The 72,089-nt window shown below is 31.4% G+C and overlaps 1 protein-coding gene across 2 annotated transcripts; it reads right to left on the reverse strand.

Annotated features, from left to right (window-relative positions):
* Positions 1-22,824: 22,824 nt before the first annotated feature.
* Positions 22,825-37,412, reverse strand: LOC132720446 (heterogeneous nuclear ribonucleoprotein M-like). Of its 2 annotated transcripts, none has more exons than XM_060704591.1 (12): positions 37,323-37,412; positions 35,237-35,394; positions 32,217-32,277; positions 31,382-31,475; positions 30,670-30,802; positions 29,941-30,011; positions 29,409-29,562; positions 28,593-28,730; positions 25,392-25,930; positions 24,812-24,863; positions 24,352-24,453; positions 22,825-23,652 (listed from the first exon to the last, which is right to left on the reverse strand). In XM_060704591.1, exons 1-12 carry the CDS (start codon positions 37,337-37,339, stop codon positions 23,594-23,596), a joined length of 1,578 nt encoding a protein of 525 aa, XP_060560574.1. In that variant the 5' UTR covers positions 37,340-37,412; the 3' UTR covers positions 22,825-23,593. The 2 variants fall into 2 exon arrangements, with proteins under 2 accessions (XP_060560574.1, XP_060560573.1); XM_060704590.1 differs by having other exon boundaries at positions 30,637-30,802.
* Between the last annotated feature and the right edge of the window lie 34,677 nt (positions 37,413-72,089).

Raw genomic sequence — 72,089 nt, forward strand, 5'->3', positions numbered from 1 at the left:
GCACGGAAATACAGGCTGGCCTGAATCTATTCTAGTGGCAAAGGCTGGTCTTTGGCGGTTTATGCAGTTTAAGGGTTAACAAAATAAGTTGAAATTAATGTTTAAAAGGTAAAAAGGACTTTCCATCACATTCATTTTATTCTTTTCTTAAAATCATTCACCTAACAAAAGCATCACCTAACAAAATGTACAATAATACTTTGTTAAGCGAAAAATATTATAATTTGACCGTTGAAAGATTAAAGCTGATCTGTATTGTATCATTTCATTTCTAGAACTTTGCACCATATAACAATGGCTTAAAATTCATTTTCTGTGTTGAATATAATTCAAAATGATTATGACAGAATATTCAGAATTTTAAAACAAAATTATAAGTAAGCTATACTGGTGAGCAGAAAGGCAATTGATAAATTTAAATTGAAATAAAGGAATATCAACGCTTTGAAAAATAAATTTAATGTTCTTAAGGTATCAAAGTATCATTTTGTGTATCAAAAATATATACTGTTTAATGATATTTTATCAGTTATTTAGCTGACCTCTTTTACCCAATCTAATATTATTTAATTACTTATTATTCAAAAAAAAATCAAACATTAAAATGTATCAAATTAATATGATTATAGCTCTGGCAAAGGAAATATTTAAACATTGTTTACGCTTTGTTAAAATAGTAAATGGAAATGAAATATATATTATATTAAATTATATATCAAATGAAGAGAAAAAAAAATTAATTGGTTAACATTCAAATAACCTGTATCAAAAATGTATATTGTGTTTATTGGTTGTTTCCCCCCCCCCCCCCCCACTTAGTTGGCTATCATTATGAAAAATTAACATATAAACGTATTTTTAAATTAAAAACAAAAACAAAACTCATTATGTGCTTGCTTATAAACAACCCCAAGGATAAAATTAAACCAGTTGAATAAAAGATGAAAAGCATACATGGAATAATGATATAATAATAAGTACAAATATGCAAACTATGTCCCGTCACAGTGTTTTAGATACCCGTATTTAATTATATACAATTATGATTCTGGAAATGGGAGACCCCTCGAAATCAACAAAAAAACTACTCGGTTTTATTGATAGATAGAACAGCAGCTCTCATCCCAAGCGGTGCTAAAACCCTAACACTGAAAAATATTCTAAAGTACCTAAATGCATGGCATTTGGCACTTTGGTAATGAAAACGATAAAGACCGATCTTCGTTTAAATATTATATATATAAAACTTTATAGCACCAAATACTCCTTACTTTTACTTGAACTTGCACAAAAGCGGTATCCTTGTCATTTATCCCTAATATTCACTGGTATATTTCATAGCACAGTGTAGGAGTATATACACCACCTTTACAAACATTTCAAGAAATCTATGTTATTTTGCCAATCTGACTTCCTGCCGCATTGACAGTGTAAACAATAGATTAAATAGGTCTCCAATAAACATTGGTTAATTTTTAGGTACGTGTTTACATTCCTCCCAGTTCATCTGAGATATATCGTATTTTGAAAGACATTAAATCCCAAGTTCTTTCAGTTTAACACAATCAATTAAGTCTGTCGATATGAAATAACACACTGTGACATTACAAAAGCTTTCCATAGATTCAACAACCCTGAAGCAGGGATTTGCTTACGTTTTGTCTGAAACGATCGAACTACTCCCGAGGAGCGTCACCTGAAAGTACTGAATAGTCAGACGGCGTTTTGATTTTTTCCTTTTATAAAAAACATACAAAAGAAATGCACTGTAACGAAAACAAGTACTTTCTGTATTTATTTACGATGGCTTTTTATTTTTTTCAGAGAAGGTGTGTTCTTTATTGGAATATATCCAATAAAGAAAAGTACATATCGTGCGATCAGTAAAACACAACACTTGTCCAGTACCAATAGTGTACCAATGCATACACTTAATTTAACCGACAGCCCGTTTAATGATTCAATGAAGACCAAGTCCACCATGTTAATACTTCATTTAACCATGTGATTATTGAAGATAATGATAGTACATGTATAGACATTATTACATTTGTTTAAATAGTAAAACAACTACGATGAACAAACTTTAAAAAAATCACATGAAAACTAATAATAATATTTAAATATACAGAGGGATTGAGTGCATGATATTGGTGTAAAAATGTGCATTTGTAAGTTACCAGTAATATCCATAGCATACAAATGTATATTTGATTTTGGTATTTGCGAATTCCAGTTTTCTGTTTACTTGTGAGACAGTAACGAAAAGGTGGCCAGACAATATAATTTTGTATTCAACTGAAATAAGTTCGGATATATGACATTTCATACATTAAGATAAGAGATAAAACTTTGATAAAATTTTGTTTTTATACAAACAATAGTTTTTTGTTCAGAATGATTTGTGATTGTAAACACATACACTATTACATAAATAATTTAAACACAAATTAACAGCTTCCCAGTACAGTTATTTGATGCCACATTGTGACTAAACTTCCCTAAAAAGTGAAATTTAGTTTTGGTAATTCATATATTTAAAATCGAGTAACATATATCGTTGGATCCTTTCTGCGATTAGTACAAGTCATCGAAAATGTCTTCATACGAAATAGTTTTTACTGGAAAAGGCGGTGCTTAATACAAAAGGCGAGGCGTTTTGATGGTGCGCGAGGCGTTTTTACAGTGCGGGAGGCGTTTTTACGGTGCGCGAGGCGATTTTACTGTGCGCGAGGCATTCTGACGATGCGCGAAGCGTTTTGACGGTGTTCAAAGCCTCTGTATTCTTGACTATGAAAGAAACAAATACATCAGGCGTACACGAACATTTACTCAAGGATAACTTATACGAGCAGTATGCCGATGTTGAGGAATTGATTCTAAAAGTTAGCAATAGTCTAAAACTCTGTAAATAATCCTTTGTGGTGTTAAATGAGATTTAATCACCTTGGGCTTAATAGAATTAGTTACAAATTAATACACAATAAAATTTATGATTTGAATAATTAAATATCGTTCATGGACTACATGCGTGTAGGTCTTGAAACAGTCCGTTTCGGGACGCTTGTTTCTTTGTTATTTTGCGTGCGTTTCGGGACGCTTGTTTCTTTGTTATTTTGCGTGCGTTTCGGGACGCTTGTTTCTTTGTTATTTGGCGTGCGTTTCGGGACGCTTGTATCTTTGTTATTTGGCGTGCGTTTCGGGACGCTTGTTCCTTTGTTATTTGGCGCGCGTTTCGGGACGCTTGTTTCTTTGTTATTTGGCGTGCTTACTTACTGTATAGCCAAATAGCGTTATGTGCCATTGTGCATTGGCAATATCGCATGAACCCTGAAGTCGCTCTCGCCTCTTTAGATTGTTTTCGTACACCTATTTTAAGTACAATTTTATAACTAAAGGGTTTTTTCTCTGTGACGTCGTTATTTGAAAAAACCCTATTATGGCGGCTCGCATACCTTAAAACCTTAAAAGAGAAAAATAACATTTTTTAATGCCCTTTCGTGCATTATTTCAAACAACTTGCACGGAATGGCCGATACTCCAAAAATAGCCCATAGAGCTTCTCTGACGTATAGGTATTTCAAGTCCATGGTGGGATTCAAACCTACAACGATAAATGAAGTTAATATTGTATTTAAAGCATACCCGCCAAAATCTCGTTAATCACTGTAAAGTGTGTACGGATGTATATTGTATGTTTTATGGAATATCGGTTTATTATCAGTGACTGACGGGTTGTCTTTAAGGGTAGAGGCATCAGAATTGCAGCCACCCTTTAACCCTACGTGATCGTGAGTCTATGCATCTCTTAGCTCTAGCAGGTGACTGGCGGTTTTGATCCTTGATGTTGCTTTAAATTTGTACCTACCGAGGTTAGCCAAAATCATCTTTCCTGCTTCGGCGCCATATAAACTAAATTGTGTTAGTGTGACGTAAATCCAAACAAAACCAAAAACGGTTTATTATGTAATGCACATTACATACATGTATATTTAATAACACTTAACAGGGAATTGTACGGGGACCTATTTTATCAAACGGGAAGTAATTGATCTTAGTAGCAACTATATCTTGTAGATATACCTGCAGTTATCAATTCAAGCGGTCATGAATATTAATGAAAAGCGTAATATATCAGTGAACATGCCAGAATCCATTAGAATTAAAAGTCATTTCTAAATGGCATCATCAGCTGCACTTTTAAATACGGATCAGTAAGCACGACACGTGCCAAGGTGAAATCGAAGAAAGAAACGTATTCATATTTGAATTGATATATGGCGTAGCCGTCAATAGTATCACTTTGAAAATGAAATAACTATTTACGACTGTCTGTGCAAGAAATGCCGGGAGGATGCTGTGGGGTTATTTTAGCGCCAAAAAAGCTGGGAATATTTCTAACTAGTATGCAGAGCGAGGTTATTAGGGGATGTAGGTGGATTTGTCATCTGACTGACGTCCCAGTTAAGAACCTTGGCTTTGATCATCTAAAAAGACTGCTGTATTATTTCCAAGGTAGACAAGGCCATAAGAGACTTATGAATTCTAGATGAAACGGTATAAAGAAAGCAGATTGTCTGATACCATAACGATAACAGAGAATGTGTATATATACCATCTCATCGAAATAAACTGTTGGCTTATTGATAATGGAGAGTTTGAAATTCCTTCGATTCTTTCCCTTTAATCTTTGTGAATTTCATGTATTTTCGTTTGTTGCCTTTTAGATAAGAAAAACATATGACTAGTGATACATTCCTATCGAAAATCTATTACTAATCATGATTTTTCCAATTACTAAATAGATATATGTTTAGTTCATCTATTAAAAAACTAGATCTTTCATATTCTTGGTCAATTTAAATGATAGAAGTAATTTTATTTGATCTTGTTTTTAATAATAAGCCTTTATTTTGCAATCTGAATAGTTTTTATGATACGAACAATTAACCATTTCTACCTATACGTACGCAGAATAGAAAAATGACCGACCTCGACCTTTTACTTTATTTTGGATCAAATTACATTTGAAAACACCTGTGCGAATATGATACAGTTTGTTCGATTGATATTGCTGTATTAAATAATAAACTGAGGGCGATGATTAAAATCAATGATGTACTAAATTAAGAATTCCACGTACATCATAACGCTAACTGGTGTACCGATCCAATAATGTCAATATTGAAACTTGTCTACAGTTCTTAACAATTAGACGCTTTCATAGATCAAAATCGATAGGCGCTCATGGGCTTTTACTTTAGGTCGATGGTAACATAAAATTTTGTTGTCGCACTTGGCAAAAATATTTTCTTTTCATGAAACAAGAGTGGAAACAATGTCAACTTGTATAGAAACAACCAAATAAAAAATGATGAATTACTTTCATTACTTCCATTACAGTCTCGGATAGTGTTTCAAGATATACAAATGTATATAAACGAGGTTATGCAGCTACCAGGAAAGGTGAGTGCTGCGCCGCACCCTCCGCCAACAATGTAAAGGACAAAACTGCCGTATATGGCAGGGTGACGATCAAAAACATGACAATACCAGTTTATACCACCTTTTTCAGCTTTCATTTTCCCTATTGCTTATTGTGACGATTAAATGAAAATAATATTTTTGTGGTATTCTTAGTCCGATTCAAGTTTTTCGCGTTGCAACAGTTTTTTTCTTTTCCCTTCATTTCTAGGTCATTTTTCGCAATTGAAATAATGATTTTGGGGAAAATGGAGAGAGCAAATGATCTGAAATTTTGTAATAAATGGAAAATTTATCTTGGAAAAAATTATTTCTAGTCAAGTAAAATTACCTTAGTTGTGTCCCTTTAACGTTTCACTACTTACGGACAAGATTTTTCGGTTGTTTTCAGATAAAATATTTGTCTTATTTAATTTATTGTATTTATCTAGACAATACAATGACAGGAACCCAACCTAGAATGTTTTTAAGCTTGACGCAATCTCACCGCGTGCTGCTGCCAATATCCGTTTTCGTGTGAACAGCAAGAACCGTGGTCTATGTCATTATACAGGGTATTCATAACTTGAAACGGTATTAATGCATGGTTAGAAAAAGTAAAATGCTTCATAAATCATGTACCATACATATCGATATAATGACTTACTGTCACACACATGCATGTTTGTTTTTTGCCCATAGAAACCACAGATTATGACAAGTGTGTACAAATACTGGGACAGATGTTTTGCGTTCCGTCGTAACTATGGCGATAAGAACTTCCGATATAAACCGGAATTACCGGCGCAGATATTGTTCCGTTGCATTGACACAATCATGACTTTCCGATTTGTTAAACCGTTGGTAATCAAATTGTAATGTTTTCCTTGTCGATGTTATCATATTTAGTTCTGGGGTTTTATTGACAATGTAATACCTTACTGTTATAACTGCCATGGACTATTGATGCGATGATAAAATAGAGGAAAAACTGAAGAAGAAAAAATCCCTAAAGAACGCCCAAAACGACATAATTATAAATGTTGCAGGCTTGGTTTGATTGAGCATGTTCATGGACGGTACTGGTAAGTGCAAGTTACCGTCCACACCCCCTAGCACCAGCTTAAGCAGAATTCAACATTTAAACACGAAAATGGTGAAATTTTGAATTTCGAAACATCCGCAGATGTGTTCATACAGCGGTAATAACATGTCTGATTTTTTTTTATAAATACTATATATTTGAAAATGTCCTTTACTAGTTTTAATGCCTCTGTTGGGTTACTTTTAAGTTTCTCTTTAATATAAGTGTAAAAAGGTGTTATATTTAGGCGATGTAGCTTTTCGCTTGTTTTCTGTTTGTCTTCTGTTTAAAGGCTCACTTTGCCCCGAAATGTTTTAGTTGTTATCTTCCTAAAGCCTTATATTTTTGGTGTCCTATTATAGTTTCCAAAAAGTTATTTATTTAACAATTACCTGAATCAATTTTGTTTCTATTGTCTTTTGGCATATAAGTACTTTTATAGTGATATACAAATGTAGTATTTTGTATGGAAGTCAAAATCAGGTGATAAGCATCTAAGATGCTCTGAAACCATAATTCAAACGTAACATAACTCATGTTTTCCCTTTGCCTTTAAGGTGATTAATTGAAAGCTTGTATTAGAATCTAGTCCTTTATGGACACCAAAGAGAAGCTAAACTGTAGAAATAGCCCATACATGTAACTACATGTTTCAGACTGGTTCTTGTCATTTATCAAAGCACAGAAAACTGCTTACTTATCTGATAAGTATGCTACCGTTTTTGCAACTTTATGTTACATAATGTTGAACAACCATGATTTGAAAAAATGAGGTGCAACAAATTTTCTAAATGATAGCAGATTTTAACAAGCAATGATTTAGCAGGAACCCAATGTTGCCAATTTAGAATGATACTTTTATCATAAAATGATAATCAAAAACTTTGGAGAGAGAAAAATAACCCTCATTACGCATTTTATCTAACATTATAAAGAAAAAATTGTTTCATTGATCGACGTATAAGACGTAATGTCGCTACTTATTTTTAAGCCGACTCGAGACAGATCTTCATACTCGTGTATAAACACGGGGACTGTGATGTCTGAATATTATTAAGAAGGTCATAATAACACAATTTATGAATATAATATAAAAGTTATTAGATCTAACTGGAACAAGACCAGTGTTACAATTATAGGCAGTGGTTCATATAAAGTTTGTGGATGTCGATGAGGCAATGCAATAATTAAAATATGTTACTGTAGCTATTTTAGTTTTGAAAAAAGATTTACATGTGTTTTTCCTAAGGGGATCTGGAATTCTTTTGGTGGTTGTTTACCTTATAATTTAATCCAGATTTATAACAGATTTTGAATTTATTTAAAAATGTCTCGGTAGTGTTAAAATTCCAAGTATATTCATAAAAAGAAGTTTGTTCTTTGACAATTGGCGGACACAATGTACTTATATAATTCGGAAGTTGATCATGTTTTTACTTCTTAACTAGATTCTTCAGCTTTTGGATAATTTTATTTGCTAAAGACACTCATCCGATTTCGCGTAAACATTTTTTCTCTCTACACCAACCAAGGTCGAAACTGTTATCCTACCTGTATCACATTACAGTTTTTTTTTAAATCTCAGAATGCACAGTAATCCCATAGATACATATCCTGTGTAAGGTCTTGAGTACGAAATATAAATTCACTTTCAAGGCTGTCTTTTTTAAAAAGATATTTAAGCATTCTAATAGATCAAAGAAGTTTAGAAGCTGTAGTTACGGGGTTAGAAATATGACAATGAAATTAGCCATCTTGGCTAAATGTCAAACCTAGGTGTAATTATATTAACAAAATTCGTTTATCCTTCATTCTATTATGCTTGTCTCCTTTAACACAATTTATCATGTTGTTATATATTTCTGCTGCTTTTAAAGATATACATGTATTTATTACATCCCAAACAATGATTTTGGGTTCGTAAGGGACGTTTTCTCAGTCGGGTATCAAAGGAGCGGTTGATTCATAGTTAGGGGCTCTAGAACCCTCCCTTAACATAGACTTCGTAAAGATATTCACCATATGGGTGCTCTGTTGCATTCACTACATTTCATACACTTAAATATTTTAACTGTGCGTGTAAACATATTTGTATCAATATTGGACCGGTCATGCTGAAGTTTTCAATAATTTAACTGCGAGCATAACATGTATATCCTATTTATTTATTTTCGTAACAAACACAAATTTTAAACAAATGCGCAATAAATGTAATAGTGCATGAAAAGTTTATGTTGCAATCCACAAAGTTAGTACAACGTTATGTCTCATCTGTACGGCTATGCTACCACCGTGTTGGCATACACGGTGTTAGACGTCTTTTTGTAACCTTTGAGTTTTCACGCATTATCACAGTTTTGTTGGGATGCATGTGTAGAATGTGTGTTTCTAATGAAATTAAGTAAATGGAATATCTTATCATGTCTCTAAATTGTATCTACTGAAAATTCTAGAATGATTGAGCGACATAAGAGAACATTTATACATGCGCATTTACAAGATGTGTAAAGTGAACATTTATACATGCGCATTTACAAGATGTGTAAAGTGTGTTATATGCAACATATTAATTATACTCAGGATTTGGCTTACGCAGGCTTTATCTCCTCCATTCTGCACATTCCAGGAGTTTCACCAATATAATTATGACCAACGACCATTTAACTTTTTGTATTATAGCTCAAAAGTAGCCATATTGTGTCAAATATTGTAACGAGATCAGCACTATTTGTGTAAAGGACAATTCAAAGAAAACTTTATTGAATTTGCCCTGCACTTGCAGAGGAAAAATTGTTTGAAGATTAACTTTTTGGTGGCCATCCTGTTCAACGGAACAATTTTAGCAATCTCGGTAGACGGTGATCCAAGGGTAATTCCTGTTCAGTTTAATCAAAATATGCAAGTGTTCAAATAGTTCATTTGTATCATTGTTCATTGTAACAGAACTATTTTGACAATAGGTACTTCGGAACATGGCAAATGCGGGGTTTTCCAATTTAATCCCTGGATACAAACTTTCAGAACGCAGTTACGTAGACACAGGGCAAGTAGGATAGTCCCAATACTCTCTTATGTCGAACAAAATTACTAAGAGAAATGTATGTATTGTATGAACACCTATTAATTAACGAGAACCCTATATAAAGCTTTATTCAAAATCTGCAAATCTGAGTTTTAGTTTAATAATGGAAATTTTACACCCATTTTATTCTTTTGATATCTGCTAAAAATCTTACCAACAATTCATTAGGGTATCATATCATTCTTATATAGAATATGATTTGTAAAGTATTTCACCTACAGGGAGATAATTCTAAAATCAAACTAGAAATGTGTCATCATGCCACGATGCCCCCGCATGCAGCCAAAATTTCAGATGTTATAATATTTAGTTCCAAATTTGTTTGCACAAATTATTTTTTCATTTTAAGTTCAAAGCCCTTAAAACTTTTCAGTGTTAACACAAACCATTTCCATACAATGTTCAAGGCACTGAAATTATTCAGTCTTAACCTTTTGAAAATAGCATATTTCATATTTGTAGCCAAAATAATGGCTACATACATTTCCACAAAAGTACGAGTGCTGAAACTGAAAGTTCAAAATTTTTCCAACATTCAAGAAAGATAAGTTTGTCCAAAATCATTGAACCACGACCAAATTGGAACTTGACCTGCTTATTCCTAAGATGTATATATATTATTTTCAAAGTGAAAGGGACATAACTCTGCCAAAAAAATCATCGAACCATGACCAAATTCCAACTTGACCTGCCCATTCCTTTGACATATCCATATGTCAAATTTGAGTTGAATATGTAACACTGTTGGGTAGATAATGAACAGAAACTGTAAATTTCATATTATTTTCAAAGTGAAAGGGGCTTTACTCTGCCAAAAATCATTGAACCATGACCAAATTAGAACTTGACCTGCGCATTCCTTTGACATATTCATATGTGAAGTTTGAGTTGAATATGTTGTATCGTTGGGGAGATAATGAACGGAAACTGAAAATTTCATATTATTTTCAAAGTGAAAGGGGCATAACTCTGCCAAAAATCATCGAACCATGACCAAATTGGAACTTGACCTGTATTTTATCATGACATATCCATATGTCAAATTTGAATTGAATGTGTTGTACCGTTGTGGAGATAATGAACGGAAACTGAAAATTTCATATTATTTTCAAAGTGAAAGGGGCATAACTCTGCCAAAAATCATCGAACCATGACCAAATTGGAACTTGACCTGTATTTTATCATGACATATCCATATGTCAAGTTTGAGTTGAATGTGTTGTACCGTTGGGGAGATAATGAACGGAAACTGAAAATTTCATATTATTTTCAAAGTGAAAGGGGCATAACTCTGCCAAAAATCATCGAACCATGACCAAATTGAAACTTGACCTGTATTTTATCATGACATATCCATATGTCAAGTTTGAGTTGAATGTGTTGTACCGTTGGGGAGATAATGAACGGAAACTGAAAATTTCATATTATTTTCAAAGTAAAAGGGGCATAACTCTGCCAAAAATCATCGAACCATGACCAAATTCGAACTTGACCTGTATTTTCTCATGACATATCCATATGTCAAATTTGAGTTGAATGTGTGCAACCGTTACTAAGATAATGAACGGAAACTGATGATGACGGAATGACAGAACAGGGTAACACTATATGCCCCGGCCATTACATGGCGGGGGCATAAAAACTATTTCATGTAATTCTCATTTATTGTTTTTCTAAATTTAACATGCACATAATTATTGTGTAACAAAACTGTAATATTTCATCTTTTAATATTAAATACATTCACATTTATCAATTATAGAACAAATCCTAAAACTGTGCTTATAAACTTTCAAATATAAAAAGGTGGTTCATATATATTGAAAATTAAAGTTTGTTTTTGCTTTAGGCGTATGTTACTTAATATTTACATAGCACAAATTAATGAAATCACATCCACTATTTGAAGATTTTGTCATTTAATACAACATGAAATGTTATGTTGTTATGCTAAGAAAGCTGGACCAGCATTTCCCTTTGATAATTCATTCAATAATTCTGTTCTTAACTACACATTTTGGGTCTACATTTTTCCATTGCATTCCAGCGTTCCGACCATCTTTCACCTCTACACCAGTGTTTCATGACCTGAAAAAATATAAAAGGTTTGTATAGTTGCAATTGAGATAGCTTTTTCATGTCAACAAGTTTAACTACTCATTATCGTTTTTTTTTGCAGTGCCACTGTTCTTTGTTTTCTTCTTATTTCGCAAACATTGCATAATTTCAGGCGGAAATAATTTTACAGGTAGGTTTATGCTCGATTTCTATAGTCATTATTGCCTGTGAAATGACAAACATTCATACAATCATCAGATTAACAAGAGGGTCATGATGGCCCTGAGGTCGCTCACCTGTATATAGGCCCCCCACCCCCGGGCCAATTTTTACCCAAAGGCTTTTATTTGTTTATTTGAACAGACTTGGTAGACACCCATAAGAAGATGTTTCATGCTAAACATCTAAGTTCTAGCTCATTGGCTTTTTTAAAAGTTTTTACTATACACATATAGTTAAAAACAATGTCACCCCTGGGGAAGGGCCAGTTTTAACCCCCGGGCGTTTATTTTAACAAACTTTGTAGATATTTACTTAAAGATGTTTCATGCTTAATATCTAAACTCTAGCTATTTGGGTTTTTCCAAAGAAGATTTTTAAGTTTTTGCTATACACATATAAGGAAAATCAATGACCCCCCCCCCCGGGCGGGGCCAGTTTTGACCCCAGGGCTTTTATTTGAACATACTTGGTAGACACCCATTAGAACATGTTTCATGCTAAATATCTTAGCTCTAGCTCTTTGAGTTCTTTAAAAGAAGATCTTTTAAGTTTCTACTATATGCATATAGGGAAAATCAATGACCCCCTGGGGCGGGGCCAATTTTCACCCCAGAGCTTTTATTTGAACAAACTTGGTAGACACTCATTAGAACATGTTTCATGCTAAATATCTTAGCTCTAGCTCTTTGAGTTCTTTAAAAGAAGATTTTTTAAGTTTTTACTATATGCATATAGGGAAAATCTATGACCCACTGGGGCAGGGTCAATTTTGACCCCAGGGCTTTTATTTGAACAAACTTGGTAGACATTCACTAGAAGATGTTTCATGCCAAATATCTAAGCTCTAGCTCTTACGGTTCTTTAAAAGAAGATTTTTTAAGTTTTTACTATATGCATATAGGGAAAATCAATGACCCCCAGGGGCGGGGCCAATTTTGACCCCAGGGCTTTTATTTGAACAAACTTGGTAGACACTCATTAGAAGATGTTTCATGCTAAATATCTTAGCTCTAGCTCTTTGGGTTCTTTAAAAGAAGATTTTTTAAGTTTTTACTATATGCATATAGAGAAAATCAATGACCCCCTGGGTCGGGGCCAATTTTAACCCCAGGGCTTTTATTTGAACAAACTTGGTAGACATTCACTAGAAGATGTTTCATGCCAAATATCTAAGCTCTAGCTCTTACGGTTCTTTAAAAGAAGATTTTTTAAGTTTTTACTACATGTTATATGCATATAGGGAAAATCAATGACCCCCAGGGGCGGGGCCAATTTTGACCCCAGGGCTTTTATTTGAACAAACTTGGTAGACACTCACTAGAAGATGTTTCATGCCAAATATCTAAGCTCTAGCTCTTATGGTTTTTTAAAAGAAGATATTTAAAGTTTTTTCTTTTGGTTGCCATGGCAATTAAATTCTTTGAACAATTTTAAAAGGTGACCACCAAAGGAACATTCCTGTGAAGTTTGGATGAAATTGGCTCAGTGGTTTATGAGGAGATGTCATTTAAAGCAAAAGTTTACGGACGGACGCCGGACGAAAAGCGATCACAAAAGCTCACCCTGTCACTTTGTGACAGGTGAGCTGAAAAAAAAAACAAGAGGGCCCTGATGGCCCTGAGTCGCTCACCAGAAACAACTGCTTTTCAGAGTTGGAATGTAAATATATTCTAATATTAAATTTGAGCATAGAACATGTTTAAACAATAATTTGAAGAAATGCCATGACCTTGGGTATTTAAGCTTTAGCTTAAACGGGGCTAATCAAATTAATATGAACAAACTTGATAAAAGACTACCTAAAAATGCTACAAAGTTTGGTGATCATCTATTAATTATTTCAGTAGGAAATGATGTTCGAAGGTTTTTTCTATTTTTAGCTTTAGTGGCCCCTAAAACATCTAATCAAATTATAATATAAGCAAACTTGATAACAGAGTACCCAAGAATGCTACAGACAAAGTTTGGTGATCATCCATCAATTAGTTCTGAAGTAGAAGATGATAAAAAGGTTTTTTCTATTTTTTAATTTTAGCGGCCCCTAAAAGGGGCCAATCAAATTAATATGAGCAAACTTGATAAAAAATTACCCAAAAATGCTACAGACAAAGTTTGGTGATCATCCAATAATTAGTTCTGTAGGAGAAGATGTTTAAACGTATTTCTATTTTTAATTTTAGCGGCCCCTAAAATCAAATTAATATGAGCAAACTTAATAAAAGACTACCCAATTATGCTACAGACAAAGTTTGGTGATCATCCATCAATTAGTTCTGTAACAATAGACGTTTAAATATATATCAATTTTTAATTTTAGCGGCCCCTTTAAGGAGCCAATCAAAATAATATGAGCAAACTTGATAAAAGACAACATAAAAATGCTACAGACAAAGTTTGGTGATCTTCCATCAATTAGTTCTGTAGAAATAGACATTTAAAGGTATTTCTATTTTTAGCTTTTGCGGCCCCAAAAAGGGGCCAATCAAAATAATATTAGCAAACTTGATAAAAGACTACCAATGAATGCTACAGATAAAGTTTGGTGATCATCCATCGATTAGTTCTTAAGGGGAAGATGTTTCAGTTTAAAGGTTTTTCTGTTTCTAGCCCTAGAGACCCCTAAAAGGGGCCAATCAAAACAGTATTAACAAACTTGATAAAAGACTACCCAAGAATGCTACAGACAAAGTTTGGTGATCATCCATCAATTAGTTCTGTAGGAGAAGATGTTTAAAGGTTTTTTCTATTTTTAGTCCTAGAGACCCCTAATAGGGGCTAATCAAAATAATATTTGCAAACTTGATAAAAGACTACCTAAGAATGCTACAGACAAAGTTTGGTGATCATCCATCAATTAGTTATGTAGAAAAAGACATTTCAAGGTTTTTCTATTTTTAGCTTTAGCGGCCCCTAAAAGGGGCCAATCAAATTCATATGAGCAAACTTGATAAAAGGCTACCTAAGAATGCTACAGACAAAGTTTGGTGATCATCCATCAATTAGTTCTGTAGAAGAAGATGTTTAAAGGTTTTTCTATTTTTAGCCCTAGAGACCCCTAAAAGGGGCCAATCAAATTAATATGAGCAAACTTGATAAAAGACTACCCAAGAATGTTACAGACAAAGTTTGGTGATCATCCATCCATTAGTTCTGTAGAAGAAAATGTTTAAAGGTTTTTCTATTTTTAGCTCTGCTGACCCCTAAAAGGGGCCAATTGGAATGACATGAGCAAATTCAAGTGTGACTGTCACAAGGATGCTACAGACCAAATTTGAAGAAAATCTGCTTAGTAATTTGAGAGAAGAAGACGATTGTTGATGCATGACGACGTAGCATCCCCCTTTGATACTAATAGCTCACCCTGAGCCTTCGGCTCTGGTGAGCTAAAAAACTTTTGAAAAAAAAAGTAACAACATTCTTTATGTTTAATGGGTCTTTAAAACCCTAATACACAAAATTTACAGTTTTTTATGAATACAAATGGTGTACAATTTTTTCCAATATGCCTTATTAAGTTTATAAAGCAATAATAAATATACACATACAAACCAACCTTACAATTTTTATTAACCTCATTTGAAAGATGTCTTAAGTTGAGTTTCATATACCATGTTGGAAGATAAAATGAATTCTAAAACTGTTCCACTCTTCCCAGTACTCTCCAATTACAGCCACACCAGCATTGTCCCTGGATACCATATGTAGATCAGGCAGATGTACCTGTTAATGAAAATATCCATAAAATCTTATAAATTATACAAATCTGTGTATTTTTCAACATTGCAACTGCTGGCTGACAAATAAATGGGAAAACAAATTACCTGAAATTTTTTTGCAATATTCAAACAACATTAAAGGGAGTCCAGGACTAATAGTTAAGATCTATGTCTCTCAATTGAGCGGTCATTGGATTCCAGTCACAACCAAGTTTCCTCATATGTCACTATAAATGGTTAGTTTCAAGAATCAGACTCAATCATGATTGATCAAGTTTTAAGCACATGAATCATTTAACTAATACACATAGAAACTAACAAGAACGTGTTTGTTAAACACAAATGCACCCGGCTCAGATTCTTGTCAGTAACAATATTTAAAATAAACAGGGTTCCCGCTGTCGCTCGCCAATGGCGCCAAATGCGACAAAATATTAATTCTGGCGCATAAAATCTTTAATTGGCGAATTTAACTGGCGCCAACGTAAGATAAAAGCATCCGACAACTAGTACACTTAAATGTCATAAGCGGCCGCGTCAATTACATAAGCGGCCCAAATGTGAAAGGTCACGCGCTATTAGTTTGTTAATCGGTACCGTATAATCAATTATGTCATCAATTGTGTGACACTTTGGGAACATGTTAAGATGAAAGTGGCAATTTGTTAATTGGAACAATTTACGACTTGGAGCACATATGTGGTCAACAGGTGTTAGTAGCGAACAGAGAAGTGAAAGATCGTCCGTGATGTTGACAAACCTTGAACTTTAGGTAAGTTGACTCAAATAATTAAAGTTTGAATATTAAATCAGATGACAATTAAAAGAATAATTTCACTAATGATTGATCTAAAGCCACTGTTACTGCAATGTTAATATTTTCATATTGATTGTAAAGGGCTGAGGTGTCTATTCATATGCAAACCCTATTAAAATAAACAATATTTTTCATTGTTAAAAATACTTAGTATCTATTTCATATTTTGTTCTCATTGATTTTTAGATGAAGTCAATTTATAGTAATGTTTTTTTTATTTTTTTTTATTTTGTATCTGTAGATCACCAGATTGTCGGGTAGAAGCTGGGAAAGATCTTGGCTCAGTCCAACCTGTGAGAAGAACTGCTATACTGGCAAAACGGTGGAAAACAGGATGACTAACTTAACATGATGTTCTTGATAACATTTGATTTATGCTGTCATGTGTATTTATTTAAATAGAATTTGAAAACCACATAATAGTATGTCTATGTTTTAGATAATAAACATGTGCAGCTGTAATAAAATGAAATATTATAAATATGTGTTTGTAATCATAATGATATATAACTGCTAGCATATCTTAGCAAATATAGGCATGTCTCCCTTGCAGAATTATTGGCTCCAACTTTGGAGCCATTGGCTCCAACTTTTTCTGATTGGCGAATTTGGTGGCGCAAACTAATTTTGACCCAGAGGGAACCCTGAATAAAGGCTGTATGGGCAAAAGTGTAAAAAATCTATTTTTAGCACTGGTGACCTTGACCCAACTGACCCCTAACTCCATCCAAAGGAAGAATATCATGCAACTTATTTTCCTACCAAATATGAAATAAATCTGTCAATATATAAAGGCTGTATGGGCAAAAGTGTAAAAATCTATTTTAGCACTGTTGACCTTGACCCAACTGACCCCTAACTCCATCCAAAGAAAGAATACCATGCAAGTTATCTTCCTACCAATTATAATACAAATATGTCAATAAATAAAGGCTGTATGAGCAAGTGTAAAAATCTATTTTTAGCACTGGTGACCTTGACCCAACTGACCCCTACCTCCATCCAAATGAGAATACCTCAATTTCATGTTCCTACAAAATATACAAGACATCTATCGATAGAATAAGGTTAATACACCTGTAAAAGTGTAAAAAATATATTTTTTACACAAGTGACCTTGACCTAGAGATGCCGAACACCATAAAAAATTAGAGGACCGTTAAATGTATCCACCTATCAAATATGAAAGATATCATTAAATAAATTAAGTAATTAGGTGAAATTTTTTGATAAATCCAACTTTATTCCAAGCGGAATAGGTGAACCATACAAGGCCCTATTTTCAAAGTGATAAAAAGGGAAATTACTGGGAAAATGGATGGCACATTTATATAACTTGGCAATATCATGTACATTGTATTGATAAGTAAGTGTGAAAATTATTAAGCCATTAGTTCAGATAGAACATACGATATTTCCAACTTGCCGGATTAGGTTAACCATTATTCATTTTCTAAGTGCTGAAAAGGGCCATAACTTGGTGCAAATGGAAGCCATAGTTATGTAACTTGCCCAGATCATATACTTTGTATGGATTAGTAAGTGTGTAAATTATGAAGCCATTGGTACAGGTAGAACTTAAGAAAAATCCAACTTGCCGTTCTAGGTTAACCTTGTACGGACAGACGGACGGACGGTTCAATTACTATATGCCCGGGGGCATAAAAATGTGTCCTTTGGACACAGATGCCCCCACATTTCACGCCTTGTCAGTCTATGGACAGAGAACAATACAAACAGATAAATCTATTCCCCTCCCACTACTATGTGAGAGCATAAAAATTGTGAATTTATCATATACACATAAAACTGTTGTTGATTTTTTGTTGTTGAAAAAGCAAGCAAACAACTTTAACTTTTCAAGTAATCTTCATTGCATATTACTTACCTGTATTATCAAGTGACCAGTCAAACCATATGCTTTGTCTTTACGATTTTATCACCACACATTTCCTTCCCATAAAACCATCTCACCCAATACCTATAAAATAAGTATACAATATTCATTTTCAATACAATTTTATACAAGGAAAGAGCTTGGGTTGGCAGATTCACTTAGACAAATATTTTTCAAAAAATGAACAGAAATACAAAAATATAGTACATATCTTTATCTAAAAATATATGTGCAATCTGCATAATTATATATAATATCTCTATTTTACAATTGTCCTTTGCAGTGATGAATTTTGAAGAAGAAAAAAATTGTTTTAAATTTATGAACTTTAATTATAAATTATCAAATGTTGATTATAAAGCCAATAAATTTTGATTGATGTTTTTTAATAATCAACAATAAAATATGAATTGTAAAGCCAATACAATATTTTGACCCTCAGAGAACAACATTATGACAAAAGCTATACTTGACCCTGTTCGTTAGTCATCTCAAACTAAGACAACAAGATTTTCCACTTTTCACACAAGCCAGTGCTTATTTTGCTGGATTTTAATTCAGACAGAACAGAAAAATGATGTATAAAAGTGAAACAAAGCAATTAAGAGAAAAAGCAGCATTATCGAAAATAATTTTAGTTGTAGAGGATGATTTGTATAAATCTTGGAAGAGCATCACACTCCTAATCCAATGTTGGTTTCTTCAATAAAAATTGGTCCAATTATTGGTCAAGACATTAAAAAAAAAAAAAATCCAGAAAATGTCCAAACATTAAAATTTGAAATCAATAATTTTTAAAAGAAAAAAAAATAGTATTCTTTTGAAGAAAATGAAAAACTGAATAAAGGAAGCAATTATAACCTAAAATTCACTACCAAACTATATACCCCAGTATACTTCCAATTTCTTACAATAATCACAAACAAGTCATGAATCCTATTTCATTACACTGTTTCCTTGCTCTTTCGATATGAAGTCTAAACAGCCAAAACAAACTATATGAATCAATATATGCACAATTTGTTTGTCCCCCATACACCCAATTCAATTCCATTTGGTTAATTTCAAAGAAATCCAAATACATGAATTTCCAGAATTCTGTACAAAGGAAACATAAGTTTGGTTCACCCAACAGTGCATAATAAAGCAGGAAGCAAATTTTACCAACTAAGATCCCACATTAACAAAGAAGAAGTATACTTACAAACCGGATGACCCACCTAACAACACACCTTTCCTCAGTAGAGTGGACAATATTCTCATCTGCAAAGTTTTCTCTTTTCGAAAAAAACCCACAAAATTGTCATACATTTAGGCAAAATAGAAGAAAAGTTGACAAGTCCCATCTTGATGTACAATTCTCATGTCATATATTCAACAATATTCCTCTGACTTTTAGCAGATAACAGTACTTCATAAAACACAAATTTACATTATTTTGAAAAAAAAATCATTTTCTCCTGCTTACACATAGTACCCTTACACAAAATATCCATGCAAAATACCAAAATGATCATAACTGAGCTTTTTTTTACTCTGGAAAATACAAGACAATTAATAATTTGCCTGCTGGCAGCAAGAAATTCTACCCATTCACGTTGCCTGACCATTGTCTACACTATTCGCTTTTCAGTCAATACAAATTTTGAATGTTTTGTCCTGATTAAAAACTAAGATTTTTAGTGCGGTACAGAATAAACAGGCCACTGGTTGGTCAATAAAATGTCTCACAGAAATGAACGTAACATGACAAATCTAAACATATTTCTCTTGAAGTTTACATCCAGCCTGCATAACCCTACAGTCCAACATAACTCAGTACTGTTACACACATTATTTCAATATTTTAATATAAAAAATTCCTTCAGAACAATGGACAAATCACTTTTCAAAACAGTTAGTCCCACTGTATAAGAATGTAAAATTTCTGATATCAGTAAATAGCCTAAAATTAGAAATCAAAGTGTTATAGTTTCTGTACTGTCACCCACTTTATTTCAAAATTCAAAACAGTAAGTTCACTGTATGATTGTAAATTTCAAACACTGAAATCCTGACATAGAAAAATAACCCAGAATAAGAAATTGAAAGTGTTATAATTTCTTAACTGACAAAAGCATTTTGGCCGCTAACTTGAATATTAATCAATATTATGATGCTCAGTAGAAAATAACACCCCTGATATTCTGAAACATAAAAGAACAAATAAATAGAAACCAGTTACAATAACATCTGCAGACATACAGGAACATTTATTGTCACAATTTCTGGCATTTTCCAAATTTGTAGATCAATCACTTGATTTTGACAACACTTTTTCCTATCCATAGAGAAAACTAAGTAAGCTGAAAAAGTATTTCAAATAAGACAAAGTTTGATGAAAGCAAACCAAATCCAATGTATAAATGATATTTTTACACGATGACTAATTTGTAAGCAAAAATAACATTTTCTAATATAATAATACAAGTATTATCATCATAAGGTAAAGAACATAATTATGCAAGAAGAAATAAAAATCATGGAAATCATCAATGAAAGCAAAACTACTTTAGTATCATTTACAATTGTGACATCATGACTCTAACTTTCTTCTTGTAGCCTTTTCTTAAAAAAAGAAAGAAAACGGACCTTACCAAGTGTATCAACAAAACCCCACAGACAAAGTGTAGCAAATAATCTTCATGTACAAGGTTTATCAGTTTGAAACTTCCAATCAAAAGAGGAAGTATATGAATCGGGTCATTTGCTGTCACATGCAGGTTCTATGATCAATGAATTGATCCCATAACAACCTGAACTCCAGAACTCTCAAGCGTTCTCTGATTCAAAAAGGTCCGAAGTAGTCACTGGTGTAAATCGGTTCCATCTTATAACATGATGTCCTAATACATATGTACACTTTAAAAACACTACATAAGTCAAAATCTAAGCAATGAGTATCTATTAAGAATGGTTTGCTTTATATCGCAAATAGTTACAAAACAACAGAGTCTTTTCTTTAATTACCATCACCATCATTGACAACCAGTTAGGTGCAACTTGCCTTCTACTCCAAACCATGGGATTCATTCATCTTCATGTTCGGATACATTGTAACACAGATCTGAACGATTCACTCAAAATCCACAAAAATGTTAAATTTTCACATAAAGAAATGATTTTAAAACTTAAAGCATGTTCAGATTGAATATATAAGTTTACAAACATACATATTTTAAGCAACAAACCTCACCTCACCAAAAAACACATTATAAGTCTTTTGAATGACTTTCAAGTTCTTCTTTTTTCTTAGGACGACTTCTTAATTTCATGCCTCTGTGATGGAGGACTTTAGGAGCCCCATATGTGCATTATTTGAAGCACAGGAAGGAATGCAAGTAGAACACATGCTCTCCTGTACACTGGCTTGATAGCATTTTTATACTCTGAAAAGTACTTTGAAGTCAGTGACCTAAAGAACTCCGTCAGAAAGCGCCCTGACAGAGCATGATAATTACAAAATAAGCACAAACAATAGGGGATGATACATTTTTCAATGCCTTTGTATACATCTTTGATGCCAAATTATAATCCTTTCAAAAGTGAACTTCTGAAAAGAAAATTGAAAGAAAACAAAACACATACAGCAAGAAAGACAGCTTGGTAAAATGAACATGTTTTAAAACACACCTTGATATACATTTTACCAATTCTATCCTATAAACCTGAAAAATATGCATAAATCTTTCCTAAAAGCAAAACAATTACAAAAAGAAACATGTCCCTTACATGCATATTACATACAGAACTTCATTTTTAGCATTTGACATTTTGCAAGAAAAAGGTCTTTATTTTACACAAAGGCCCCACATGTTTAATCACTTTTGATTTCATTTACATGACTAACAAGACATCCATTCTGTGATTTTCTTTATTTTTCTAGCCTACAGCGAAGCTCTGGTGAACATTTTGAACGCCCATCAACTGGAAAAGCTGACAAAACTTGTATATGCATGAATCCAATGGCACTTATTTTCACAAGTTCTATATTACACAACTTAACACTAATGCATAGTTCCAAAATGCTCTACATCATTATAAACAAACACTGTATTCTAAGTAAAATATTTACATTCTACCTATTTCCAAGTCTTCATTCTGAAACAATTCAGCCGATGAATGGAAACATATTATAGAGTTGAAAATGGTAAAGATATGGTAAACCCATATGGCATATAATTCTAGCTTCACTATGGATGTTGACGACAAAATGACAGGGCAAACACCAATGCACTTCTTTTGATCTTCCAACTCCGTCTTTCCAAATGACCTAATTGTATTTATCTAGCAAGATATATTAACACTTACTACATCCAAGTTAATTATCAAAGCAATATTTTTCCCTTGAAATAAGTGGAAGAATAATAAACAAAATAAATGACATTCAAACCACTTCTTTTTATAATAACATTAAAATTTAAATGAAAACAAAATCAGACAAACCTTTTTTTATGGTGACATATTTATTTTCAGTTACAAAATCTACAAAGCACAGGCAGTTTCACAGCCAGAGTCATTCTTTAAGATGTTAAAATACAATTTCACCAGTTTCACAAAGAATATAGGTGCAACAGATCAATGAATATGTGAACATATGATACTGATAAAAGACAATGCTAAACAATGTAATGTTTTATGGAAGATTTACAATGAAAAAAGTACATAAATTTCAAAGAGCCCAACAGCATTGAAAATTGATGCTAAGATCATCATGATAAAAACAAGGCTTAACCCAAAACAATCTTCTTAATACAGAATACAGTTTTTCATCAAGATGGCACTAAAATTCAATAATATATTCACAAAGTAATGATGGAACTTTTTGTCTACAAGTGGACACATTAAAAAACCATATTTCAACTGGTTAATTCAGTATCATTCAACAAAATACTTCACCTTTTATATCAGTACTGAATAACAAACTTCCGAGTCTATGTAAGCCATTTTGCTTCGAGATTCATTCAATATAATATAATCTAAATACAACACGTATTAAAACGGCAGATGTATTTCCAACACTTTTGATGCAAAAACTGAGTGCTCCACTTCAACGAACTTAGAAGAAAAACCGACTTCACACAAAACACTAATGGGCCCAAAAACTAGACTGATCCGTCAATGAAAATATCCAACTGTACAACGATAATTAAACCATGATTTATCAGACTCCAAGTTAAAATGATTTGATGCGGACATATACCAGAGTTTATCTTCAGTTGAGAAGCTTCACAACTATGTCCCGACCTTCCAGGTTCACACGATTCATCCTCTCTGAAAATAGAACACCACATTTATGTCAATAACTGTCTGCCATACTTTTTTTTTTCTAGGCATGAGCTGGCACCAGAGTAGAACCACTGACGTTCTGTAATTTAGCTTGATACACTTCCTCAAAGGAAAGAATCCAAAGTCCCTGATGAGATTCCAATGGCCTTGACGTCAAACTAATAGCTAAATAAAAAATATATCCAAATGATCCGATATTTCTTTCAAGTCTAGTACTGCTACCGCTTTTGAATAAATTGATAAATTTCCCACCTAAAAGGGTGGGTGAAGACACGTAATGTCACAACATATGGTACTTCAAGCACCAACAATTTCAGGTATGATAATGTTTGTTTGGTTTTTTACAGCACACCAACACAGTATAACAATGCAAAAAAGGAAAACAAATTGACTGTCTAAATAAAGGCACCAGCTTTGAACTGAATAATCAGACTTTTAAGACCATGCCGATTTACATCCTTACAAGATATCAATGGTGACGAAAGGAAAAATAGAGAAACAGAGGCTTCCAAACAAATATATCATACTCGAGTTTTGCATACGAAAACAAACCTACCATTTAGCCATCTCATTAGCATAAATAAATAACCTATGGGAGCTGTACGATTTAATAAAAATGTGATAAAACTTAGGAACAGCTGGAGGTGTATGATAAAAAATGTTTAAAGACATGATAAAACTTACGGACAGCAACCTGTGCATCATCTTCTCTTCTAAAACTGACCAATCCCCAGCCGTTTGACTTTCCTTTGTCATTTTTGCTGATCTCAGCAAATCTTATGTCACCTGTATTCAGATAACAAATTTTCTTTAACATCAAAAATGCTAAACACATGTAAGTATTTAAACTGACTCAAGCCAAGATTAATTTTATTCATTGTTAAGATACTTTACTACACATTTAGTAAATTCTGTGGAAGGAAAGATCACAGTAACCCTCTTTAGTTTAAACCACATTAAATCTTCAACATATCTATCTTATCAAAGAATGAACAAGTACTCAATGCTGAAAACAGTACTTCTTGTCATCGGATCCCACACAAAAATTTATACTCTTAAGCTTTAAGAAAGGAGAAAAGAACAATTACTAAGGTATATGCCCAATTCATTTAGGTTTATGACCAATCAAACTATAAACACTTACCAACACTTTGGAACTTTGATTTCAGAGTTTGCCAGTCAACAGAATATGGTAACTGTAAAAAGAAATATTATTTCCTTGTAATAAATCATTTTTGAAAACAATATTATCCTATATTTGATTAAACAATAGCTCTCATTGAATTAATTGGCTCGTTTATCAAACTTTGCAGTTTGATGTGCATATAGATCTAAATAGTGCATAAAGCCATATAGATCTTAATAGTCATGTGACAGACTGAACATAAAGACAACGGCAACCTGTGTGACTATAACTTTTAAATTACAAAACTATAGCTGAATCTAAAGATGGAGATTTAACTGAAAGACTGTCTGAAGACATACATAGATAGGCAATTTAATAACTCACAAATGTTTTACTTTGCTTGCAAGGGAGACAAATATACTTAAACTGGAAAGGGAAACAATCAGATAAAAAGAAAATTAATACAAAATGCTTAATTATGCAGATAAGGTATCTTTTAAGGAACTGAATCACAAACAAAGTACCTTATATGTTACTTTCTAAGAAATTTATAATTTAATTAAATTTTTTTTTTTGGTAAACTGAAACAGGAACTTACATTTTTCACAATGACTGTTGATTTATCTGCCCTTGTTTTCATATCGCCTTGTGGCAAATTTGTGGAACTGCTTCTGCCAGAGTCTCTACCATAGTCCATGCGTGATGACATGCCAGAGTTGTAGTTGCTCATACCAGACGACCTTTGAGTGTTGTCCATCATGCTGCTGAATCCACTGGAACCACCCATACCGGTTCCCATGGAAGACATTCCAAAGTTGTCATTTAATCCTGTTGTCCCCATAGAGCCGGTACCCATGTTCGATGTTCCCATGCCTGTCATACCACTAGAGAAGTTGTCTCCCATGCCCATTCCAAGTCCTGTTCCCATTGAACCCATATTACCCATACCTGACATACCCCCAGCCATTCCTGTTCCCATACCAACTGAGCCCATACCAGACATTCCTGTACCCATACCAGTACCCATGCCTCCCATATTGCCCATGCCACCCATTGCTGACATGCCCATAGTGCCCATTCGGTCCATGGTACCCATTCCCATCCCACTTGATCCCATCCCCATACCAACATCTGAGGCTGAAAGAGATAGATAGGACCAAGTTAAAAATATGTGGTTGTTTGGACTGACTATTTAAGTAGTATAAACTATAAAACAACTTGGCCAAAAGTTTCAGTTTGCACCAGCTTAAAACAATATCCAATTCTCATCCATCCTGGATTTTGCACCAGTATTCACTGTTTATTTGTGAGAATCTGCCATCCTCTGCTTTGATCAATAGAATCGTTTGTGGAGTATAAATTGAGTATAATAAAAAATATTTCAAATAACACTGAATCTTAAAATTTGATCAACTCCAGTGACTGAATCCTAGGTGTATATAAAAACACATAATACTCTCACAACAGAGAACAAATCTGCAAGTTTGGCCAACATGTTAATAACACTCAAGGCCATCCTTAAAAAAATGTTTGTTTGCAGTAACGCGACCGACTCACAAAATTTGCCCCTACTCAAATTTTTTTTTCATGGTCTGAATAAATTTTTTTTTTTAATCAGAAAATTATGCCTTGTGCTTTGTTTTCGTTCTTTTAAAGGTTAATAGAAGAAATAAAATCACATTAGTTCTTATTAAATTAGAATTCAGTCATCAATTTATTAATTGTTACCAGATTATCAAAGCATATATTGTCCAGCATTTTGAAATTCCATGTTTATTTGGGAGTACAGTTCAATAAAAAAAAAAAAAAAAAAAAAAAAAAAAAAAAATCGACCTACCTACCCACCTTGAAAATTCTGGGTCGGGTTACTGCAAACAAATATTTTTTTAAGGATGGCCCAAGTATCAAGTTATATGTATTTAAATTTGTAAATGGATATGCCGCAACAACATAATAAAAGTCATTTTGGTGACACTGGAGTACCCCTCCTTGCATAAGTGTCACAGGCTTAGGCTAGCACCCATGTAGAACAACCATGCTACATTAATTGCTTCCTCACACAAAAAAAATTATCCAAAGGCACTGCTGAAATTCAAACCTAAATTAATGTGAAAAAAATAACCTTAAACAAGGCTACTGTGACGTCGAAGTAGTCAACCTTAAACGAGGCTACTGTGACCTCGAAGTAGTCAATATTTAAAATTATAAAGTACAGTGTAACTTCCGAAAACCGAACACCCATGGGACTTGTCAAAAAGTTCGGATTTCAGAGGTATCCGGAATTCAGAGGTTTATGATAATGTGGACAAGACAAAGCCACTTAATATCACTAAATGTCAAGGAAGATGTGGCCATTACTGTAATATCATATATAACAGTATTTTAATCAAAATAAAGATGTGATTTAAAAGAATACATTTTTATCCTACCTGCTTGTAGAAATGTTGTTTATTGCATAAACTTACATATCGTCCGATGCTAGTTAATTAATTATTATAGCGAGCTCGACGAGCTGGCCCAAAGGGCCTGCTCGCAAAGCGAGCTTTACGGTAACGCGAGTACCTGCTAAGTGATGGTTTTGAAAACTTTCGTCCAAAGTACCGAATTGGACACATCGCAACCTTTCGAATTTAAAGATAACGATAAAAACTGAGGAATTCTGACTGAAAACGGATGTGTAGACTGGTCACCCGCGTACGCCTATGGGAACCATAATTGGACAGGGAACCAGAATAACGGAAGCTGTGTATAAAAAATGAAAATCGAAGGCGCCATGTTGTTTGAAATTTGATAAATAAAAACAATTTTTTGTCGAATTTTGTGGTGAAAACTATCTAGAATGAAAGAAAATGGTCTAACTAAGAAAATGAATCCGAACACCAATATCTTTTATTCAGTCGTTAACGCTGTACAGACGTTTAAAGTATTGTTTACGTGACGTCACAATGTAGCGCCAAACAGCACGTGCAAAACAAACAAATCAAGTACGCTATTTTAATGTCGCAAACGTTTTAAGTTTTACATTTATTTCACTTTAAATAATCTTTATTTCGCTTGAAAAATTATAGAGTGAAATAAAATAAACAAAGTTTTATCAACGTTTTCAAAACTCGTTATTCATTTCACGACAGGGGCAGAGCCATATTTAACACAGTACGTGTGACGTCACACGCACTCGTCACTGCATTTGAAATAAAAATGAGCGATTATTTCATACTATTTCACGTAAAAAGTACATCGAGCTCGCTTTGAGGATTTGCCTTTTTCATATTATCAAATGCAATAAAATCCCTAAAGACGTTTGATGCATACATTGTCCAATTAATTGTCATTTAATCCGCTAATAAACACTTCAAATTGACTGACCGCCGTAAATTACTTTGATTAACCGCATCACTTCAAACATACCATTTCACAGTTTGTGATTTTAACGGGTGTCAAATTACACGATCGCCGCTAATTAGTAAACAATCGATATGGAGATTAAATCTTCCTGCAGTGTAAACATTCTCGATTTACAATGTATTTCACACCTTTGGATATTTCCGGTTTTTGGAGGTAAAATTGCATTGATTTGACTCTAATTTTACGAAAATATCGTCCGGAATTCAGAATTTAGAAGTTCCGGAATTCAGAAGTATTATATTAATAGAAAATAGAAGGGAAAAAATCGGAACTGAAATAATTGTTCGGTTTTTAGAAGTTTCCGGATTTCAGAAGTTCCGGAATTCGGAAGTTACACTGTATACCATGCATTTCCAACATCGGTATCTTGTAACAAGATGGGAGTTTTACTTACAAGACATTTGCTGTAGATTAGTCAAAGAAGGTCCAAGTCCTTTCAGGCCATCAGGCAATGGTTCAGCTTTACCCGCACTAGGATTGTCCATCTTGACACGCATTGTGCGATCAAACAATGTCTGTCCATTAAACATAGCTAAACATTTTGTTAAAGAAATAAGTCATTCTAGTAGAAATCTCAAGTGAATCATTAGAATTCTGTTATCCTGAATATTCTAGAATAGTACACAATATGCAAATAAGTCCATTTGTTTTCTTTTTTGGTTGGATTTCATGTCGCACATGCAATATGGCAACTTTGCAGCTGAGAAGGATCTCAGGTGCCACTACCTGCATTATTTTAGGCACAAACGGGCACCTGAGTAGAACCACAGGCTTTCTGTAAGCTAGCAGTATAGCTTCCTAACAAAAAGGAATCCAAAGTCCCTGGCAGGATTCAAACCTACAGTTGTGAGGGGTTAGAGTTTTGAAGTAAAAGACTTTAACAATTTGGCCATGGACGCCCCAACTCAACATGATAATCTTCCTTGCATTATATCCCATTCTGGTCTAAAATTCACTTTAACTTAAATATCATAGTAAATTTTAAACAAACAACTATCACATATGCCATGTTTTTTTAGTCCATTCTGCTCAGAAGTACAAAATTGTAAACAAGTACAAGAACAATACATATTCAACACAACATATAACAATTCTTGAATTGATACAAAAACTTCCTGATTTATGTGTTGTAGTGGAAAAAGTGGAAAAGGTACTTCATTTACTTCCATCACCATTGACTATGATACTTTGTTAAATAAATTAAGGATACATATAGCTTGTACTGCCTCCACTGGTGTTTCAAATGTGACTGTTCCAAACCCTCTACTCCTGCCACCTTTATCCTCAAAGATTTCAGCTCTGTGCACAGTACCAGCAAGTTTAAATACATCCTTAAGTTTCCTCCATGACACTTTGTAGTCAAGCTGTAAATGGATAATAATAAAACTCAAATGAAATATTAATTGCTTTTATGATGTTATCATAGGAGATGTTATATAAATACTTTAATATACTGACTAAAAGTTTGATACTGTTAAATGTTAGTCATAAATACTATATGCATGCTAAGCTTCTATCAATTTCAAAAACAATATAGTATATTCCACTTACTAAAATTTTCACTTTGCTTGAGGTTTATCAAAATAGTATTTAAAATATGGCTGTTGCAAAGCATTTCAATTCTACAACTAAGTAAATACTAAAGGGGGGCATAAAAAATTACATTTATCTTGTTGACCTGCTTTTCCCCCTTCCATTGGCCTTAAAAATTGCCAAAAATCAAGATCCAGAAAAATACTTACATTTGAAACAAATACTGTGTTGGTCAGAGGACCTTCTATGCCAAGTTGTTGAAGAATCTGTGGATTGATGCCTGTAACAACATTATTAAATGTGGATTAAAATATGTTTAAAGCACATACATTTTTTTAATGAGACCTATATGAAATGAAACACCATGGATTAACAGTATTTTTAAAATGAACATCCAATAAAAAGCAACATAGACTGGCACCAAATGGCTAAATGAGAATGAATACAGAATTTCACAATCATGTGTTTTGGTGCAGGAACTTGCTTGTAAAAAATCCACTGGATAAAACTTATTACTTCTGTTTGTTTGAAAAATGGCTCACATTTTAATTCATTTGATTACAACACATGACAATACCTCTATTTTTTTTTTGTTTGTTTTGGATTTTAAGTCATGTTATATGGTAACTTTCAGCTGAATTGGTGGAAGAAGACCTCTGTTGCTCGTATGTGCATTATTTAAGGCATGAGCCTGCAACTAAGTAAAACCACCAACATCCAGTAAGCTGGCTGCATAGATTCATCACATGGGAGAATCCAAAGTCACTCATGAGATTCAAACCCACATCTGTAAGGGCAAGTGATTAAAATTCAATTGCCGCTCATCCATGTGGGTACGAATCCCATGAGGGACTTTGGAGGTGTGAAAGTCACCTTATGTTTCTACAATTTTTAAAGTATCATACCTGCATTCATTCCACCACCACCACCACCCATACCTCCTCCTCCACCCATGCCACCACCTCCCATGCCTAGGTTTCTAGGGGCTGGTCCCATCACACCTTGGCCTCCACCCCCACCTCCTCCTCTATTTGACATCATCTCATTTTGTCTACGCTCCCTTTCTCTTTCCTGCAACATAAAGTAACATTTGTTTAAGAAAGTATACAACTTTTTGTAGCATAAATGAAAACGACAAACTTCAACAAAACAAATCCAACTTTACGACCAATTCCTTTTTCTTCCAAAAGTTTCCAATACCTCTCTTCAAAAAGAAAATCAAGTAAACTATATTTTCTGGAATTTCTGTGCTGTCTGATCATGTTCTGAGCTGTTTGCTATTCAGTCATAACATTCTGAAATTTTCTTATAATTTTCAGGACGGCCCCCATTTCGCGAGTTTGACCCAATTCTACTCCCAAATTACTTTAAATTTTTCTCATACTTTGAAATAATAAAAAATTCCCCTCAATTTCCTTCAACAAATTTTACCTGCCAAAAGCAGAAGACCAAATCGTCATATTAAAATTTGCTTTTTGCAAAATAACATACGGGTATTAAATACTTCCATTTTTTTTCTTCAAAATAAATCAATGAGAAATTACCCTTCCCTAGGGCCCTAGCCAAAGTACCTTGTAAAACAGTCTGAGCCCCCGAGTTGTTTTTATTTTCATCTAAGAAATCTACCATGATAAGACTAAATTAACGTACCTCTCGAACCACCAACTTTCTGTCTTTTATTTCATATCTGTGCATCTTCTCAATGGCTAAGCCTGCTGTTTCTATATCCCTAAACTCTATCACTCTGTAAAACAATGATACAACTTTACTACAGATTAAACCGCACCTTACTACTTAACCTACAAAAATAGACTAGTTCATATGTAAGCCAGAAAGTGTTGCAACTAGGCTGTGCGATTGGGCGATTTGCGCAAATATTTTGCAGATTGCTCATTTTAATGGTCAATGCGTGACTTTGTGCATCTGACGGTCAATTCAACTTAATTCAGTTAATATTCATCGTATCTTGAACCCTTCTACCATGTTTGTTTAAACTCGCGGTTTGTTTGTTTGTTTCATTTTACGCCTTTTCCCAACAGTATTTCAATAATATAGGCGGGTAGTTTCCTAACCATCGTTCCTGGAGAGTTACACCAGTACTAAACTACCTTCCTCCGCGTTAAACTACCAAAGCATCTCCCGGTAATGACTGAAATATGTACTAAATCCTGTGTAGCAGCCAGCCGGGTCATCTTGCGTGTGCATTGGCGGTTTGATCTGCAAACTTTACTAGCATTTATCAATATTTCATTTTTTCTATTACCATTTTTGTCAAAAATGCCTAAACTAAACGTAAAATAAATGAATTCTCTTCAGACAGTACATCATATTGTCAAACATTTTCAAGCTCATTTGCAGCAAATTTAAAAACATTTTAGGCACTTTTCAAGAGAGTAATCAAATTCAAGGGCACTTTATAAGATTGTACAAACCCTGGATTAACATATGATAGACTAAACTATAAAGAATATAAACAATAATTTACCCAGTTCCTTTAGGTTTTCCATCTGGGTTATTGAACAGCTCCACATACACAACATCACCAACTGTAAAATTGAAAAATAAAAATCATCACTGACATCTGGTATATATTAATTTTCTTGATTTTATCTCAATATATTTCCATATCCTTCAACAATTCACAAACAAAACAAGAGGGCCATGATGGCCCTGAGGTCGCTCACCTGTATATAGGCCCCCAAACTCCCACCCCCCCCCAAAGTTGCAGGGCCAATTTAACCCAAGGGCTTTTATTTTGCACAAACTTGGTAGACACCCATAAGAAGATGTTTCATGCTAAACATCTAAGCTCTAGCTCATTGGGCTTTTTTAAAAGAAGATTTTTTTTTAAGTTTTTAATATACACATATAGTTAAAAAACAATGACACCCCTGGGGCCGGGCCAGTTTTGACCCCCAGGGCTTTTATTTGAACAAACTTTGTAGACACTTACTAGAAGATGTTTCATGCTTAATATCTAAACTCTAGCTATTTGGGTTTTTTCAAAGAAGATTTTTAAGTTTTTGCTATACACATATAAAGAAAATCAATGACCCCCGGGCGGGGCCAATTTTGACCCCAGGTCTTTTATTTGAACAAACTTTGTAGACACTCACTAAAAGATGTTTCATGCTTAATATCTTAACTCTAGCTATTTGGGTTTTTTCAAAGAAGATTTTTTAAGTTTTTGCTATACACATATAAGGAAAATCAATGACCCCCGGGGCGGTGCCAATTTTGACCCCAGGGCTTTTATTTGAACAAACTTGGTAGACACCTATTAGAACATGTTTGATGCTAAATATCTTAGCCATAGCTCTTTGAGTTCTTTAAAAGAAGATTTTTTAAGTTTTTACTATATGCATATAGGGAAAATCAATGACCCCCCGGGGCGGGGCCAATTTTGACCCCAGGGCTTTTATTTGAACAAACTTGGTAGACACTTATTAGAACATGTTTTATGCTAAATATCTTAGCTCTAACTCTTTTGGTTCTTTAAAAGAAGATTTTTTAAGTTTTTACTATATGCATATAGGGAAAATCAATGACCCCCTGGGGCGGGGCCAATTTTGACCCCAGGGCTTTTATTTGAACAAACTTGGTAGACACCTATTAGAACATGTTTGATGCTCAATATCCTAGCCATAGCTCTTTGAGTTCTTTAAAAGAAGATTTTTTAAGTTTTTACTACAGTGGAACTTCGGTAAGTCGAAGTTGGAGGGACTTGCGTAAAAACTTCGACACATCGGGACTTCGACTCATGAATCGGTCTGAATTTCATAACAAAATTTCAACCCTTGACTAGCCCTAATTATAAGATCTATAACGTAACCTACATGTATTTCATGTTTTTCTTTCATTCATTAATCTGATATTTTACATTATTCAATGATAAATATGACATATTAAGTAACTTTTTACGGGTAATGATTTGGACTACCTGTTGACGTATACAATGAAGTTACAAAGGCGTAACAATACGAAAGGGCAATAACTAAACAAGCTTATAGTAAATATTTCGCGTGTGATTATCACGCGACACCGGGTCACGGAAGCACTCAAATGACAGTTCTTATTGTTTACATGTACTTTCAAATACCGCTTAGGCAATTAAAATAGTAACGATTAAAGCATTTTTTCACACATTTAAACGCATACAAAGGCTGTTTGAACATTGGCTGTGTAATTAACACCTGTCAATAAAGTTGATCGGAAATCGTCTACGCGGCCAAAAAAAGAGGTGTGAAAAATGTCTCGAGATCAAAGATGTCAAAATAATCGAAGGACTTCGACTTATTTGTGGTAAATTGTACTAGATTTATTCTATACGGACCACGAAATAACTTCGACACATCGAAAAATTCGACACATAAAATCTCTAGTCATAAATAGGTTTTTATAAGGAATATATAAGGAAAAAAATTGGGACTTTCATTTTACTTCGATACATCAAGAAAATCGACTAATCGAAGTTCGACTCATAGAAGTTCTACTGTATATGCATATAGGGAAAATCAATGACCCCCGGGGTGGGGCCAATTTTGACCCCAGGGCTTTTATTTGAACAAACTTGGTAGACACCCATTAGAACATGTTTCATGCTAAATATCTAAGCTCTAGCTCTTTTGGTTCTTTAAAAGAAGATTTTTTAAGTTTATACTATATGCATATAGGGAAAATCAATGACCCCCGGGGGCGGGGCCAATTTTGACCCCAGGGCTTTTATTTGAACAAACTTGGTAGACACTCACTAGAAGATGTTTCATGCCAAATATCTAAGCTCTAGCTCTTATGGTTTTTTAAAAGAAGATATTTAAAGTTTTTTCTTTCGGTTGCCATGGCAACCAGAGTTCTGCATGGAATTAAATTCTTTGAACAATTTTTAAAGGTGACCACCAAAGGAACATTCCTGTGAAGTTTGGATGAAATTGGCTTAGTGGTTTATGAGGAGATGTCATTTAAAGTAAAAGTTTACGGACGGACGGACGGACGACGGACGCCGGACGAAAAGCGATCACAAAAGCTCACCCTGTCACTTTGTGACAGGTGAGCTAAAAATTGCTAATGTTACATTAGCAATGCTAGATTTCTAGGACTTGCCACCAGAAGCGCAAAGCTCCAGATAGCAAGGGTATCAGTCTAAAATACAAATAGAAAAATCCAAAAAACAAAACAGTTTCAGAATTCATGCTGGTTTTAAAGGGGTAAAAACCCCTTGGCCTAAAACATCATCTGGAGCTCTGGAACTGGAAGCCTATAATAGTATTTGTTTTCCCTAGAGAATGAGAAATCCTATTTTTACAAGGATTCTTAGATTGAGCATGCACCCAAGAACTGAAACATAGAGTGCTTTTGAAACCAAAAAAAGTTCAGCACAAGAAAGGGTATCCATTTCACTTTTACTATTGTCGTTTTCACTTCAAAGTGTGTCTTATTTGGTTATAATTTCATTCAAAACCTCCCAATATTATCATTAAGGTTTTGAAATACTAAAACAAAATTTACCTTCATTTCTGAAGATATCTTTAATTTCCTGCCATTTCAAATCATAGGGTATGTTACTGATGATACATCTTTTTGTTGTCATGTTATGTGGCCGTCTAGGAGAACGAGACCTACTCCGTTTCCGGTCACGTTCACCCACTGGAGATCGAGATCTTGACCTAGATAAAATAGAAATATATATAAATCCAGATGATTATTATCAGTGATTTTTTTTTCAATTTTCAAAACAATCTTTGGCTTCCTGAAAGGGAAAATATAATGTGATAAATTAGAAAAGGGAAAATCAAATTATGGAATTTATCTACACATTTTATAAATTCAACTTAACATGCATGGTGCTTAGCAGAGGCAATCCAGGGTTCTCGGGGACGCTTATTTCGGCATCCCGGTACGCATGTTTATTACAGCTGGACGCAAATATTTCAGAGCAAGGATTCCACGTACGCTTAATTTTGCCTGGGGACGCATAAACATTACCGATTGTTTACAACCAGAAACAATACACAAATGCGTCAGCGCGTGCCAGTCTATAGGTAGGCGGTCCTATGCACATCGACCCGTGAAGCGATTAACCAATCAGCGATAACGATTACGATCTTTATCACGCAATAGTGATCAGACTAATGTATACACGCGCTGTACAGTACATGTAATTACCAGATATAACACGAGGTGATAATTTTATATCTTTGATCAACAGTTGATTGGAAATTAGCAAATTTTACCGACAAAAGGATAAAATTATCGACTAATTACGCCGCAAGTTTAAAGACTGTTTCTCAAATGACAAATGAGTGTAATTTTGAATGATTGTCGAATCATGCACAATTTTGCTTTATTTTCATTCTTGCAAAAACTTTCGATAAGGCTATTAAGAATTTAAGATATTGTGCCGAAATGCCAGGACAACAAACCAAAATACACATTACGCTTTTCTTTGATATTTAGATTCTATCCGAAAATTGATCCCGAACATCGGCGATTTCACGTTCGCCAGAAACCCTAAAATTTCGCAAAAATTCTCGGTTTCCAAGCCAAACATGCGAATGAATTATTCCTTTATTATTTAATCAACATTAAATCTTTAAATATCGATCTTCAATTTGCCCCCTTTTGAAGATATTTGCTAAAATAATTGTCGATCGGATGAATCTCTTACACACTGTTTGAAGCTGTACACGATTTTCCTATTCATTCCGCTAAACGCTGCCTATATACATTTACGTTTTTTTACAAATATAAACTTTTTGTCTTTAGAGTGGACTTATTTAACCAGAATGAAATTTGATTTGGTATAAAAGAGGAAAAAAAAAACAAACAAAAACGATTTCCATGTGTTGATGCATTATAATGAAATAATTTCTTAATAAATATCAACAACAAAACAACATAACAATAATTATACTATGTAGTTCAGAGTTTCTTTTGAATAACTATAAACTTTGGAAGTCTCTTGAAGATTCAAAATATCAGCAATTGAATGACTAATCTGTAAACATATTAATTGCGACGTGCTTTTGGACTCCAACTTTTTCAGGGTTGGGAGTCCATGGACTCCATGTTTTAAAGTCCTAGTGAGAACCCTGCAATCTATAGGGACATTTTCTTGAGTAAAAAAGTTAATGAGACAAGAATTGCTAAATAAATAACAAAAAAAAAAATAAGGCCGTGTTGACTAGAAATAAGATTGACTTCGGGTCGAAAAGACTCGAGCGCCGAGTTAGTTTTAGGACCGAGTTGATCCAGATCCCTGGAGCCTACCAACCCATAAATTGAGCAATATTTATAAAGGACAACACTGTTTATGAAAAGATGTAGTAAAACAGAGTCAAATGACAGCTCAATATTTGATATATACCATAACTTTCTGATACAGAACATTACCCCACCCACCAAAATCTTTATCACTTAGCTCTGTGATTTTACTGTTTACATATACGAATTATACCCAACGTAACTACAAGATACAAATTGCTTCAAAGAAAATACAATCAGGAATATGTTTAAATGCTTTTTAATGTTTTAGACTGGTTGATCTCCCGAAAAATAAGGGCGAAAAAATAAGCTGCAAAACAATCAATCTAACCTGTCTTCCATTTTCATTGTCCCACGCGCAATATCACGTGACTTGCAACTAACCTAAAGCGGATACAAAGCACAACAAGATATTTTGCTTATTTCAAAAATATCAAACCAAAAGATATGAAATTCTTATTAGTATTATAGTATTACTCAATTACTAAAACAATTTCAGAAACAATCCCATGCTCGGACCAAACATATTTTTCACATATTTTCAGGGTCATATATTAAGGAAATGCAAACGTTGTCATCTTGATAAAAGTACATTAAGCAAATAAGTACGAGTACCTTAGTTCCAAAACTATGTTACTGTAGCACTTTTTATTTTATTCGTCTTATTGCTTAATAACAAACATAAATTTCTTCAGATATGACATTAATAGAAGATAACAAAGTTTGTGATAAAGATTTGTCTGTTCATAAATAGGTCTACAAGTATATCAGAGCAAGAACCCTTATGTTTAGCATAGTTTTGATTATGTACCAGGCTCTACTTTGTACAATTCGTATGTGACGTTTTATCACAAAGAATAATTTTACTAAATAATTTGTATTGTATTTATATACAGTCCTAACACACATTCGCTAATGGTAGTTTTTCTTTGTTTCTCAACAGCCTAAATCAATTATAATTTGAACAAAAAGATAAAGAAAAAAATCACAACGGAAACTTTATTCTAAATACATCAACTACATAAACATAATTAAGTTCAAGATCACTTTCAATCTTTATTTCTGAATGAAGACCTCATGCGATAACCATTTACTGTATTATTTCATAAAGTAACTATCAGTACAATTATGACTGAAAATCATAATCATATTAAAAACGCCAATTGATGTATTAGAACATATCTGTAAATATTATTTTGCGCTTTCACTTTCTACAGTGATAATTTTTTAATAACTTTATTATAAATAATATACTGTTTACTTTTATATCTATAAATTAACTCAATTTATGTGGACTGATATATTGGAATAAACTTAAACAACAACTCCCAGCATTAACTTACTATTTGTGTACATGTTTATTTTTTTAGCAAAGGTTACCGTATCCATTATGCGTATTCTTATTATTCATTGCAATTGTGGTTAGATTATATAAGGAGAATGATGGTCGCGATTGACAAATCTGTGATCTTAGTACAGCAATGCCTCAGATAGATCTCAACTTTTCGTATGCCGTAGCAATGCCTCCTTCGCATATGCCTTCTTTGCAGAACAATGTTAGAGGTGCTTAAAACTCCTTACTATTCTTTATCCCAGTAAGGCAACTACCCCTTACTAACAATGTTGTATTAAATATCTTTTGCCATCTCAGCTAATTTAGGTAGCTCATCGAGTGTGTTGCTGCATAAGCTGTCATATTTTGTCATATGAAGTAACTCTTTACAGTGGATATGTGCATGTCAGAGTTTTTGTGTAAGGAACGAAACTCTTGCATTACTGCAGAATTTTCATAATTTTCAAAAGGGAGACAAATCCGCCGGTTTTATCTTTTAGTTTTAACTGATTTTATCTAATGTTTACATTGATTGAATATGTGGTCAGTATTCTAAGCAATCAAATGATTGGTTCATAGATGATTGATTTTAAGATAGTATTATGTCGTGTGATTTCTTGGTGGAAAAAGTGAGGCTTTGGTATTGTGAAGAAGAGATGCTGGAAATGTTTTGTGCTAGTTGTTAACAGTCACTGGTGTGAAAGTGAGAAGAAGGTATAATACATTTGATTGGTGTACTCTACTCAACCCTCGGATGAGTGATGTTTTGTACCTAATTGATGTCACAATTGGTTGCTTTTTCCCGGGGTTTAAAATAGTGACAACAGGGAACGTGTTTTTATGTTTGACTATTATACAAAAGAGAAAGCTCGGCATCTGATTTATACTCGGGGGCTACGCCCCCTCGTACAAATCAGATAGCCTCGTGTTTCGGTGCTCTTTCTATTACGTAAGTTTGTTTCCAACAACGATGAGTGCCAGTTGCAGATATTTTGTTAACCGTTCAATCAACATTGTCTTGCTGGCATTTTTATAGGAAGAAACTTTTATAGTGCCAATTAATACAGAGACACTTCAACTGTTGAAATGAGTAACTCTTAATTGAAATTCAATTATATAGACGCTTTAGGCCTAAATTTATTCTTATTTCATCGTACCTTTTCAGGAATTATTAACTAAACTGAATTGAAATAAGTGAAGAATTTTTCGAACTTAATTTCAACTTTTATTCTATAAAGAATTAAGCTGTAAATAAATATGAACATTGTTTTTAATTAAATGTAACTCTATTTAATCGACAGGTGCACATTTGGCAATCATATATCTGAGAAGCAAACATATTTGATATTTTGATAACGATAACGTGCTTTATATATCATGTATAACTCTTCTAAGGTATTTTATTAATTATAAGAAATTTTAACCTTTATCACCAATAGCTATATGATATAAAACTGCCATTGTCAGTGCTCTTAAAAACTTTTTTCCCCCTGAAATTAGATTTGGTAGAATCGTAAAATATCGTGTTAATTATTTATTAAAATGCTTCGGTATTTCTCCAGTAAAAGAGTATTTATGTTAGTGAAGACATGATACAAATTCTACAAAGAATCAAGGATAAACCAGAAGCTACACCACATCAAATTTTTTTTTTAGTTTCTGTTTACCGTCGCTTATAATTCCTACATTAGAAAATAAATCCATCGGCTTGGATTTACTTAATTTCAATAGGAATATGTTTTTGATGAATCAAATATTAAAAACTTAATAGTTATTTTAGATATATGCAATTTTTCAAATGGAATTCATTTTTAAATAAACGCATTAAAAATTCTACTAGGCCTCACACGACAGCATATTTCTTTTCTCTTTCAAGCGTCTCAGAGACGGAGAACGTTAACGTTATGCGCATATTTCTATTCCGCCAACGATATGTATTATCTTTAAGATAGTCCAACTGTCTGAAAAACCTTTTGTTTAACTAAAAAGATACTTGTGTCGGGTTTCTTTTGTCATATTAGTTGTTTCTGGAGGATTCATTCTATTTGGACTGTTTTCAAATGTTACGGACGCTTTAACGACGACGTTTTGGAATAAATACATGTGGCAACTATAAACCGGCACCATAATGTAATGTTCAAATGACGTGAAATGTAAGGATGACACTTTTCGGCTTTTACACAAAGGTTCGGCAAATATTTTGTCAAGATTCGCTTTTGTATCAAACACTTTGGTATGTTATAAACGTCAACGAACTTCGCGTTGTTCGAAGCGTTTCCATGGTTATTTAAGGTGACCTTAGACGGTACAGGATGACATGAAATCGATAATATTTTGCAATTTAAAATATGAAACATCAAACATAATTTATTTTCAGAACAAAGTCCGGGCTATTCTGGAACATCCCTTTTACGTTATTTGTTATTGTAGTTGAAGTAACATACACATAAAACTGTCGCAGACTAAACATCATCGTCTTGATTTGTAATCAAATATCTTTGGGCGTACAGTCATTACTTAAAATCCCGAAATAAGCTGCAAAAGCTTTCAGACTTTTTCGTGTCACATTTCCTTTTTGCAATTTAAAGGTAAGTTAAAGTGTGACTAGTGATAGACATATTTAGTTTCATCACGGCCATTGACTTATATCTGCTTAAGACATTAGAAAAATGTCTGAATGAAAAAGGGTAAAGTTTTTATAATTCTCTGCTTTGGTAGCTTTCGATCAATTAAGGTTAGATACTGAATGATTTTTGATAGGCCTTAAGAAACAATCGAGTATAGTCTAATCCCACAATTCAGAGGACTAATACAAAGGGGAGGTACTCGAGATTTCCATGCGAAAGAATTCTGAAAGACATTACCTCGCATTGCATGGGACTTTGCTTGACATAATCTTATGTTTGATGTTTTGATGTTTTACAAAATACATTTTAGTTACAATTTTTGAATTGAAATGTTATGTGCATGAAGTTTCAATTCATATCTTTATTTTGTACAATCCAGATTTTTTGGTATAAGACGGAATAATAATAAAAAAGTAACTATGAAAGCTGTGAGTAACTTTATATCATTATTGGCAACTTGTTACGTTTTACGTAAAAAATTAATGAACACTCGCACTACATTTGACAAAACATTATTGAGAATTCTGGAGTCTACAAATTGCGTGTTCAATGTTATAATTAGAAAAAGCTAAATATAAATGGTTGCGACAGAGTTAGAATCTGAAACATGTTCATTTCTTGGGAAGCCGACATTTGGAAAAAATGTATAACATTCTGATATATTTTTTCACTCCAAGGGAAAAAATAATTCTACAAATTGATTTCGTTATAGTTATATATTCACAATCTTAATTTGTGTTCATTTAGACAAAGTAATTCCCGAAAACTAAATGATGGAAGAATAAATTCAATTCGGAAGTCCCATGTGATTCTTTTCTGATCAAGCTGTGATGAATTTTCTTCTAGCAGTAATTGAAATGTCTTAGACCTAATTGACAATCTTGTTGTAAAATTTCGTTCTCAAAATGTTAACAAGCCACGATTGATTAAGGAAAAGCTAATAAGATGTCAAAATAATTTGAGAACCACCTAATTTAATTATATGTCTGACGCAATTTCATCTGATGATATTTGTTTCCATCATCGATCTATTTAAATGAATAAAACACGTTTATAATATTGAATACGTAACTTTGCGATGCGTGCTCGATGGTAAAAAAGAACGTTGACACGTCGTATATAGCATCAGACAAACGACACCGATTTAATCACTTCCCCACTGAATGTTGACTATCACATATTAATTTAATTTAATTTTTCATTTCAGTTAAAGTTGCAAAACTACTAGATAGAGTTTTTGATTTTACGTGTTCCCAATAATTGGGTACTTATCATTTATGGGAAGACATAACGTATTCTTATTGTATTTGTGTTGTTACGTATTTTATTTGAAATCAGACATCTAGAATCTCAAAGGATTGTCATTGCATGAATACAACTGTAAATTGTATTGAATTTCAACACAGAGTTCTTAAAATAGATTTTACACAAACAAATTGCGAGAAATTGCACTAACAATTCTGATTTAAGGAGCCATTCGATCTCTAAAATAAACGCAACAGAATGCAAACTATAATTTATATGAGACAGTAACAACAGTAATAAATGGATGATGAATGACGCATGGAAACTGAAGGTGTTAAATGACAAGTATTGATGATGATCATGGTTTATTTGTGATGTATGTTATTGTAAGAGCGAATAAATTGTTATTTTTATTGCAGTATCTGCAGAAACTGTTTCTTGTTGTCAGAATTATGCCTAGATTTTGTTTCAGTCTCTATAAATAGCTTGCATAAAGGAACAACGAAGTTGTGGTTTGTTTATGTCAGATTTATATAATGAAATAAAATTCTCTCAACAGTTTGTTTTCATCGACTCCATAGGATTACTGTTTTCCAGTATTTTGATATAATTTATCTTTATTAAAATGTATAAAAATTCAATGATGCGTAGTTCAGAGACGCCAAACAGATGCAACAGATGCAAATAATTCTCTTTTAGTTTAGTCAGATCCTATTAATTAACAATGTAAGAGACGTTAGTGCAATTAACAGATATGATAAACAAATGAATGGATTATTGTTCATATGAGACAGTTAAATGTTTATAAAAAGTATTTAATATATAGAATCTTTGTGTATTATTTAAATCAATTGACTCGGCATGTAATCACACACATATGATGTAATAAGATAGCAAAGTCCTTACCTGAACACGTACATATACATATGAAATAAATGTGCAAATGATAAAACTAAACTATTTCGTCTTCATGAAATGAACAGAATCACTCGCAAAACTACAAGATAGCTGCATCGAATTGGCCATATATATGGTGCAGTTTGCTTTGTTCTTATAATATTAGGGATATCTTTTCGTACCTTTTAAAGTATTTCTGAATAAGGAATATGTTACATATAAAAATGTTTGGGATTTCGACATAAAAGTTCTTGATGAAAAATTATCAACTTATCAAACAAGCATTACATCAACAATTTATATATCATACGTAATTCGTCAACAGTAAATTGGGAAACGCTTTGTATCAGAAAAACCAATTTTTATTTGGGACAGTAGCGGAAATTAACAGATGATGACAGACGCATTGAAGCTGAATGTATAAGAATGTCAAATATATTAGGAAGATTTATCACAATCGATTTTTGTTTTAAGATCAAATTGTATGTACATTTTCAGAAATGAGGATATTTTGGCTAAATGAGAAGAAAACTTGAAAGCATTGAATTGATTATGTGACCTTTATAAGTATGAAATAAGGATCTAAATGGAGACTAAAAATAATGTGTGCTATGTTGTCCAATTGAGCAAATTTACAATTTTAAACAATAAAAACCAAATTATCTCCATAATAGAAGTTGAATAATAAAGGCTCTTGTGGTGTAAAACAGTGGCACAGTCCTTTTTATATAATATTTAAAGCGTTGGCCAAAATAAATAACAATTTTTGCTGTATGTCGATCACAGCAAGAATATTATTTTTGACGTTGTTGTATTCAAATGCTTCTTTTATGAGGCGTTGTTATATACTTATATTTCGAGATATTTTTGACGTTGTTGTATTTAAAGAGTTATATTGTGATTGCTGGCTGTATTTAAAAACGTATATTTAAATGTATTTTTAACTTTTAGGAAGTTTTGACATTGTTGTATTTAAAATCAAGAAGCAACATTATAGTGAGTCAAACTTAGTCCGTTTACAGCATTCATTGTAATCAAATTGTTGATCATTACATATAAACCCCAATATAAAAAAACCAAGGAAATTCCCGTAAACTTATATTCATCTGAATCTAAAAATTTAATCGTGGAAATAAAAGCTATTAATCATTGCACTAGACAGTTTCGGAAATTGACAGATAAAGAAAGTATCCAAGCTCAATATAGACAGAGACAACATTTGATTTAGATTGAGGAAATAGTATTATGTCTTAAGACAAATCGGGTAAGAAGGAACTCAATGAAATCTATAATCACAACAAAACAAAAACAATTAAAAACACGATATATAAATATATTAGCATGTTTGTCTAATGTTATATTGTAAAACGGTTAAATTATGTCTATTTGTTTTTAAACGTTAGAATGTTATGTAATATGCAACAATGAATCTACATAAACATTGTATTTAACTATACAGAAGTTTGGCAATGGACATCCATAATGTTAAACATGTTTCGTATGTATGTAAGTAGTTTATGCTTAAAGGGGGTTCATCCGACCGTAAGGGCACAAAATGCAGCTATCGCTGTCGAGTACGGACCCCGGATATGTCACCTTTCATGCCCTTAAAAAGTTAATTTTGAAGTGCAAAATGGTGATAATTTACCTCCACACAATTTCCACGAAGTATTAGCCAAAGATATGAATTTTGAGCCAAAAGTAGGTCAGTGTACGGCGGTCAATGAGAACCTAAATGTACAGCAACCTAAGACAATATGAAAGGGTAGCCCTGAAAGGGCTGTTGGTACCAGCGAAAGGCCTGTCGTTCAAGCCGTCTTACCGTTCTAAGGGCTCACGCACCTTAGCATTCCATCCTCGTCGACCCAAAGCCTACTTTGTAGGACCACTCCCCTCAGCTTTAGTCAGGACAACGGCAGCTGGTCTGCAGCACAAGGGTCGATCTTTTATCGCCGTCCCTAGTCTTCAAATCTTCTGCCGATGCCCTGTGTCTCCTATGAGTGACCTTAAACATGTTTCTCTTTTATTATCATGCTATATACTAAATGTAGTTACTATGCCAAAAACAACAACAATAAAAAAAACCCAAACAAACAAACGCATAATGGCACTGGATTTTCTCGTGTAGTCAATGTATCAGTTAATTTATAGATATAATATATATAAAAAAAGTTAAAATCCTATAAGCGTTTGATAAATTTTATTCATATTCTATTTTCAAAAAACGTTTTGATCAGTAACAATATGTGCATGGTAATTAAATTTGAACTGATATCCATTTGATAGGGAATCACTTTCTTTAATTTAATAAAACTTAATAATATGCAACACACTTAAGAGGAGACTTTTTCATATTGAATTTTCATTAAAATAAAAACAATCAATTATTTTCTTGAATTTAGCAATCAAACGAAATACGTTAGGAAACAAGTTGGTTGATTAATATTATGCGTTTTTTACACTATTCAGAGAAGAATGTTTTCCATTGCTATATGCCACATCAAAGAAAATTGTTTCCAAAACAGCTAGTTATACACAAAAGTACAGATTTACTGTATCTCTAATAGTTGATATGTATATATTCAAGTTGATATCTCATTTCTATGAATAATTCCGTCAATAAAATGAAGAGAGTTTTACAGAACAATTTCGGTAATACAGATTAAGCATGCATTCCCGGGAGAATACAAAACAGAGCAAGTGTTGATGTTGACTGAGATAATGTGGGTCGCAATTTATTTCTAAAAAACAAATCAATCAGGCAAATAATACAATTAATGAGGCACTTCCCTCATTTCAAACAAAAGAACTTGTTGTTGGATTCAGTTGTTGATTCTATAATAGAATGTTTAACATAAAATCACTCGGTGATTAAAACAAAGACCATAACGCCTAAACGTCGTAACATTAAATTAATATACCTTATCAACGAGTATATCAAACGACTATGTTCTAGTTCGGTTGTGTTGCAAGCTTTTTCTAGTCCGACGCGATAGCCATGGAATTGCCGTTATCATAGAAATGCCTTTGAAAAGATTTGCTCATCAATATTTATTATTTATTATTAGACATATTTTAAGGTTTTATTTAATTTCCTTTATCAAATGCAGTTATAACCTAAACGGTACAATACTGTCTATCATTTGATACAGCGATTATTTATAATTACATGGCTACTATGCATATTGTCGTCAACAAAAGTCACTTGGCAAATTAGCGTGAAGGTTTTGTTTAAATAATTCTTAAGCAAAACAATATAATGAGGCGCTATAGAGATTGCTACGGATACAAATACACTATTAATGACTTGTAGAAAGTAAAAAAAACCAAGCACTTTGTGAACTAATAAGTGAATTTATGAAACAGCCAAACTACTTCGGTACTGGACAATATTTGCACAGTTATGCATCAAGATTTTGTAATAACTATCATCAAGAGTATTATATAGCATGCAGACTAGATTGCTGTAATATGTCCTTTATGTTATCTCCTATTTGATTTCGAATGCACGTCTCAGACAATGAATAAAAGCATTTATCGAGGAAAATGGAATAGAAACGTCGCTTAAATATACTAATGTGAATTCTGACTCTTTGTTCACAAATGGCCTACATTGTCGACAATTAGAAAATAAAGATTAACAAGTACAAAAACATTCAAAAAGATAGTTTAATGATACATGAACATTTTAGATACAATGAATGTTCATAAAAACACTTGTATTGTATTTTACAGTTGCCTATTGTTAACTTTGATTTTATCAACTTCTTGCACATTGTATTTTAGACCGTCCATTGTCTTTATTTTTTCTCTTTATTTTCCTGATAAATACTTAATACAATACAATATTAATATAGTGTTTATGTCGTAAAAATGTCATTTTAGAAATATACTGAATACTGCGATATTAATTAACGAATCTTACGTTAAAAAACATTTAAAATTGATAATAATATAATATGAATTCAGAACATCCGTTTAATCTTATCTTCTTTATAATTTGTACTTGTCTTTAGGAATACCGGTATGGGAGAATGGTTTATGAAGTTCCTATCTGGCTAAATGAAATAATGAAATGTCTTAAAATAAAATGACAATCCTATTTTAATGTTCACTTTTATCAAAATGTTAATAAGACCGATTTGATTCTTCAGAATTGTTAACAAAATGAAATGTTAAATAACTGGAGAACTATCTAATTTAATTGAATTTCTGCGACAAGTCCGATTTAAAAAGTCAGACTTTTAACATAAGTACATTTTTAAAAAAAATATTTCTTCAAGAGTTCAGATTTTCCATTTATTTAATTTGATAAAGCCTATTTGGTGGTCAGGTTATTATTAGATTTTATTGTCTAGTCAATTTATCACTTTAAACATTAAATTTAATTTAAAGGTTACTGTGCTGTTAATTGATTTATTCAACAATCAATCATATACGAGTACATCGAGACACTGAATTGTCATCTCCTAAATCGTTTTTGTTTTTAAATTCTATTTCTTTAAAGATTGATTTGATGAAAAATCAAATCTTGACCAAAATAAAGATGTACAATGTCTTCGTTTGATCGTTTTAATGGCACCTTCCTGTTTTACTTTGTGACTTAATTGAGAGATATTCTCATAAATACTGAATTAAGTTTCATTAAAATGAATCCCAGAATATGTTCTACAATTAATTATGGCATAAACTTTCGTTAGCATAATAAGTTGTCTCGAGATATGCTCAAACGTATTTATATGTAAGTAAAAATTATTTCTGAGAAAATTAAAAAAGCTTATTTCAAGATCGCTCTTCTGTGTATTGTTTTGAAATGACAGGTTAATATTTCAAATCGCTCTTCTGTGTATTGTTTTGAAATGACAGGTTAAATTGTTTTATACATAAAACATTATATAACATAAAGGCATGATATGCAGATTTTATTATTAAAATGTCTTAGAATTATAATATTTTAACGATCAAAGAGAGCAGCTTATATTTTAAAGATGTTGATCAAAAATATCTTCAAAGCTTTGCCCTTCCACATACTTTAAATGATTGGTATCGCACACGAAGGAAAGCAATACCAATCAGTATAGATACATTTCGGGACTAATCATCATAATAAAATGATACAAAAAGTTTAAACGAAAGGAATGTACATGACATTAACAATAATGGCATTAAAAGGATTTTATCCAACCAGTCCAAATTACAAAAACAACAATTACATAATCCTTTTATTAAGTCTATGGTCATAATTACACGACAAGAGACATTGCAAATGAACAAGTATATTATTTTAACACATGCATTTTAAACCAAAATGATAAGTACTGAAAAAAGTATAAAAAATCTAAAGAATCCTCGCCAAAAGCGTGCCAGTAACTGTCAAATAAGTACATGTACTGAATTCGTGTGCTAAATGGAAAACTTATTTCGCGCTGGTTCGGTTTTTAAGAGAAGACCAGAACATATTTAAGTACATTTAAACTGGAAACATTTGATCAATACATAGTGAATGTGATAAAATTATGAACAATTTTATGTTTTCTCCTTTACAATATGAGCACATTAAACAGTCATTGGTCTTTTCAAAATTGCTAACAAGTACAAAGAAAGGAAAAAAAACTTCCAAGGATTTTAAAAAAATAAATCATGGCTCTATCTAGCTGTATACTTTTTGTTGATAAAAATTTAACTTTTCTCTTTTTAGAATTGACTGGGTGAACTTGGTGTAACAACATAATTGTAAATCAAATTTAGATATGAATGTATATGTATGTATACAACAAGATGAAGTTCTAAATGCCAGACTCAATGCAATATATCAAAAATATTTTAACAGTTTGAAATGATACAATTGATTGTACCTAAAATATAAAGTATTTAAAGTGCTTAAAACGTATACAAGAAAATGCAATTAGGGCGATATTCATTTCAAACGCATTTTAAAAGCATAATTATTTGATAAACATAATAAACTTATAAAACTGTTTTCAATTACGCTCGTTTATTATGGAGAAATTAAGGCAATTGTGTTTGAAATGAAACATTTACCGGAGTTTACAGCAGTAATCAATTACATGCACAATATTTTGGAAACTGGAAACGTCGGAAAGGAAACAGAAAACATTGATTGAAAAAATGCGGGTGATGAATCATTGAAACTAGATTGCTAGTAAAATGATTCTTATACGACGGGAAATATGGTGCTTAGGGTGAAAAAGAGTTACAAAAATTCTGACATTTAACGATCAATTAATGCACAACTGTTCAATAAAACAATAAATTGAGAGCAATTCAAGTATCTGAAGGGACCAAAACATGAAAGTCAAATTACGTATAGTTTATGTTAAAGAACTGAATGCAATTTATGGTGATGTAATTACGTGGTGAATTATCAGAAACATATAAAAATCATTTTTATTTTTGGTGAATTTAAATGTTTTGTTTTTCTCTTCAGCTGGAGGTAAAACATGCGATTTCCGTTATTAACAAGTGTTTTCTTAAAGTTAATATAATATTATGATAATAACCAACGTTTATATTATTTTTATCATTTGTATATGTTTTCATTGGTTTTGTTGCGTAATCATATTTATTGTATTTACAGTAACTGTATGCAACGTGTCGACTGAAGGTCATTGATACACTTATATCAAATTTCCCATATAATTACCCCGCATATTTGGGTGCCGCATCCTCCGTAAGTTTCTGTCAATGTGGATCTCTTCGTTTATTCCAGTCATAGTTGCAGAGCTACTTGATCGAGTTCAGGATATTGCGTGTTCTAATCACTTGGTACATAAGAAAAATGGGAAAAATTACGTAATCTCATCATACCTATGTTGTAACATTTATCATCTGAAATAAGACACAGAGAATTCCACAGGATAGTTATTGCAAACATACATGGATGTTGCTGACAAGTAATAGAAAGACACGAGGCTGATTTGTACGCGGGCCTGTAGCATAGGCAAAATTAAAATCTCGTTCCCTGTCATCATAATATGAAACCTTGAAAAAAAGTAATCAATGAACGAAACGAGCATCTGAATATGATATTTCTATCGCTATTCCTTACTCTGCCGTCACAATAAGTAAACTTTAAACAAAAATGAACAAATCAATGAGCATGCACTGGCGTGCAGGTTACTTATACATGCACTCCAGTGCACATGCACACATTGTTTACAGAAAGGTCCCAAAACTATGAAACAATTACGAGATACATAACCCGAAATAACATATATAATGTTCCAGAACAAAATGTTTTATTAATCATAAAAATGTTCATTCTAAACCCTTTAGAGCTTTATCAACATTTTTTTGAAAATATTCAAATGATATATTTAAAATACTTGAATGGAAAATGAGCCCACTGCAGACCTATTCACTTTAAAAAAGAATTGCTTTTGTATTGTAAATTTAAATTCTATATATTTATTAACAAACCTTTTATATCTTTTTAATTACTCACTACTTGACATTATTGCAATAATTTTGTTTCCCGTGATTTTCAATGTGTTTTTTAGAGTTTACATATTTACTTTTAATATTTAATAAAAAGGTTTTAATATCTATAAAGCAACACACCGTCTGAGATTATTATTGCAATAATATGCAAGTTCAAAATTTATTTCAATTTAGAAATGCAAATATATTACAATTGAAGTAAATACTCAGTTGGATGTATCAACTCATTTTAAGGTAAATCTGTCTAGATTGCAAAACTGTTAAATTGCTGTAATACGCACTATACAGATTTATTTTACCTATAGTAGTAGATGTCCATATCTCATTTGAATGAATTTTACAGAACAATTTCGGCAATTGTGATTTTGTGTTCCGGGAGAACATAAAAAGAACAAGTGTTGATTTCAATTGAGATAGTGTCTGTCGCAATTTATTTCTGAAAACAAATCGATCAGGCAAATAACTTCCCTCATTTCAAAAAAACTTGTTGGTGGAATCAGTTGTTTAGATTTTGACAGTAATAGAATGATCGGATGTTAAGAAAACAACATTACTCGGTGATTAAAACAAACGGCAAAACGCCTACGCGTCGTAACATTAAATTAATAAGAAATTGACAATCCTGCTTTAATGTTTCCTTGCTATCAAAATGTTAACAAGACCGATTTGATTGAAGAATTGTTAACACACTGAAATGTGAAAACTAAATCTAGAACTACCTTATTTAATTACATGTCTGCAACAGTTCCGAATCAAGAAGTTAAATTTCTAGCATCAGTTTGCTTGAGAAAATATCTCAAAGGTTTAAAAAAATAACTTTCTGTATATTCTAGACGCTTCAAATTTAATAAATATTCTTGATGGTCAGATTCTAATAAGATTTTATTGTCTAGTCAGTTTATCAATTTAAACATAAAATTTGATTTAAAGGCACTATACTGTTAATTGGTTTCTACCACAATGAATCATACATTTAACTGTATGACCTTCTCGTAAATCATTACTTTAAATTGTATTTGCTTTAAAAAATTGATTTAATGGAAAATTAATTATTGACCAGAAATAGATGTACAGGGTCTAGATTTAATCTTTGATGACATCTTATAGGTACGAATGTTTATAATGTTTTATATAATCAATCACAGAATAAATATTGCAATAAATTGTGGTATAAACTTTCGTTGGCATATTAATTTGTTTCGAAATACGCCAAAACGTACTGATGCCATTCAAAATTATTTATAAGAAAATGAAAGGCTATTCTAAAAATCACTGCTCTGTGTTTTAAGTAAATGACAGGTAAAATTGTTTTTAAACATAAAAACATTATATGCTGGACTTATTATTAAAATGTCCTAAAATTATTATACCGGTATTTTAAACGTTCAAAGAGAACAACGTATACATTGTAGATGATGGTCAAAAATATCTGTACACTAATACATATTTTATGTCTTAAATGATTGGCGTCACACATGAATGAGAGCGCAATAACTATCAATAAGAATATATCGGTATTAATCATCATGATAAAATAATAAAATATGTACGAAAAGAAGAAATTTTACATCATTAATTAAGATATAAAAAGAAGAAATTTTATTCAAACCAGTCTTTATATTGTTAGTTCGAAGTGGTATTTCTAATCTATTTTGTGCTATTTTGGTATCAAAAGGGAGAATATTTGAAGATCTATCATATTAAGTCCAATACAATACTTTAAAAATGAAATTACAACATTTTATATTTTACAACGTTTTGCATTTTCAAATACGAAATTTTCCCTAGAAAAAAAAAATTTTAAGGGAAAGAAAATGAAAATTAGAGGGGGAAATTTCATTCTTTTAAAGGACAATAGCAAATACCCTTATAACTTTGATGAAATATATAAAAATGAAAGAATCAAGGAATTGTGTTTGAAAGGGGAATTTTTACGGGGGTTTAAAACCCGGGAAAAACCCAATAAAATTTTTTAAACTTTTGGAAAAAAATTTTCCTTTTTTTTTGGAAAGAAAAAAAAATGGGGGGGTTTTTTACAAGCGGGATAGGAAAAAAAAATTTTTAAATGTTTTTTGAAATAAGGGGAAAATGATTCTTTTGAAGGAAATGATTTGGAAAAAAATTTTCCTAGAAGTTGCAGTCTTAAAGGACACAAAGAATTGAAATAATACGATTAGTGACTTTTTCTCACAACATGATGCTTTTAGAGAAAAAATGTCATATATTTTTTTACAAAAAAATATAAAAATGTCATATATTTTTTTACAAAAAAATATAACATTCTACGATAAAGAAATTAAAACATTACTTCTCATAACCAAATATATCATAAAACAATAAACGGGGAAGAATACAAGCATCTGACAATATAAAAGTCAAATACCGTACGATTTATGTTTTAGAACTGAATACATGTATATTCATTTCAAGCAAATTATGATGCAAAACATTACATCACAATCATTTCAAAGGTTAATTCAATGGTTTTCAGATGGAGTTAAAACATGTTTTACCCCGTTCTAATCAATGTTTTTTAAAGTTTTTCAGAAAAAAAATGATGAATTAACCACCGTATAAAAAACGATTTCGGTTGAGAATACATAACAGACAACATCGAAAATTAATTGTGTTAATTTATTTCGTTAATTATGTTCTGTTACAGAGATTTCATTCTATTTCAATGTATTTTTACCACGTCACAGTCGTATGTAATCTTAATGAAACTTCACTTTTACTTGCTAGTGAAGAAAATCTCCTTTTTCCAGAATGTTTTTAGAATAATGACCCAAAAAAAATTGCATTTTGCCCGCAAAATTAAATTTTTCAATTTTCCCTTCTGCTGCTTTAAATAGCAAAAAAGAAGTCGTTTGATTTGAAATACATGCATTTCTTACAGTTTTAAAAGGAAAAGTAAATTTATTAATCACTTTCCCAAAAACTTTCATGCATAAGAGAATTCCCCAAAAGAAATTTGTGGTACAATATCATTTGAATATAATATAGAATATCTGAAGAAATTAAAGTTAACTTCGGAAGAAAAGACAACAACCCAAATTTTCCCCTAAAAAATTGCATTAATGGGTTTAAAAGGGACAAAAGGAATCACGCCCCAGCACACCACAAGCAATTACATTTTCCTAGTAAGGGAGAAATTTCATAAAAATGGATCATACCAAAATATAAAGGTAAAAGTAACGGGGAGGGGAAAACTGCAATTGTAAACAGGGGAGTAAAAATTTGGGTTTTAAAAAAATTTTTGGGTTTTTAAAAACTATATTAAATTACTTTCTTTTCTTTAATACTCGGGGGCTTTTCTTAAAAAGGGGGACCTGTATAAAAATTAAATTTTAATTAAACATAATTCAAAATTTGAAGAATAACTCTTTAAAATACACCCGGGCAAAGATAAGTTATTTTCAAAATTTTTTGGGTTATTTAAAGGGAAATTTTGTTGAAAATTTTTAGAAGTAGCGAAATTTCAAATAATCAAAATTTCAAAAAATTAAACAATTTTTAATTTCAGCAGATTTCCCCATAAAGAATTAACTTATTGCGTGTTCAATTCAGTTGGTACTTAAAATTTATGGGAAGAATTGACTAACTTTCATCATACCTATGTTGTAACATATTTCATCTGATACAAGACATCTAGAATATCACAGGATTGTCATTGCAGAAATACAACTGTAAATTATCAGGAATTTCAACACAGAGTTCTTAAAATAGATATTGCACTAACAAATCAACGAGCAAATGCACACAAGTTCTGATTTAAGGAGCCATTTGATACAACAGTATCTGGAACGCAACAGAATGCAAACTATAATTTATTTTAGACAGTAACAGGCAGTAATATATGGATTATGAAAGACGTATGGAAACTAAAGGTGTTACATGACAAGTATTGATTATGATCATGGTTTATTTGTGTTTTCTGTTATTTCAAGAACGAATACATTGATATTTTTATTCATATATGCTCAGAATTTTTTTTTTACTTTTCCTATGCATAGATTTTATTTATATACATGTAAATAGCTTGCGTAAAAGAAGAGCATAATGATGGTTTGTTTATACAAGATTTTTATAGCATCAAATAAATGTTCCCCTTAAATTTTTGGGTGTTCATTCCCTTTACGGCCTAACTGTTTTCCCCGGTTTTCGAAAATTTTAATTTTAAAAAGGGGAAATTTTTTTTAACAAAAAATTATCCAATAATCTATTCATTTTTAAATGTTTAAAAAACCGAATGAGTAATTGCGGGCCTGTCCTCCCCAATGATAAAAATTTAAATTCTTTCCCCTTAAAAAGCCCTCAATACTTTTTATTAGGAAAAACTCAAATGTGAAAATACTAAAAACTGTATAACACATCTTTATGAAAATTAATGCATAAAATCAGCCGCATAACTGCAATGTAGTTGCTTTGATTTTGCATTTTGAGGAACATCTTTACTTGGTGCTTACAATATAAAGGTATATCTTATCGCACCTTTTTAAGTATTGGTTGATAAGAATAGGTTACAAATATAAATGTTTTTAATTTCGTCATAAAAAGTTCTTGATAAAATTATTTGCATCAAATTGTCAAACAAGCATTAAATCAACAATTTCGATATCAAACGTAATTCGTTTACAGTAAATTGGGAAACGCTTGGATCAGAAAAGCCAATTTTTATTTGGGACAGTAGCGGAAATTAACAAATGATGACAGACGCATTGAAGCTGAATGTATTTAAATGTAAAACATATTAGGAAGATTGACCATTATTGACCTTGCTTTCTTTATTCTAATATCTGAATCTTACTGTTTGCATATTTTCAGTTGAAGATGAGATTATTTTATACAAGAGATAAGGAGCCATTTGATAAATGCAATATTATAGTCATTAGCACTAAGTCCTTAGACATCCTTCATTGTAATTATGTTGTTATGAGAGAATTTCATATATCAATATATAAAACCAAGAGACATATTAAATGGATTTATTACTACATAATTATGATGCAAATAAGACTCAAAATGTGTGTTACTTTGTGAAATTGAGCAATAGTACAATAATAAACGATGAAAATTATGTTATTTCTAAAACAGCAGTTGGATGACGAATCCCCTAGTAGGTTAGAACAAGTGGTACAGCACATTTTTTTTGAAGAGTAAGCCAATGTATATATCAATGTAAGCGGAATGCACAAAATATTATATTTTGAGGTATTTTTGACGTATTTGTATTTAAAGACCACCAAATAAACAAGCATTATTTTAGTCATTAACACTTAGTCCTTATACATCCTTCATTGTAATTATGTTGTTATAAGTGCATTTCAAATAAATATCAATATATAATACCAAAAAAATTCCAATGCACTTATATTCACCTGAACCTAAAAAAGTAGAACGCGAAAAAAAAGCTATCAATCATTGTAGACAGTTTCGGAAATCGACAGATAAAGAAAGCATTCAAGCTCAATATATAAAGAGACAACAGCTGATTTTGATTGAGATAATGGTGACTCTGAATCATACATACAATGAATATGTATGTATTCATGTGAATCAATATGGAAATATATAACAAACATGTTGCTTAATATCCATTTAAGTTAAAACATTTCTCATGTCAAATTTCCAATGATGCTGACGGAATTATAGTACAGATTTCTTCTATATATATATATTTATTAAAAAGCTTTAATATCTAAACAAATACACACTACCTAAAATGCTTATTGCATTGATATGCCAAGCTGATTTCTTTTTTGAATTAAATGTACCAGTATTTTACATGATAAACTTAGCTGAGTGTAAATTTGTCCAGTTTCCAAAACCGTTTTATACATATCACAAAAATATGCAGATTGATTAAAGATATAACATTGTTTTTTTTGCATTTTTTGGAATCAAGTAGAATACTCGAGGAAGTTCCCGTCTGAGTAAATGAAATACATCAATTAGAATAAATTGACAATCCTGTTTAATGTTTCCTTTCCATCAAAGTGTTAACCCAAGACTGATTTTGATTGGGATTGAAACAAAAATGTCAAAAAACTATAGAACTGTCTAATTTTTAATTGAATGTTGCCTATGCAACAGTTTCCCGAGTCATGAAAAAGGATAGATTCTGAACCATAATGATTACTTAAGAAAAACAAGGTGGTTTGGATTTGACGCAAAGCGTAAAAAATGCCTGCCCGAAAATGAATGGGGCAGTTATTGGGAAAAATAAAGGGGAAGCCATTGACGAAACATGAAACGTTCTAACGTCGTACAAGGATGGGTAACATATGGGACGGGTAACCTTTTGGACCAATGTCTATATATTTGCCAAGAAATCGACACAATGTATCTTAATTATCTTTATATTGAAAAGAGCGAACGCCCGTAATTGGTTTTATTCTTTATGTAATGATTGTAACATTATTAAAATTTTATCCAAATTAAACGATTTTCTACAAACTTTTTAATAAAGGCAAATATTGAGCCTAATGACTGACAAATAAAAAATAAAAATTTTGAACATAAACATAGTATAACATGTAAAAGTCATTAAAAAGGACATCAAGAACCCAGTTTACCGAAATCTACGAACCCCTCCACCAACCCCCACACAAAAACACAACAAAACACGTTGTGAATAAAAGGCCGGCCTTTTTAAAAAATTTTGGGGAAGCCGTTTTCCCAGGCCATATCCATCATCTAAAAAAAATTACAAATTTTAAAGAATTTATATATTTTAAAAATTTTCTCCCAAAAAAATAATTTCATAGTTACTTAAACTTAACAAAATACGGAGGGTATTTATTAAAAATCCAATATGCAACACGCAAATGCCTTTTATCTTACATGTGAAACTTTTCCCCTTTGGTTTTTTCCCCTTTTCCTAATTGAATAGGATTAAACGTGTTTTAGGCATGAACTCTAATTTTACCGCCTGGTTTTCCAACAATAATCAAATCTAATGTATCTGGATGTTTTTATATACTTTTGTTTTTATTGACGACTCGCAAAGTTAATTGTGTCATTCTGCGTTAAACCATGCGTCTTATTCAAAGGCCTGAAAGACATGGCTGATTTCCAACCGAAATCATGCTTTTACAGTTTGAAAATGGATTTTCAATATATTCTAGGCGCTTCAAATTTAATAATGCGTATTTGGTGGTCAATTCAGTTTATCAATTTCAACATTTGTTTTGATTGGAAGGGACTATGCGGTTCATTGCTTTGTTCACCAATGAGTCGTATATTTGACCGACCGATCCTTTCCTAAACCATTTTCTTTTTTTGTAATTGTACTTTGTTTTTGAGATTAATTTGATGGGAAATGCAAATCTTGACCAGAAAAAGATGTAAAAGGTCCGGGTTAAATCATTTTAATGGTATCTTATAGTTGCCTAAAAAATTGTGGAGACATATTCAGCTGAATACTGTTTAATGGTTTTGCAAAAAAATTATGATTTGAATTTTAATTTGGATACTTTATATACTATGAATACTCTTATACCTATTTGTACATAATTTAGAATCATTTATGAAAAAATTTAAAGCTAATCCTAAAATCGAATGTCTGCGTATTATTTTTTAACGACGGTTACATTGTCATTAAGACGTCTTAAAAAGTTATCTAAGAGAACGGCCTATTACATTGAAGATGCAGAGCAGAGGTATCAATAACTCATGTTATAAATAATTGGCGTCAAACATGTTTTTAGTGCCAAATACTATCAATAAACACAGAAAAAATATCGGAAAAACATTCACCAGATATTACATCAACAAATTTTGACAAAAAAAAACCCGTTTTTTTCCCAAAAAGTCTTTATAATAGGAAAAATGAAAAATTTTGTAAAAAGGAAAATTTCCCAAAAATAATTTGCGATGTTTTTGATTTTAAAAAAAGCAGGGCCCAGAAAATATTTTATTTTCAACAAAAAAAAAAGTTTTTCTAGCATTTCAAATTTTAAAAAAATTTTTAAAAAAAACATTTTTAACACGAGAATGGGAAAATAATTATGAACGAATTTTATGTTTTTTTAATTTTTTAAATTTGAAACACATTAAAAACAAATATCTCTTCGAAGTGCTTTATAAATACCAAAAGGAAAATAAAAACTCCAAAGAATGTTAAATGAGAAAAACGACTTACAAGTTACAATCTAGCTTTTCACTTTCAAATGAACGTGTCTTCCCTTTTTCAGAAACGACTGGATTGTACTATTATACAGGTAATTGATGCCAAATTAAGATTTCGATAATGTAAAATGGGGATTGCATTGATTGTGGTTTGATTATCTACTGAATGAATAAGGCCGTCCTTTGATAAATGTTTCATATATTCGTGAATTCCTTGATCAGAATTTATTTCTTTGCTATAAAAGAAAGGAACTATTGTCTGTAGCTTTTTCAAAACGAATTTCATTTAACTTAAGATATAAATGTGTATGAGTATGTATGTATACAAACAAGATGACACTTTAAATACCAGATTCCTTGAATTGTATTACAAGTATTTTAACGGTTTCAATGTTACCACTGATTGTGTCTAAAATATATAACATTTTAAGCGCTGAAAACGTGTGCAAGAAACGCAGTAAGAGCGACATTCAAGGCAACTGTGTTTCTTCTAGAATAAAAACATTTGTAATAATGTGGGTAGTGACATTTTTCTAAATAATATGATGCTTTTGGAAGAAAAGGTTATGCAGTTTCTTTCACAAAAATACGTGTAACAAATTGTGAAATTCTAACAAGAAATTGATACTTAACACTTCATAGCCAATGATGTCAGAAAACAATAAACGAAAAATAATTTAAGCATATGATCAGACAAAAAAAGTCAAATATTGTATGGCTTATATTTCTGCATTGAAGTTTCAAGCAATTACGCGTAAAATATTAGAAATATATCTCATTCATTTTCTCCATGGTTAATTTGAAAATTTTTTATTTTCTGCTAGAGTTGTTTACTGCTCATAAATGATTAATCGTTTACAATAATAATCAACAATAGAATTTTGGCGCAAATGATTAACTTTCTCCTGCAGCTTAATAAAATTCAAAGAAATGGTTGCTCTGAATTAATATTTTCGCATAATCTAAAAACGTCAATTTAATGAGACGCTTTCGGAAATTGATAGATGAAAATCTCGTGCAAGAGAATCGTATTGGGACCAAGTAGATAATACGGACTGCGATTTAATTTTAGAAAAATCGTTCCGGAAAAACACTTGGCTTCATTCTTCAATATAAATAATATTTGTGACAACAAGCCATTCCAATTAAGTTGAAACAACATTCTAAATATCATTAATAATATGTAGAAATCTGAAAAGGGGAGATCACTGATTAAAAAGACAATAAAAATAAATAAAAGATACGTGAATGATGCAGACTTGATTTTATTAATTATTGTTATTCAAAGTACTATGTATTATAAATTTCAAACTTTTTATACAGAGCAGTTTCGTACACATTCACAGATTCTAGTAACTGTTGGTAGTTTCTTTTGAACAATAACTAAAACATGAGAACAGTGCATTTCAGATAATGTACAAATGTATCATAAATATCTTTATAATCATTATAATGCCTCTACCTTTATCAATACCATTGTTTTAGTTTGATAATAACCGTAGTAATTGCTGTCATGTTTAATCACATTTTAACAGTCATAACCTCAATAAAGATGAATTTTTTGGAACACTAAACTTGTTCCTGTAGGATATAACTTAGCATCGGACGTATAGTGCAATTTAGTGTTAACAAACTCCTGCAAAATGAGCAAAAAGTATTTGATTAAATACATTAAATACAAGTTCTCACGGGAATCGATTCTCATTTAGATTGTGAGATTGAGGTCTTTCCAGCAATAAAGTTTATTCACACTTCGTTTAAAAATTCAATTCTATGTAAAAATAAATCAGACTAAGATGACGGAAAAGTTTTGACAAGTAGTCAAAACCTGCCTAATATGTTCTATATTGTCCAACATTTCGAACTTATATAATTCTAAAATTTAACCGTCGATATTCATAAAAATATTTTTACATTCATAACGTTTTATTACAATTGTACTCAGAATTTCGTGACATAGATCGAACTCCATACTTTACAATGTTTAGTAAGAAATAAAAGTAGTTTAGCTATTTCTAACTATTAGATAGTTCAGGAACAGGAATTCAAAATTTAACAATTTCTTTTAAGGAAAAACATTCCTCATAATATTTCCATATGTGCTCATAAATTGTATATTAATTATATTAAGACGAGAGAGCAAGTTGAAGAAAAGAACACACTTGACGTCGGCGGTTCTACTTAGCTAAAAATAATGCACGGATTGGTACCTGAAGTCTTCCTCCTTCAGCTCAGCTGTTAGGTCGCCAAATGGCCTTTACAGGCCGGTGTAATATCAAACCAAAAGAAAATATCGTTTCTTTCTGCACATAATGCACGTTGTCATAGAATTTTGTTTAAACATGTCTGAAGCTAAATAACATATCCAACTACTATGTATGTACGGATTTTGATAAATGTCTTAGTACGGCAAAGAAAGACTATTTTCCATATTTGCTTATTTACCTACGGAAATTAATTTATTTGTGTGTTGTGACACAGCCAGTCACTGTTTACTAGTATTTGACCAGTGTTACTCAGGGAATCATATAAATCATTTAAATAAGACAATCGAAGTAACGTTTAGCCTAAGTATATTCTTATCAATGGAACTTTGGAACTAACTAATCCGGTAAATACGACATTTTCGGAAATTGACGGATGAGAAATGTTTTCAAGCAGAACATATGAAGAGACAAGCGTTGAATCTGATTGTGATAATGCGGGATGTGATGTATTCCCGGAGATGAATCGATTGAGAGGCAATTCTCAATTCTTTGTCCGAAACACAATAAATAATTTAAAGAAAGCTAGGTTCAGATATGAAAAAAACCCAAAAAAACACAACACAACAGAAATTAAACAACATTCATGATATTGCAATAATAATAATATTAAAAATACCATAAATGCTAGTGATGGGAATATATATTTCAAATTGCTACAAAATATATATTAAAAACAACAACAACAACAACAACAACAAAAACAGCAACAGACAAACAACAACTGAGATAATGCAAAGTCTGGGTTTTGTGGGATGATAACAAGTGACGTGTCTGACTGCTATCATTCTGTCAGCCTAGAGCAGTAAATAACTATGTTGTTCTGACACAAATCATAAAACGGTATTTTAAGGTATGATCCATCAAATTACCTCCACTTTGAAGAGTAGTCAAATAGGCTAGAACTACTGTCAACTGCATTGTAACTGAGGGGCGCGGGTTCAATCCCCAGAAGAGGCAATTTTTTTTCTTTCTTTTTTTTCTTTGAACATTATTTGTGTCTATCAGATCACTCTTGAGAAGAAAAAAGTGTTTCATTTTAATCATGAAATTATTATTGGTATTTATTGGCTAAATTGTGCTAAATTTATTATCAAATGTAATACCTGATATTTTCAAAGTCTAATAAAAAAACTAGAAAAAAAACTAGACGGTAAAAGTATTTTATATTTGACAAGCGCAACCAACATACTTTTAAGAAAATTTATGCAAATTTTGAAAACAGCACCTGATTTGAGTAAATTTTAGGGATATTTTGAATAAGACCCTTCAAGTAGAAAAATGATGAAACAACAACTTAAAATGGGTGGGGTAGGCTAACATTTATATATATATTTTAAACATTTTCAGTAGAAACAATAATTTTGCTGGGTCATTTGTTAGCTGAATGCTATTATTTGTTTCTTAAAAATAAAATGTTCTATAGGAAAACATTATTTCATAATGATTATAGAATAGAATATTTATAGTTTCTCCTTTCTGAAAAAGAGCCCTTCTTATAGCCAAGTTTTACTTAAGAAAAATTTCCATAACTCGTAAACCAAACGGTAAACTTTATTTAAATTTTGCATTCTTGTGTCTTTTAAGGTATATAACTGACCTATGTTGTCAAATTTTATAGTTCCTTTTAGTGCCCATTCGGGGGCTCATCCCTTAATTAGGATTGAATTTACAGATATCTACACATATCTTATTTATGTTATATTTATCTGTATCGTATATTTGTTGCTGTGTCAGGGAATGATAAATGCACTTATTGTGAATGCTTAATTTCAAAAGAAAGTGCACTAAGTGATTTGGAAATTCTGTATACTTACATAATCAAACTAATGGCAAATTTGTTAGTAAACCTTCCAAAAATATATTGAACACTCAATGGTTTACTTTGTATCAAATTTGTTAATTGTCAGAATTGTGACTGCGTGTTAATAGCTAAAAGGTAAAAAGTAAAAGTTGCAGAATGCTGACTTTAAACGATGTTTTCGTTCAACATTGTTTTGTGTAATTACGTGACATTTAATCACTAAGTGTAGCACCATCTAAAGCGTACATCTTGCCGATGGATAAACGAAAGTATCCGAGACTGCATGGAACTAACGAAATATGATCTGACTCTTCAAGTATCCAAAGGCAAAAACGCATTTTGAAAATAAATGAAAATTAAAAAAGTGCATTTTTACACCTTTAAGACTAGAATCATGCATTTCTGTTTACAAAAAAACCTTTTTAGAATGAAATAGACACAGTATGGTTTTGACAAATAACACTAACTGAAGTACTGATATCACTGTTCCGTATAACCTAAGCTTCACATTTAATAATATCTTATGTACTTCATTCAATTAATGCCTCTTTTCTTTAGTAGTTTATTTCATGAGACACAAAGTTGTCAACAGCTAAATGAAAATGCTTGCTGCTATTTATTTTGTAAGAGAGACTCTGTAGTTAGTGTTTTTATGCAAGAAAGAAATTCATGTCACAAAGCTATTGCTTATCCTATCTCTATTCAGGGACAGAAAATCTTCTGTCCCAGCCATACTGGACAAGGATTTCTTCATGACAATAACAACAGAAAAAAGTGGAACAGGTGCGGCGCGTGTGATTTGACAATTGGGTCAACATGTTATATATATATAAACGGCGTGGGCGTAAAAAAATGTCTCCTCCCACAGACTGAAAAAAAACCTTGGCTTAAAAGTGGTAAAACAAGATTCTATATTTTGTTCATTTACAATTTACATCATCGAGTTGTACTTCAACCTATTATCAGACAAATAATGTTAGAGTTTTCTCAGGATTCTTAACAAATTAACGTTGCGGGAAGTTAAAGTCAATAAGTTGTTTTAATTCTATCTTGATTCCATACTGAAGATTCTTTTAAAAATGAAGAAAAGAACTCAATTAGTAAAACAAGATATTTGAATGCATTTCCTTCAAGGTGATCTGTGTAAAAAGTATCTTGGCTCTAGCCCCTACTGACATTCCAAACAAAACTCAGCTCGTAAGTCCAAAATGTAATGCGATGTATATCGTAAAAGTTCAAATAAAAAAAGCTAAAAGTGAAGTACAATATAATATTTTACTATCTCTATATTTAAATATTTTGACTTTTTTCTTTGTAGTAAAATAAATCTTCAAAGTAATACATTAGCTGATAACAAAAATGAAAATACCGTTTTATGGGTTTGCGACTAATTTAAACCAAACATATACAAGGGTTATTACATTTTTCTGTCTCGTAGTTAAGACAATATCCAAGAAATCTTTTAATTTTCATCTTGTACGGATATATTAAATTAACCTTACACCATAAATATCTTATCGAAGTTGATAAATGTTCTATGTTTTTATGCCTAAACGCACAATTCGTCAATATTTTCAAACGGAAGACATTTATGTTTTTCTTTACGACCCATTGTGTTCGATAAATCTTGAATTTCGGAATTAATATTTGTTGTTAACTTTTTTTGATAACTTATACACAGAAGATTTAGACACCCCTTATTAAAACAGTTGCTTTTTGTGTATATTAAGACTTGAATTGTCTTAAATATATTTTATGAATGTAAAATTATATATCAGAAGGAAGTTCAAACTAAAAGATTATTCATTGAATATGTCATTTATTTTGTTTTAGAATAATTTTGTTTATAAATAAATAAATAATAAATAAATAAATAAATAAATAAATAAATAAAAATAAATAAATAAATAAATAAATAATGCATTAAAAGTATTTCAACAGTTTAGTAAATGTTACAAATGATTGTGTCTAAAATATAAAATATTTTATGCACCGGAAACGTGTGCAAGAAAATGCAGTTAGATCGACATACTTTCATTTCAAAGACATTAACTAGCACATTGACTTAATGCATAAAACAAAATATAAATACGTATTGAATGACGTTCGCTTAATTTGAAGCAATCAAGGCAATTGTGTTCGAAATGAAACTTTTACCGGAGTTTACAGCAGCAATCAATTATTTGCAACTTTTTTGTAACATTTTCCATTAAAATTCTTAGAAGAGGAGTATATTCGAGCAGGAAAGAAAAAACACAAACGTTGATATGCGGGAAATGATTCATTTCTGAATATGACTTGAAATACATTACTAGTAGAATTCTTGTGGAACAGACATAATTGAAATAATGCGGGTAGTGAACTTTATTATTCAGTTACATGAATAATATAAATATCGCAGCTTACAGTTCTAAGTTCAAATCAAAGTTTACAAATCAGAATTAAAGTGGTTATTTAAAAGCGTTTGTTACACGTATACAATTCGTTCCGTTTAAATATGTGAACATTAGGTGTACTTTTAACTTTTGATGATTTAATATGAATTATTCAAACCTTAGATGAACCTTTGAACCAGTGGTTTGAAATCAGAAATGTACACATCTGTTTATATAAATGCAGTTTTATTTTCTTGTTTACAAACATCATTATACAAGAAATAAGACAGAAATTTTAGGTTGTTCTTTATTGAAATAGAGGCAATATTTCAGTGGAAAAGCGGCAGTCATAGAAATGTAACACTGTGTTTGATAACTATGTTGATATAAAACTCTCAGAGAAAGTTAGGAAATTATTCTTGCACTGAAGTAGAAGTAATTCAATCGAAATGATTTTGGTGCCAGCTTGTTCCAAAATAGAGAAGTCCTCAATAATTCTCTAGACGTTCCAATTATATGTTAAAAGACACTCATCAAAGATTAATCAAGTTCAAATCAACACAAATCCTCAACGAAGAAGAAGAGGCTAAACAACACACTTAATTCTTGTCTTGTTCTTTTTGAATTGGTTGTGTGACATTGGCAGATATGAATTGTACTGAACAGAATTAAGATAATAGCAAATGTACCTATAAAATTGACTTAAGATAACAATATAGACATCAAATTCAATTTTTTCAATAAAATGCTTTTAAAACACTATAAAATTTTTAAAACCCCATTTTTTTCCCCTTTTAAATTTTATTTAAAATTTTTATTAAAAAATATTTAAATGCATAGAAATTTTTTCTGACTTTTGCAATTTCATCTTAATTTTAAACAAAAAAGTTTTGCAAATGTTATTGAGCGAGCCTGTTTTAAGTTTGTAACAAAGCTATGGCAAGGGGTAATTTTTGTCCCCTTTATATTTGGCCCGAAAATTTTTCCCAAAGGGGGGAATTTTTTAAAGACCATAAATTAATTCTCATTTTGCAATTTATTTGTTTTTTAAAAAAAACACTTTTTTGGAATTTCTTGGGGGGTAAAGAAGTAAAATTATCTTATTTTTGCTATGTGAAATTTTTTAAAAATCAGGCGAAAATTTTTAAAGGGCCAAAATTTCCCAAATTTTTATTTTCAATAAATTTTTAACAATTTTAAAAGAACGTCAATAAGAAAGAGTTTATTATATTAAACATATTGTTTTGCATACCTAACGTGTAGACTACTGATTAAATAACCAAAAACAATGAAACATGCCTAACACTGCTTGGTTTTGTTGATAAAAACTCAACTGTTACTGTAACAGTTATTCATCATGAAATAACTGTATTACTTTGAAGAAAATGTTTAAATAATAAAACACACAATCTCTTCTTATTTCCAACATCTATCTATATTGGTGAATTACGTTTTGAATCGAGATAATATAAAGAAATATAAGTCCGTGATTTACTACATAGATGGGATCCTAAAATAGAAGAGAATAGAATGGTTCAAATGGGAAATTGGCACTGTTGCAGGCTCGGTCTGATTTAGCCTTATATTGGATGGTGGTACATAGGTAATAGCAAGCTATGATTTACACCAGCAAAGCCAATCCTTGACTGGAAACATGATTTCATATTGAAAATTCCTGGAATCGTTGATTTTTTGTCATTTTCATTTTTTCATTTTGCAATCGCCACTTAAGTTAAACTTATCCTCTAGAAATCGTATGAATAAGTTTTACATGACAACAGGAAAAAATCAATTCTCCTACATGTGTAGAGTACACAAAAGGAAAACATGACGGAATAGGAATAAGAGATTTATTTGGGACACTGGCGGAAGTTGATAGACGGCGGACGCATTGATGCAGACAATGTTAAATGGCAAGTCAAGTATTGATTATGATTAGGGTGATGAAGGTCCCAATTTATTTCTTCCAGAGACACTTTTACAAAGACTAATGAGCTATATCAAATCTTTGTTATGATCAGCAAATGCTGTATATTCTTGTAAATATATCTTATCGTATTGTTCAGGCTGCATAATGACTTATGTGATGGTTAGTAATCAGTATTAAATTGATGTTTCGTGTAAAATGTTTATTAAGTCATACCAGACAAAGCACTGTATAACAAATAAACAACGTGTATTGTATCCTTATTATGAGCAAAAACGAAGTATTAAATTACTGTATTTTCTTTTTGATTTGCAAAGATCTTGACAGCACGTTTCTCTAAAAGCATTTCACTATAAACAATAATTATTCAAGCTTAGTACACCAACATATATCATACACTTTGTTCATAATTCATTCTTGAGAGAAATTATGTAATAACGATTTGCTTATGCAAGATTAATGCATAATAAGTGATTTTATGTATATATAGTTATAATATTTATCGCATATGAACGGTGTCATAAATCAAAAATCATTATAAACAAAAGTGCACTTGATCCTCATAAATAGTTGCCCAAAGTGGCATGTGTATTTTTGCATAAAATAGTACCTTTTTGCTGTAAAACAAAACGTTCTTAAACAATACGTACCATTTAGTACAATAATAATGATGGTAGGCCTCTTGTAAGCAAATAAGAAAATGAAATGATACAGTAGAAGTCTCGGTTATAATGTCTTTTTTTTAACTGTAATTATAAAAAGTAGTCTCATTAAATAAATAAATAGCTGAAAAACAGAACAGTTATTTAAATAAAAAACACATATTTTTCCACAAGTTTTTTTTTAACACTGAGCAATGCCTCAAAGTGACTTGCAGATGTCATAAATAGAAATGGTAAAGTAAAAAACAAAAAAAACAAAAAAAAACAAAAAAAAAACGATGCGGTTTTATGTTTACCCATATATGTTTTACCAATATATCTATATTTTTATAATGCGTATCTGTTATTTTGGAATTCTCAAAGTACTCAAGGCACAATGGACATGTTGATATTTCCCCTGATTGGTCTATAGGATTAGATTAAATCAAGATGTAATTGAATCGTTTGAAGACTTATAGTTGATTACGCTGCCAATATAGCAACGGTTAAAAAAGGTTATCAAACTACCACAGATTGTCAACCTTACCGTCGCTATTCTATTACTTATATTAATCATAGATGTATATAGAATCAAATGAAAAATATGAGTACTACATGTAAGCGGGCGCATATCATAGATACTATGAATATATGAAAGATGATATCTCATTTGAATGAATAATTTCGAGAACGAAAAGAAAAGGGCTTTAAAGCACAATTTCGGAAGTACAGATAAAAAACATTTCGGGAATATAAAAAAACAAGGGTTTGATTAAAATTTAAAAGGGGGCGCAATTATTTTTTAAAAAAAATTTTAATACAGTAAGAGGAATCCTCAAACAAAAAAAAAAAACTGTTTTTTTTTGTTTTTCTATTTGATCTGTCAGTTTCCATTTTAAAAAAAAATGTTTAAAATAAAATTTCCGGTTTAAAACAAAAAGGGAAAAAAGCTTCTGTCATAGCATTTAAAAGAAAATTGTTAAAATTTAAATACCCCCCACAAATACACATTTAAAGACACATAAGAATTTAAATTTTTTTTTTGTGCGAAAGGTTTGGGAATTTAAATTTTTAAATTTTATTTAAAATTTCGGGGGATTCGGAAACAACCCAAAACAAGCTAAAAAGTTCAATTTTTTTTTGCTTAAAGAGACAACGATTTTCATAATTAAAACTATGCAGAAAAAAAATGATTTGGAAAAGTTTTTAATTACGCTATTTGTTTTTTAAGAATTCTAAACAAAATAAATAAAAGTTTTAAAATTTATGAAACCCTACACTATTAATGACTTGTTTTTAACGGGAAAAAATTTTAAAAAATACAAAGGTTTTTTTTGAAGAAAAATAAAATAAAATTTAAAAATTTTTTTTATTTTTTTTAAAAAAATTTTTCTTTTTCCCAAATCCCTTTAAAAAACAGAAAAAAAAAAAACAAAAACAAAAATTTTACATGAAATGGAAAAAAACGTTGCTCATGATATTTTATGAATTTAACAATTCTCCTAGTTTCATTTTCCCGCACTGAGGGAATCAAAAGAAATATAAAAGCCCTATTTATACAAAATAAAAACATGAAATTTTTTAAAAAATCACAACTGACTTTACACTTTCCAATTTTTTCACCTATTTTTATTTAATTTTTTGTACCCGTATTTTTTCTCTTTTGCTTTTCATTATTTTTTTCCTCATTTCCAATCTTTTTTTTTTTTTTTGAAGATTTGTCTTAAAAATTCAAATGCAATAAACGGGAAAAACATCCAAATACATTACAATTGATAAATTTAACAATATTTATTTAAAACAAAGAATTAAATCAAATTAATTTCATCATATTTTTCATTTGCATAAAATGAACGAGGAAGTTCTTGTGATTAAATGAAAAAATGAAATATCTTAAAATAAATTGTTAATCATGCTTTAAAGTTTTTTTTCTAAAAGCCGAATTGATTGATGGAAGTAAACAATTTTTCAAAATAACTTGACTAATTTAATTGAACGTCATATTGCTTTTCATCTCTACCTTTGGAATGTAGTAGAATGGTCGAGGAAATTCATGTCTGAATAAAAGAAATATTTTAAAATCAATTGACTATCATGCATCAACGTGTTAACAAGACCGATGATTTGATTGAAGAAATTAACAAAATGTCAAAATAACTTGACTAATTTAATTGAATGTCTGCACTAGTTCCGAGACAAGACGTTAGATTCATATCAGTAGTACATTGTTTAAGAAAATAAGTCTAATATTTGAAAAGGATTTTTTTGTATATTTGCGCCAAAATTAATAAGTCTACTTTTTGGCAATTCTGATTTTAACTTTATTTTCGCCGATGATCACTTTAAATTTAAATTAATTTTTAAAAGGATGGTTTTTTTGTTTTTTCACAATATCTCGTTTTTTGAGAAGAAAAACTCCCTTTATCATTTTTTTATTTTTTAATTGATTTTTTTAAATGAAAAATTTAATCTTGGCCCGAAAAAATTTCAAGGAAAAAATTTTTTATGTTTCTTAAAAATTACTTAGAAATTTGTGGGAATAGTCTGGAATTTTGAGTAATAAAAAGTTCATTAAAAAAATCTCAGAAAAGGTTTGTAATAATTTTTGGCATAAAAATATTTTCTCGAAAAAACACTAAAACTTTTTAGTTTTTAAATTGAATTACACGAGAAAAATTTTAAAACTAAAACTTAAAAGCTTTCTGGAATATTAAAGTAACAGGTTTTAATTGTTTTTAAAATACAATTAAACCTTTTAAATTAAAATTTTTTAAAGATAAAAATGAAGCCTATTAAATTGAAGAGCAGAAGAATAAATATTTTTAGCTTTTTCCAAAATCATGTTAAATAATGGCGTCAAACTTAAAGGTGCAAAATATCAATATAAGAAAAATATCGGGGAAAACATCCTCAGATAAAAAATAAATAGAAATAACATCAACAATTATGACAAAAAAAAAACCAGTCTTTATAAAACATAACGGCCCCAATTGGGAAAAAAATTTTTGATTCGCTGTTTTCGGATTTAAAGTCATACCAGAACATATTTTATTACACATAAACTAAAAAGTTGCTAACATACAAATTTTACAACAATTTGTTCAAATCACATAGAACGAGAATGTAATATGATTATAAACGAATACATGTTTTCTTATTTAAATAATGAGCACATTAAACAGAGGTATCTCTATGAAGTGCCTTACAAATACAAAGAGGAAGTCAGAGAAAACCTTTGCAAAGAATGTTAAATGATACAAATAACAATCTAGCTTTACACTTTCAAATAAATTTATTTTCCGTCTTTAAGAAACGTCTAAATTGAACTGAAATAAAGGTCTTAAATGCCAAATTATGGCTCCGATAATGTAAAATGGGGATAGCATTGATTGTGTTTTGTTTATCTTGTGAATAAATAAGACTTTCATTTGATAAATGTTTCCTATATACGTCAATTGCATGATCGGAATTCAGTGCTTTGTTTTAAAAGAAAGGAATCTAGGGGTTACACCATAAATTTCATTTAAATTTAGATATGAATGTGCATGTGTATGTATACAATCGAGAGAAAATTCTGAATGCCAGATTCATTGCCATGTATTAAAAGTATTTCAACGATTACAATGTTACAATTGATTTTATCTAAAATATGAAACATTTTATTTTTAGAAAACGTGTGCAAGACAACGCAATTAGAGGGGCATTCAAGGCAATTGTGAAATAAAATATTAACGGAGTTTATGGCAGCAATAAATTATATTTGAAAATTTATTGAAGAGGAGTGTATTCAAGCAAGAAACAAAAAATACGTGTAACACATTGTGACATTGTAACAAGTAATTGATACATTACTCTTCATAGCCAATGATGTCAGAAAACAATAAACGAAAAAGGAATTTTTAGACAAACATTTAAAAGTCTAATAACGTACTGTTTATATTTTTGCATTGAAGTTATTCATTTCAAGCAATTTATGATGCTGCAATTATGCGTTAAATATTAGAACTATATCACATTCATTTTCTCCATGGTTAATTTGAAAATTCTTTATCTTCAGTTAGAGTTGTTTTATTGCTCATAAATGATTAGTTGTTTTCAATAATAATCAACAATTGAATTTTGTCGCATATGATTAACTTTCTCCAGCAGCTTAACGTAATTCAAAGAAATGGTTGCTCTGAATTCATATTTTCGCATAAAATAAAAAAGTCAATTTCATGAGACGCTTTCGGAAATTTATAGATGAAAATGTCATGCAAGAGAATCGTATTGGGGTCAGGTAGATAATACGGACTGAGATTTATGTTTAGAAAAATCGTTCCGGAGAAAACACTTGGCTTCTTTTTCAATATTTATATATATAAATAATATTTGTGGCAACAAGCCATTCCAAT

Source organism: Ruditapes philippinarum, unplaced genomic scaffold, assembly GCF_026571515.1.
Source record: "Ruditapes philippinarum isolate M1 unplaced genomic scaffold, ASM2657151v2 ctg409_1_1_1_1, whole genome shotgun sequence".
Classification (NCBI taxonomy): Eukaryota; Metazoa; Mollusca; class Bivalvia; order Venerida; family Veneridae; genus Ruditapes; species Ruditapes philippinarum.

Coding starts and splice junctions, on each gene's coding strand:
- LOC132720446 (XM_060704590.1), bottom strand. Junction 29,563..29,940: donor ACACAGTATTTGTTTCAAAT/GTAAGTATTTTT, acceptor ATCCATTTACAG/CTTGACTACAAAGTGTCATG. Junction 23,653..24,351: donor TGATGCACAGGTTGCTGTCC/GTAAGTTTTATC, acceptor TTCTATTTTCAG/AGAGGATGAATCGTGTGAAC.